General features: G+C 35.5%; 1 protein-coding gene across 3 annotated transcripts; it reads left to right on the plus strand.

Moving 5' to 3' along the window:
* The first annotated feature begins 6,708 nt into the window (after window positions 1–6,708).
* On the plus strand, window positions 6,709–49,374 carry LOC126841891 (cyclic AMP response element-binding protein A-like). 3 transcript variants are annotated; one of them, XM_050578656.1, is made up of 9 exons: window positions 6,709–7,278; window positions 42,089–42,275; window positions 45,089–45,300; window positions 47,195–47,288; window positions 47,379–47,713; window positions 47,994–48,182; window positions 48,410–48,481; window positions 48,693–48,779; window positions 48,945–49,374. In XM_050578656.1, the coding sequence occupies exons 1-7, from the start codon at window positions 7,168–7,170 to the stop codon at window positions 48,431–48,433; spliced, it is 1,152 nt and encodes a 383-aa protein (XP_050434613.1). In that variant the 5' UTR covers window positions 6,709–7,167; the 3' UTR covers window positions 48,434–48,481; window positions 48,693–48,779; window positions 48,945–49,374. The 3 variants fall into 3 exon arrangements, with proteins under 3 accessions (XP_050434613.1, XP_050434612.1, XP_050434611.1); XM_050578655.1 differs by having other exon boundaries at window positions 47,195–47,312; window positions 48,734–48,779; window positions 48,945–49,373; XM_050578654.1 differs by having other exon boundaries at window positions 47,195–47,312; window positions 48,945–49,370.
* Window positions 49,375–52,604: the final 3,230 nt, after the last annotated feature.

Genomic DNA, 52,604 nt, shown 5'->3' on the forward strand with positions numbered 1-52,604 from the left:
TTTTTAGCTAAATATGCGCCTCAGACCCGTAAAACAGTCAATCTAAATTGAAAATGGTGACATGTTAGGTATCTCAAAATGTTGGTAACTAGGTTTCTCAAAAAAAAAATGTACTTATGGACTATGCCGCCACCGACATACGCTTAACAAAAGTTGACACGGTCAGGCGCTTGCTTCCTCGTGGAAAGCAAATGTGGTCTTCATTGTTATTTTGCTAAATCATGTTCAAAAGCCTGTTTTAGGCCCAAGGAACCGAATTCATGTTTGCGTAGATACCTGTAAATAAAATAATATAATTACAGATTTTTAAACATTCCAAATGAAATGCACCGCGTACATTGTATAGAAGCTATACAAGGTATATTATGTTAAGTAAAAGAAAGTAAACACAATCACAATGTATAATTTAGTGATTTAGCTCGGCAATCAGTATCCAGTATATGCCCTGTAATGTACTGGAGAAACGGGACTCCGTCAATTTTATTAATCGTGGGTCAGAGTCCACTTTGATTTTATGTGTACACTGTATGATATATAATTACATTATACACGGGCTGAGTAATTAATTACGGTTTGTCCTTTTGTCATAATGACCGCGTTCGATGGTTAATGATCGTTTCACGGTCTTCAACATTTAAAGAACCCATCGTCAACAGTGTTATGTGTGCATAATATATTATAAAAATATGTATAATATAAACATGTAGGTAATGATAACGTTAACAGCCCATTTCTCCGTCTTTTCATTGCGCACAACACTTGAAGTGCGTTTTATCGGCTATTATTCATGGACGCCGAGGGGTTCACTGTAGGTACGAGTGTACGACATTGGTTTACCGGTAATATTACCAGATTATTACATATGATACACTACCAGAAACAGGATAAATAATGTCTCTTATATTGGTTGGTTCCGAGAATCGATACAATTGAATGTTTCGTTTTAGTGTGTGATCGATTGATCACTCCTTGACAAAAGAAACAAAATATTAGTAATTCGTTTTTTCCTAAACTCTAGTCGTAGACATTATACGTAGTGAGTATAGTTATTCATTTGTACTTTAACTCCAAACTCGTATGCCATACCACGTCTTGTGGTTAAAACCATGGTACACATAAAAGTTCTGTCGTGCACGTGTGAATCGTTTAAATTTTGTTCTAAAGCTCTACGTCTATTTATTTTGTATTATTATTTAACTTTTTAACGTGTGATTAGTGTAGTACTTGGCGCTTATAAAATGATTAGTTTCCTTATTTGTCATCTGTCTATTTAATTAATTTATTCTAATTTATTCGTATCGAATTGCCCGTATGGTCATATATTAATTAATAAATAATAATATATATATATATATATATGTTTATATCCAAATAAAATACGACTCTGCGATGCCGTTGAATTCAGAAGTTCGAATTTGGGACCAGCTCAAAGAGTTGCTCGGTTCGCGTTACACGGCATTAAACGCGATAAAAACAACAGCTAAAATTATTGACATTCACCGACAGAGGAGCTCGTCAAATGTCAACATCACACACTTTCCTCGAGCTATCTATTAGGACTTGTCGACCTCATTTCTTAACATGCCACTCGCCAGTAAATAGTATGCGCACAAAAAATGATTTGTATTTCAACTACCAACAAAACTAACTATATGCCGCGCCGACTACGGCTCGAATCTATAAACAAAATCGGAATAAGTTTTACAAGGTCTTAATAGACAATAAAAATAATTGTACATCAGCTACACTCATGGCAAAAACAAACCGAGTAACAAATTATATATATATATAATGTAGTTATAGTTATATATATATATATATGTGAACCGTGTAAAAGCGCATTGATAGAAAAATAATAATATTTGCGGTAAGCTAAGTAATATATATCCACCGTTCTAAATTAATTTTATACGTTATATGACCTAACCCATAACACCGTATTAAGTTTATAAGTCTATTTAAATTTGTAAATAATTAGGTTCGACGTCACATACTTATTGTATACAGTTATATCTATCCACATAAAATGCAAACGTCGGTTAGAGTTAGGATAAGCTGAATTCATTTTTTTACGAAATTACTCAACACAATTTGACGGCGAACCATATTGCATTATTTTTATTTTGTTTTGAATTTCTCAAAATAATTCATGTACGTCATACATTATCCGTTCAAATATTTCGCATGTTATTGCTGTTTTACAATGATACAAATATAAATGCAAACGTTCGGCAAAGGCAATAATATATTAAACATATATTAAACTTGTAGCACAAGAAAACTCGAAACGTTTTAAAAAACTATTTTCTAGAATATTTCTAGAAACTACGAAAATTGGTAAACGCTTATTCAAAATAAATTGCTGTATGCTTTGTATGTTGCATATTATTTTTATACATGTAAGTAATAGTCATAAAGTTAACGTTTACATAGTAAAAACTTCTATAATATTCTAAAAATATATTATATTATAGTAAAAACACACACTTTTAATGCATACAATTTTTGTACATAAAGGAGGGGCTCCAGCCCCCATAGCCCCTTCGTATCTACCCCTAATTAATATATATATATATATATAATAGAAAATTTCTTCCAACTAAAATGACAAACACCGTGGGATAAGACTGAACTAAAAAATTCTATAAAATGTATTTTTTGATGTTCATATCTTATGATTGAAGGCTAATATTGATATAATATTGGAAATATTTATCTATAGATTTGGATAGTGTATTTTAGTAAATAATTTGTCTATATCAATGAAAATATTAAATAAATGAACCAGCGGTTAATGTTTAGTGAACAATTGACTAGATCATTACTATTTCTTACATGCTTTTTTTTAGCTCGCTAACACGCAACATTAATTTAACCCACTTTCTGATGTCGTATAAGGGTTAAAACTTGGCACAGACACTCATCTTAGATGACAATACAATATCCTGTAATCATATTGGGACTCGGACATCCAGGTCGCCCTACACAGGGTCAAATATATATATATATATTCGTATGGCGTATTTGACCGAGAGGGCTTTAGCCAACTTATGCCAGTTAGGTCGCCTGAGGACGCATGGCATTTCTGCCATGCTTATCGGGGGTTGATGGTGTTGGTCGCCGCTAAAAATCCAGGTGGTCACCCATCCGGGTTCAAGCAGCAACGGCCACAGCTTAACCTCAAGTGCCATGCGGCAGCTGAGGTGTCCACTGCGCCACACCGCCCCGATACAGGGTCAAATGTGAGGGTCATTTCACTAAAATTTCATTTTTTTCCAAATCTACCAAAATTAATTTAGTAATCTATTCAGCAATTATTAAATACCTTTAATAGGACTAAAAAGTAAAAAAAAATAAAAACTTTTTTAAAAACATGCTTTTCTAAAAAAAAAAAAAATAGTAAAAAGTGAACTAAAAAGTAAAAAATAATTTTATTACAAGAACAATTTACCAATCAATTGTAGCATATTTTATTTAAAATGTCAATTACTTTGAAAACAACCGAAAATTAACTACAATTTTAAATAATGTTAAACATCTTTAATTTTTGACTAAAAAGAAAAGCTAGGGCCCACGCTTTTCTTTTTAGTCAACAAAGTCCCTAATAAATTTTTCAGATAATGTTTTATATTGTAAGTTCTTTTGTAATTTAAATTTAACTTAATATTTGTGTGTGGCACATACATTTTAGAATACTTAACTCAATGAATTTGGACGTTTCGAGTTTTCTTGTGCTACAAGTTTAATATATATTTAATATATTATTGCCTTTGCCGAACGTTTGCATATATTTTTATCATTGTAAAACATCAATAACATGTGAAATATTTGAACGGATAATGTATGACGTACATGAATTATTTTGAGAAATTGAGAAGTTTTTTTAATTTACGAGTATGACATAATTATAACAATAAACTATGGGATTTATTATTAATATCATAATAATATTAGGTATGTTGATATTTTATTTAGTCGGAAAGACATTTTCTTGTATGTTGTGCGTTGGAAATCAATAAATACTATTGTAAAGTGCAAACGGACCCGAAGAGCTCCAAATAAAATGTAAACATCTATCCAAACGGCTGTACTTGACACATTACCCGTGTGGAAATCCAACAGAACATTAGCGTAATAACGTCAAAAATATTTCTAAAAATCATCAACATTCTTGTTGCTTGCACGGTTGTGATGATGAGCGTAATTAAATGCACATAACGCGCGTGCCCGTCCAATACTGGTAATAAACAGTATACATACCTGAACAGTTAACCTTAACAGATTCTAAAGGAGTTACATTATAATTGTGGTTAAACAAATAGTTTACACTAGACGTACAATTCACATGAAATCCATAAGATATTTATATATAAAAAATAAAGATAAAGATATAGTTTTTCATTGTGCCTAATCGCAATAAAAGTTTATCGATCATTGACTTCAATATACTATTACAAAAACATTGTCATTATCATATTATGATATTCCTCAACGCTAACATAAATATGGTTATGTAATACACGTTATATATTAGCCGTCCTATTTTGTTAGAAGCATACAATCCTTAAGCTTTTTTTATAACTCGTTTAGAGCCTTCGTTATACTTCCATTTTTTCACGCCGTCTCTTCCTATCTCCATTTTCAACATTAGTTCTTCCAAAAAGCGGCTAAATTTATAATTTTTAATTTTGCTCAGTTTCATTAAAAAATATGGAAAATTTAACGTTTTACACGACCTTTGTAATATTTTCATTGCGTTAAACTAATACACGTTTAGTTTAGTTAAATCCATATTGTGTTGGAATGTTTACCATATATGTTGAAACTATTTATATTATGTGTCATCACTTGATTGAATAAATTAATACGTTTTTAGTTATTAAGTTATTATCCACCTAATTTTATAATATGTTATTGTTATTATTATTATAATTACAAAAAAAAAAATGAGATAAATTATAGCTAATAACTTTCCTCCCGAAAAAATGATATTAAAAATAATTATAATTTATTAAAAAATTCAAATGTATACAGTTTTTAATTTGCACATATCATTATATTGATAAATGACGTTTACTGTTTAGTGTTTTTCTTCACATGGCTATTTGGGGTCGGCGTAATGGCATTTAGTAACTTATTGGTTAACAGGTGTCCTATTGTGACACTGTAAAATTTAAATTATTTTTGTCCTAGTTTAACGGGACCAAGCACAGCCCACTATACATTATTTTAAAGTTTTCTTTGATAAATCATAGAATTTTACAACATACAATTAAGCAACACTAAGGAAATAATTAACTCCTTATTAAACATTTCTTCTTACGAAGCTAGAACAACGTACTTACTATTTGCTTTTAAAAATTTACTGAAATCTAAACGCTTAGTAGCGTATACAAATATTTAGGGATGGGATTATTGAAAATTATCCAGCTCAAGGGTAGTATTAGCTATTATGGAGTAATGACTAAGAGTAACGCTAGCTGAGAGGTAATTTATGGTTTTAAGGTTTGCTCTCGAGGGTATTTAACTTAAATATAATGTTTATTTTAGTAGTAATAAAATTATAAACTAAACTGTATAGAATGGTCATTTGGAAAATTATGAAATTTAATTTGAAAGAATGATCATTATTTTAATTTTAATAGATTTTCTTAAAAGAAAAACAATTTAATTTTAAATTAAATTATATTAGTAGATTTAAAAGTTCCGGTACCGAAAATTGCAAAGTCGCAAACTATGAATGATTTTTAGTTTCGATTATGTTAACTTATTTTAAGCTTTTTTTTTTTAATACCTATGGTATAATTAATAATAACGTACATTTGTTTACATGAAAAGTGATGACAACTTGAGTAATCGGATTTTGACACATTTTTTATTTTTCGAAAGATTAGGCTCCTACAGGTAGTAAAGGACTTCAATTTTTGATAATAATACCAAAATAAACATAATAAAAATTAAAAAATGGCCAAACTCTTATTTAATTTGAATTTAAAATATCGAAGTAATCGGACTGCAGAACATCTTCATTTAAACAAACAAAGATTAACAAATTCTGGTATGGCACCGGGCGTCTTAAAAGTAGGCAGTAGCATAATAATAACGCTTTAACATCCCAATTTTAAACTATTATCTTCCCGCCCCATTTCTCAAGTTTGCTTTAATTTTTTTTTCCAAACTAGTGAGGTAGGTAAAATAAGTTTGACACGGGTTCGGTTTTAAAATAACTCGTGTAAACAACAAGGAAAACAAATAATTTTTCAACAAGTTGTTTCATTATTTGTCGGTATCTTTGTAATTCAATCGCCAATCATTGGTGATTTTTGAAACATTTTTTTCCCATTAATCCGAAATTCAAAGGTCATTTCGCAAATGGGCCCTTCCCGCGGCGAAAGACTCGTTCGATTGGTTGGGTCCAAACCATAACGGCGGTGGATAGCCACGGACAGTCATTGAATTCGTACGTTTTAATCAATGGTGTGTAGTGATAAATAATAAATTAAGCCTCGTGCTCGACCGGCGAGTGCGGCGGCACACGCATAGATGGCGCCGGGATCGCGCCGAGGAAGAAAACAACTCTTCTGCTTTCCGCAGCACCCGCCGGCCGGTAGTGGAACGGTAGGGGGCGGGTGCCGACGGCAGGGGGTGATGGGGGGGGGAGACACGCTCACAACCGGCGACGCCGCTTCGTACACGCCTCGGCACCAGCAACAGGTCGTCGTTCTCTGGCGCGCGCGTCCGTCCGTTCTCTCTCGCACCCGTCGCCATCAGACCCGACCGGCAAACGCTTCAGTCCCCACGTTACGTCCGTTCGCGCACCACCCGGCAGCCGCTGTCAACGACAATATTGGATCGTTTTGCAAGTTCCTTATAGTACACGCGTCAATGTACCAGCCAGCCATGTGAATGAGGATTTGACGGTATTATTTGGAGATTTTTTTTTTAACATAGTGCGCGCCGCGTTTGCCGGCAAAACGAACGTTCTGTACGCAACTTATCCGTACACATAAGTAGTGGCGATAGTACATTTTTGTTTGTTTTTTTTTTTATAATCGTTGAAATCGCGAGTTTCGTACATTTATTTATAATACAGTTACTCGTTCGGCTTGTCGTTTCGAAGTAGTTTTTTTTTTAACCCGAAGGAATTGCGTTTTGGACCGTCCGAAAATGTCCATGCACGATATGGACAGCCTGGGGATATACATGGAGTTCCCGTCCAAGCTCGACCCGTTCATCAACGACGACATGAAATACTTGTGGGATTCCGATTTGGATCAGGTACGGTTAACTACTATAATATTATATTGTACTGGGTGTAGATATAGCGTACCTAACAAAACGCATATAACGGTATACGAGCATAAGTTTAATGTACGTTTACGCCCTGCTGTCCATACGCGTCGGTCGTCATCGGGTTTTTCCGAATTTTCCGACACGGCGCGGTCGCGACACATCAGAGAACCCGTCACAAAACAATAATAACAACGGTAACAATGACAGTCATCCGGGCGATTCGCAAATCGCATTCCACACACACATACATTGTCACGCTTGAATTGACTATTAGGTCCGGTGGGAAGAGAGGAAATTCTGCGAAAAGCGTACCCTCTTTGGCTTTACTATGGTGGGGACTTCGGGCGGCCAGGAGCCGGTCATCAGGTCAAACGGCTTTCCGGTTTCCCACGAAACGGATGGTTTGTTTTCTGCCAACTCTATTTTTCCAGTTGTTTGCCTCGCATTTTATTACGGCTATGCGAATGCACCGTTTCTCTCTTTCATCCTTCTCCCAAGGTCCGACGTGGAACCATTCATCAAATCTCTGGCGATAATCCATACGGAAATGATGATTATCTTACTTTTCAATGCTGGCCAACACGATGGACAGTGTAGGTCTGTTTACTATTATTGGCCATACCGTGGGAACGATACACCGGCCTGGGAATGCTAACGTTTTTAACGTCCGGCATTTGGACGATAGCAATTTAATATAATGACAAATGGCGTACTAAATGATTAAGATAAGTACCTTCGCGTTTTCGGCGACGGTGGTCGGCTGTGGCCTTGTGACCTTGTGCATTTTTTTTTTTTGCCAATCAAGATTACCACCGCCGGCGTCCGGTATATAACGGTACAATTAAAGTATTTTAACAAATTCTCTGCCGTCCCCCGCCGCCGACAACCTCGGTGGAGACTGTACGGTTTCAGCAGTGCACTTGTACCGTGCAGCGTGTACTTTCTTTGCCTGCATTACAGTAAAGCGATACGAAAAAAAAAAATGATTAGAAAATCCCGCACAATCGTCCGTTTCGACGACCTTTGAAACGACCAACGCGTGATAGCGCGCTTAACACAACAGCCGATGTTATTATTATTTGTTATTAATCGAGCGTGCGTTTTTTATTGATTTATTTTTTCGGCCAATTGGCAAATAAATAAATTAAAATTAAATTACCGATCGAGTGGATTTTTGCAGCAATAATAATTAATAATCAACCAATCCGTACGTCCGTCGACCGTGTGCACGCTAATCACACACAAACGCATATTATAATAACGTGCATTGCGCTAATTAACTCTCTTATTTTTTTTTTTTATCAAATCGACACGGATACGGGCATTCCCGAGGCGGCTAATACGATATCTTATTTCGGTCAGACCACGCGTGGGGCCATCGCCACCCGCCGCCCATTATGGACGCCCGCGATTATGGATAAACCGTTTTTATTACACAATAATGATAATGTTGTATGGGTAATTGATAAAAAGAATTCAAACACAAGCCAATGGGGGCTGAGCCCTTATCGTTTTCACGCCGTTTGCGTCCCGATGAGGGCTACCGCGTTAGTCGTGCCTCCGCCGATATACGTCATGAACCACTTTCTATCCGGGTACGTTTTTTTTAATTTTTTTTTATTGCACAATAATAATTATTTTACGATACGGTATTTTCGAAACGGTCATATTCATCAATTACAAGATTATAAATTATTTATTATGTAGAATCGTCTACCCTACTACGGGCTTGCGAGGGGCCGTGACGGTCTAGATAAATCAGAATGGACACTGATAACAAATAACACGGGCAACATATGGCGCCGTCAAAATCTGTCGGCCATCCTGTTGGAGGAAAAATCACTGTATTATCATGTATGTATATATATATATATATATATATATGTAAAAAAATTAAGGTTTGTATATACATATGTATAAAAACAGTGATAATACAATATTATTCCTCTAAAACCGTGGCGGTTGATTCCGTGATAACACAGTGTCCGGGGCCTTTGAAGGTCTTAGCCGATATTTTCGAGGGTCTCCGGCGATTGAAAAACAATGAATATATCATTTGAAGAATTTTGCGATAACGATATTATATTATTATTACACGTACATACCTACATATTGTAGCACATAATGTCGACGGCGACGACTAGCGGTGTGATGACGAAAGACTCGGCCGGGCCCTCGAAATCGGGTCGAATAATCGATTTGACATAAAGTGGAATATTTCTCAGAAATTTTTTCCTCCTACTACGCCCCTCCGCTCCGTCCTCCTGCCGTTCCTAGTCGATATTATCTCTACGAGCAAAAACACATACACATGTCATACACACACACACACACACACACACACACACACTTATATACACACACCGACGCGATTAATGGTTTCGACGTATTACTCATTCCGCAGAAACAAGCGTATATTTTCCAAACAACAAAACCAGTAAAACCGCTGAAATGTTTTGTAGACTTACAAGCCATACCATAATGTTGTTTTTATATTGTATATTTTTTTCAGTAATCCAGAAATCGAATGCATAACATTATCATGTCAACAATAGACGCCTCCGCAGCCGCTATATAATTCGGGTCATACAATATGGTTTTATTTTTTATTTTTATTACGAATGCGCATTGGAAAAATCTCGCGTAGTTTTCAATTTTGCATATATTTTTCAAACCCTTCCCCTCCCCCGCCGTCCGGTCGTCGTTCGGTAATCGCACTTTCCCTTTTTATTTTTTTCGGTCTTCTAGTAGGTTCACATTTTGCCAACGACGATGACTAGCCGAAATTATCAAATTACCTCCGATTTCCGGTAAGCGGATTCCCGGCACGGTAATTCTTCGCAAGAACAATAACAATTATTATTGTTGTTGTAAATGATGATTTTGCGCGTTTACCGTTTTGTTTTGATAACGAGGCCGGACATTAAGACGTTTGCCGTGCGCAGCAATAACGTTATTATTATTCGCATCAAATTCACTTTCTGAATAATAAAAATAAAAAAAAACCCATCAAACAAACAATTCGGTCGAGGCGACCTAATCTATTAAAAAAAAAAAAAATACATGCACCGCCTTTTTTCGTTTCGAATTTCGCGTTTGGTGCGAGTTAATTAGTGTAAAATTTAATGAAAATAAAATCAATAAACTGTAAAATAAAAATTAATCCAGTCTGTGATTAATACCTTTTTATTTACACACTTGAAAGTTTTAAAACAGTTTTTTTGCAATAGGGACATTATATTGTTTAACGGTATAGAGCTGTTACTCGTCGTCACTATAAAGTTTGAAAATATGAAATATCTTTGATCCTATTAAACTTGAAGGGGACTCGTTGAATTTTGAGGGTCGCGCAGACTTTCAGTTGTCATTCACTGATATTGTGTAGCGTTTACATTGTACACATTATTGTTATTATTATTATTATTATTATTATTATCATCGTTGTACATGTGTTTAACCGTACAACGATAAAATATCCATATTTTCCCGTTTTTATTATTATCTCGGTATGCGGAGCCCTCGTCCGAGATAAGCGACCGGCTCGAACACTGTCTCGATTAAAATTTCATTGATGATAACCGTTCATTCAAACAATGTATGTGTACCATGTGTTTACCCGTAACCGTGATTTAATATTTTCGTTGAATCGTGATTGTTCTTAATTATTTATTATTATTTTTGTTTTGTACAGAAATCATTCGAATCGGTGGCAGCAATCTTTACTCTGTATTCAAATGCCTACAGCCCTATTGATGTACACAGTACAAAAAACAAAATACAAATATTAAATTTTACATATTATTGTAAATTATAATGGCAGATCGTTTTCTCGCGAATTTTGTTAGTTTTTAACGCGTATCGTGTGCGCTTGCCAATAGATCGAGATGCGTTTTAATTATAACATTGTGAAAATTTATATATTACATAGTATATAGTTCATAACACGCTTGTTCGCTTTGAAAACGCGAAAGACGCACAATATAATATACGGTGGTTATTATTTCAACCTTTGTATCGCGAGCTTCTGGTTTTTATAGTTTGCACTGGATATTACACTGTGGAAACTGCTTGATTTCGATAAATAAATTAATCATTTTGTTCACCGAAAAATAACAATATAATATTGTGGAGATTTAGAAGAAAAAAATACACACACAATACCTATTGAAAAACAATTACATTACAACATTGAAAAACACACAATATCTGTGTGTAACGTACGGGCCAAGCTGGTTTTGTCAACGAATTGTTTTGCCGAGGATTAACAAATAAAAAATTGTCGTTTGTCCGACTCATACTTAGTTTTTTCTTTAGTTTTTTTTTTTTTTACCCCAAAACCGGTTACGTGCGTTATACAATATTATGTATATAATTTACGAAACAAATCTCTCCGATAATTCGGATCCGACGGGATTTTCTTAAAGAAAAAGTAAAATACGTTATTCCAGTTTCGGTGATTATTTTTCAAATGGTTATTATTATTTTTTTTATTTATCCTTTCGTTGTTATCTTTAGTCGCATTTCCATCTAAATTGTATAGGGGCTTAAACGGGTTGTCTATTCGATTAAATAAATAATAATATACTAAAATAAATCAGAATCTCGAACAGCCGTTAGTATAAAACACTATACACGACTCGAGACAAATACATTCTAGTCTGTCGCCTGGACGCGCGCGCATGTGTGTGTGTGTGGTGTATAAATCGTCACACGCACAATATATGTATTAAAAGGAAATGTAACATAGACAGAAACAATTATTGTAATTAGCCGCGGCGACCTTTTTCTTTAATTAGGCCTATCCCACGTGCCGGGCGAAGGAAGGCGAGCGAGCGCATGCACGTGGTAGGCGATTCTCACGACGATTAAAAAAATGCACACACACACACACACACACAAATCGCAAGTCCCGTATAGTTTTGTGTTTTCGTATCATCAATAAAATGAAAAAAAAAAAAAAACATAATATCGATTATCGCTGTCCGTATGAATATTACAATATCTGTGTACACCGTATATCCGCCATCCGCCGGCGATAAGCGAACACAGTGTTTGTGCGTTGTGGTGTTTTGTATAGGCGTTTTTGGTGAAATGCCGGGTGTAATGCACTGTATACAATATACTTTAAACATTATTGCTCTTCTCTGATAACGGTTATCGGTTACGGGGTGAATATTCATTAACAAGATCCGGCGGACGTTGAATCGGCGGGCACGCGGGAAGGGAGGCGGGTACCGCTGGAAAGCAAAACCGGCGCGCGCACGCCCAAGACGTTAATGGATTTCCAGTCTCTCGCTGCGAATACCCGTACGGCCGTCTTACACTTATCACATCTAAAAACATACTTTTAATATTATGAAGTCGTTTAAAATGTGCGTATGGGTTTTATATATGTGTACATTGATATAATGTTGTTGGCGAGTCGGACGGCTACCGGCACAGCCACAGTCGTCCGTCCATCCGCCGGTCCGTAAGGTCGATGACTCTTAAAAACCCGTGAAGCGTACAACATTTTTCCCCCTGGGCCTCACCGCCCGAACTTCTCACGTGTCGCCGCGGCCGAGATTATGAGATGAGAAAACATATCTATATAATAATATGTGTACATAAACATATATATATATATACATATACACGATTGTATACTACGATATTCCGGTTTTGGAATATTTCGGTTTTCGGCGGCCGGGGCATCGGACCCGGAAACCGGTCAGGGATCGGTTGTCTTGGTTTATTTTTCTCTATACGTTTCTCTGGAGGTCGCATAGGGACCGAGACCAGTGTTTTCCAAGGGTGTCTATAAACGTTGTCTCGCGACAAAGTGTAAAAAGCGTATACCGTATTGTTTATTTGTCCACCGAATAATTATCACTGCCCGACCAGCCCGGTACCGATGGTTTTTCTCTCAGAAAATCCCCCAGCGCTGTGACGTCATACCGGTCATTGACGCTGCCCGTGAAGTCGCATTTCCAAGGTCTAGTGTGTGTGTGTGTGTGTATGTGCGCGCTAGGAGCGCGGTTGGCCGTATATTATTATTATTATTATTATTATTATAGATACATCTCTCACTCGAAGGTCGACTGCATATTATATAGACACTCCTAGTATGTGCCGCGTGTAACGGAATTATTGTCATCACGTATATTTGTATGTACACACGAAGACGTCCGCGTTTAAAAAGTGCACTAAACGTGGCTCCCAGACGGATCCCGCGAGGTGTCTAGTAGAGGAATCGATTGATATTCTCCGGTCGGACCGAAACGGAGAAACGTGTCGGTCGAATACAGTAGGCGCTACTAAAATAGCGGGCTGGGCTGGAAGGGAGACCAGAAAGAGAGCAATGGTCCGATGGAATAGATCTACCCGGTCACTACTATGTGTAACAAGGTGTGCTCGGGACTTGATTATTTATTGATATAATGTATTATGTTAATACACCATTAAAATTAAAATACCGTTTTGATAGAACAAAATATGTATTATTATTCGATAACGGTGCCTTTTCAAAACGACTATTGAATGTAAATAAATAAAAAGGGTTATAATATAATTATCGGTTGTTCATGTAGTTTCCGTGAAACGGTTTATTTTCTATGAGTGTGTCCGTTCGAACTCCGACGCGTTTGTATTCGTTACTTAAACTGCGGGATAAATCGGTGTGAGAAAAAAATAATAATATATTCGTACACGACGCATTTAATCTGTGCGGTGGCACACCCTATACACATAAATAATATAATATATACCTACTACGTCGTCGTTGTTCGCACGGTGTCAGCGTACGCCTCGTTATTCGGATAGGTGCGAATTTCATAGACAGACAAGTAGTAGTACTTAGTAGAAGAAGAAGAAGAAGTAGAATAGGAGAAGAACGGACGGGCAACATATTGAGAGACGACGGCCGCGTTGGTGAATATAATAATAATAACAAATCTAGACACGTCCGACGAACTTCGTAGGATGGGCACTACCATCACAGCCGCCGCCGCCACGATCGCTCATCAAACCGCCTTCCATTATGTTACATAGGCCCGATGATACACGGGTTATTAGTATTATACAAGGCGCGTTTTTATTATACATAATAACAATATCGAAGTTTACTGACGGCCGCGTTAATCTGTTCGAGTAGTAATAACGAAAAATAATAATACAAAAAATATACCAAGAGTAGTGGAATCGAAAAAAATAAATATATAGTAGCCGCTTATAAATAAGTTTACAACGATTTATTTTATTTTTACAATAGACTCGAATATTGTCACGTGCTAGTAGGTATACAATACAACTATATTATTGACTTTGAATGCCTACGAAAAATCACAACGTTTAAATTATGTGAAAAATAATAGTGGGACGCCATACACGAATTAATTTGTTTAAAGCTTTCAGGGATTTTTGTGTCGTTTGTATTATAAACGTCGTATTGTTTATTTTTATTCTCTGAAATTCGGATTGATTGCAGACATGACACGACGTTAAATTTAAGTAAGCATTTTTCTGCAAAAGTTCAAAATAATTGAAACGTCACTACCTACGAGTTAAAAAAAATATATATTTGTAAAATGTATGTGTATGCGTCAAAATGACCGAACGGGACCTGTTAAGTGATATACTATTGAGTTTTCTGTTTAGTATTTGATAAAATTATCGTTTATTTATTTTATTATATTATTTTTACGGATGTATTCGGTGGTTATATAGGTTGAATGATTTTTATACATTTAACACACGTTTTGACTTCAACTGTTTTACAATTAGAGACGCCCTCGAGACGCTAATAGTCTTAATTACGTAAAAAATTCACAACTTTATTTACAACTAGTCAACAAACTAACATGTTACGCACTTTATTGCTATAACTATATCGATAGCATAGGGCACAGGTGTTAATTAACATATACCCATATAAAGCCTTCGCCGCAGTGTACAAAAATTTGGTGTTATATTTTTTTCACGGTACGGCATTATACATTTTTGAACAACGTTCTTGTAAAATTATAAAAAATTCTGTATAAAATTATTGTTGCTCGACACCTGTGTAAAATATCATCACTCGTCGATCTGTTGTTATCCGATCTTCTGTGTAGAGAAAATGCCGAAGCCGTGTTGTTGTTTGTTTCGAATTTCACGACTTGTTGCTCTTTTTGGACCCATGACGTTTTTAACTTTTCATCATCACTATCTACATCTGTATAAACGGCAATACACGGGTTGTGTACGTACACGGCGCCTCCGCTCTCCAGTATAAATGTACTGTGTCGGTTGTCTAAAAGGGGTTTCCCGCCTCCGCCGGCCAACATTACGGGGGTGGCGCACTGACGCCAACAAAAATAAAAGTGCATTGTGTCGTCCCCGTTAACAATATATATATATATGGATATTGAGGAAACCCACGCCCGGTCCTATATGCAATGACGTCATGACGAGCAGGGATCCCGTCGGGCGACGGAGGCTGCCCACGGTTTTTGTGTGTGTGTGTGTTATAGCAGAATTTCGGTTAGTGTATTTCGCGAGGGAGGAAAATCAATTTGTCAGCGAGAAGTATAGCGTTTACGCTCCGCAGGCGGCCGGCGACGACAGGGCCGGCGACGGTATATATATACCTATGGATTAATTGATATATATGGGTTACGCGATGATAAAGTTTTACCTACGTCACGAGACGCTCGGCAACCAAATCGCGAGATTATAATATTATTTCGCGTAGGACTTAACGGAAAGGTTTAAATGGCTATTATCGAAACGCAAATTGATGGGGGGGGGGGGGCTAGTCGGTCGACAATCAGCCGTGTGTGTGCGTGTGTGCCGTCGGACCTTTAGACTTTGTCGGCGTGCGTATTACATGGAAACGCGCCTGACCGGGAAATGGATTTTTACCAGTAGGTATATCGTTTGCAACGATACGAGTAAACAAAAATACGTTTTGCTAATGTTGGCACGATTCGCGAAAACCGGTTTGGCGTTATCCCGGACCCATGACACAGCGTAGGTATATAGAGGCCACCGTCGGGGATGTCGAGGAAAATATCCTCCTGCTCGTGTCCGGCTACATCCCGGCGTCGTTTTACTGTATAATACATAATAACGATAATCTGACGTTGCGTTGGTCAGGTGCCGGGCCGCAAAACTATATATTAAAATATTATATTGTTTCCTGTTCCGACAAAATATGTTGTACAAATCCACTCCGGTCGTATAGGCAATAGCGTCACTGGTAATTTTCAATGATGCTTTTCTAAGAACGCCTATACAGGCTGTGCTCGAGTGGAGACGGTCATGATAATAAATATACGATGATAATAATGTGAGCTACTACAAGGTACTTGAACAATTACACATACACGGTATACCCGGAATAATAACACATGGATATTTAATTTTGTTTTTCTTTTTAAATCTCACACAGGGCACGTGACGCGCACTTATTGCAATTAACGTACACAAATGAGTAATAACCGTGTGTAGGTATAACGTAACAATTGTGTAATATCATTATGAATATTATTTGTTATTAAGTATTATTATTATTACAATTTAATATGTCTCGGTTGTATTTGCGCGTTGATTCGGTTTGCTCGCCGAAGAAAGTCGCCGGAAACCGCGTCGGTGCCTCTGAAGTTTTTTCTCGACTCGCGTTAATTGACTGTGACATTTGAATTTGTGTGTGTGTGTTTTTTTTCTTCCAATATACCAATATCTATTGTATATGCACTAGTATTATACAAGGGGGTTTGCAAACTGGCGTTACGTCATTCTTGTAAAAATCTTTATGTATATATGTAATAACATCAACGACCAGTTACACAAATAGTGCATGAAAATAAAACAATCGCAATATGGGTCAGCGGTGCGCCAACACCGATATCGCTTTGTAGAATAATGTCATAGTTGTATTTTTTTTTCGTTTTCGCTGTTTTATACGTAAAATACGAATGCCGATAATTTATCCATACACAAGGCACTCGCGGACCGCACTGGCGAATACGAATAGAGTAGGGGGGTAGGTATATATCGATTTTTAAACTGCAACCGAGTAACGTCGCCTGTGTAATCGGTGTATCAGAAAATCAATCGCCGTGTCCAAATCTGATTCGGCAATCGATGACGAATGCACGTTAGGGTTTTGGTCCGTCCGGTCTTTAACCTACACACGTCGCGACTACTACTCATTGCCGTTGTGTTGAACACAAGTGATCGCTTTGTCGTAGGCATAAACATTCGTGGGCTTTATATTATTATACATTCGGCGTGTACGACTATAGGGTGTCCTGATTTGCATACGCTCTACGTATCCCGGTAACTATACACATTTGTATGGCATACGCAGATACGCGCGATACCGGTAAACTCATGCGTATCTGGAATTTTGTTTTGCATACATTTGCATATTTTTTTTATTTTTTTACATTAAAATAATTACAATAATACATTTCTCTCATTATTATTTATTAGTTATCACAAACGTTGAGTTAATCGTTCGAAAAAACAGGAGAAGGGTCAGATTCATATTTTTTTTTTTACCTTAAAGTACAGGCGAGTAAAAAATCTTTTCATCGGATAACATTTTGCTTAAAAACATCTCAAGCAGGTTCAGGTCCTTAGATAAATTTTAATTTGTGCTAAGTAAATAGTATTATTAACCCGTTTTAGTTTTAATTATTTGAGAACGCCGGTAGATCATTAGAGAGTTTAAAGGAAAAACAAAAAAATAAGCACGGAAAGAGAGCGTCGACATACACTTTGACAGGTATACAGCTAGTATTAATTTAATCAAATTTAAAGCTATTATATAATTATATATTAAAAATAATAAGTTTTGTTTGCTCATCAAGATGAGTTTTTAGAACTTAAGCCTAATAGTAAAACGTAACATAGGTATCTGTTTTAAAATGAAATTTATTACTCGCCTAATTATACTTAAAAAATATATTTTATTAGTACTAAAAATAATGAACGTCGAAGAAATCTGCTTGATACGCATTAGAACATTAACACACTTTAATTAGCATAGAGCGAGTTAATTATAAAGAACAAAAAATTAACATGCTTGACTCATTAAAACCTCTAAGTTTTGATTTTTTGATAGCCGCTGAGTTGATTTATTTACTATTTTCAGGAATTAGTATCAATGTAGTTATATTTATTCATAATTAAATCAATGAGTAACAAGTAACAACCATTTAGGATTTTTTTTTAAATAGGTATATTGTATTAATGTACTTTTTAGCTTTCGACATTAATATGATGTGTATGAAAAGGCAAATTTATGTATTCGGCGCCCCTGGGCTTTTGAAAATAACAAGTGTCTCCTATTAATAGAGGGGCACAAGTCTTGGATATTAATACAAATGTTAAACATCTTTAAGTCCTATAGTCTGTTGACCTCTAGGCAATAGGCTATAGCTCAGTTATAGGCTTATCGAAAATTCGGCTGAGTGTGTAAATATGTTTTATATCGAACAACAATATAACCAATAATTATTATTTTTAAGTACAATAGCATGTGTTTTTTTTTTGTTTCGTCTAGCACTTCATCCCGGTGAATCAACAAGAAGCACAACCTTTTTTATTGTATAACCTGTTGTTTTTTTTTTAATTTTTTAATTTCCTTTCTTATTTTAATGGAATGTCCCGCGCAAATTAGATACAACGGCAAGTGCATACACGGACAAAAAGTATACAGCTCTAGGTAGTACCCGTTACAACCCTATAATTTTTCGATGTATCCGCCAGCAAGGCAAATAATAAATTACTATCAATGTCCCGGGGGTCGGTAGTGAGAACAACCTTTATAATTTGGCCGTCTAACATTATCAGCGTTTACCGAGTATAGTCGCTGCACCAGAACAACATAGTGCACTGCGCTGTATGCAGTTTTTATGTGACCATGCAATAATAATTCTCGCATGCCGGATCCGCGCGCACACGTTACATTTAAAAGTATTGATGATCGTGTGTCGTTATGATCGTTTCAAAGTGCATCAAAATGTATGGCTGTAGTATTATTTTCTATAAACGTTCTAATTTACAATGCCAGCAAAATTACCTCATTAGCTATTTAGATTTTGTTTAATGGCCGTTTTAAGTGGAAGTTCGTTTAAGTACAACACATCGACAATAGTTCGATAAGCCACGTGCACAAACATTTTTATTTTATTTAATTTTTTAATTATTAATACTTTTTACGATCGCGCTTGCACGTTTTTGAGCTCATGAAAAAAACACTTGCTCTAATTTTTTCATATAATCGACGGCGCACACCTGTTGACTAATATGAGTGTTTGCTCCGGTAAAGGTGTTGGGCTGCCATTTGCATTGTACAGTACTGTGCCTGCCTGCTATCCGTGTCGTATTTTAGCGGGAAATCAATATTAAAAAAAAATTCACACATACCATTCGCATAAACAATATTATTCGCCGACATTATATTCAAAGATCCGCGTGCGTTGTCTTCAACAAACGAACGAAAAATTACATCACATAATACCAGTAGTCTTTAGATGACTGACAGCCAAATAGGCCACATTGATTGTTATATATATTATATATATATATATATGTGATAGCATCAGCAAGTACATTACAATGTACTTGAACTGCGAAATCCTTAGCGTCGTTGATGTTTTAACTTCTAACAACCTATAAGATTATGGTTAAAGTGTATTCAGTCGATTGCGCAGATTGAGAATTATGTAAAATTATTGTGTCTATAAAATCGAAGCAGTCGATTTGTGCGAGCTAAGTTTTTCACATGTCGTGTCCTTGTACTTTATATCTATGTACAGCTCGCTGCAAAAATCAAATATGAAAGTGTAATATAAAAAAATCCAAGTCAGCGCGTTAAACGAGCACACACGCGTTGTTAATTTTTGTTTGTTTCTTAAATTCGTAATAGTCGACTGCAAATGGTTGGAAAGGTGGCGTGAGTGAATGGGTTCAGGTACCGGACTTTCTTTTGATATAGGATATACGACAAATGAACCAGTTTTGGACAGGGTAAAAATATATTGAACTAAAACAATTCTCGCGAGCTGATAATAGTTATTTGCTATCCAAGTTATACCGGAATTAGTAACAACTATATATAATCTAAACCAACCTATTAACTTTACTTACTGTAGTAAAATATTAACACTAATAATAAAATTGTTGTGCGTCAGTATAAATATACAATCGTTAAAAGTGTAACGTTTAGAATTGTTGTTACATAGTCACTGAATTGTGTGTGCAGGTTATAGTAATTTGAGTATTTCAGTAGCAAAACATGATATTTTTTTTGGAGATTTTAGAGTATAGTGTTTGTCTACCCGGTTTGATATTCGCTATCGACAGAATTTATAAACGAAAAATTAAAGAAACTAGTTTGCCGGATTTGAGACAGTCACTCCATTTGTTGCTAATAAAAAAAAAATTAAACCGATTTTTATCACTTATTAAACACATTTACGGCTGTCTGCTTTTTTAACCGCTGACTGCCGTGTAGTAAATTATTAACGTTATTATCACAGTTTGCAGTCTTCTAACCCGTTTGTGATTTTTTCTTGTTATAGTTTTTAAAAATGTCAAAATTACCATCACTTGTTCATTTAACCAGTTATACTTGAAGTATACAAATAACGTTAATTCGTTAACACCAATTGTATTCGAATTTTGATCGTCTGTTTAGTTTTTGGATTAAATTGATAGTAGTTAGTTAAAAATGGTGATTAGTTTCAATGGGTTATTGTAATCGAATTTTGTTTTATTATAGGCGTATTGGCTACATTTAGGAAGTATTAGCCATTTAAATACAATTTTGTTAAAATATTCATTTTTGAGTAATATTTCGTTAAAACATTTTATATTATTATCTGCTTGTACAATGTACACCACGTTTCAAGTTCGAGCAGACATCTTTAAAACGCCGAGTCTTTCTATATTATATATATATATAGATAATATTAAGATTATACACGATTCTTTAATCGATTAATGTATAGAATTCGCAACACTTGTCGTGCAGTTTTGAAGCAAAAAAAAAAACATTATTTGGCAGTGGGTGGAGAGATATTTTATTATATCGTTAACGCACAATAATTTAGTATATATATATTTATACAGTATATAGCTCATGGCGCGTATAAATATCGTGTCTGGGACTCACTTGCGACGGCGGCCGCTAAATATTAATACGACAAATGAATAAGAGCAGAATAACCGATTCCCACGAAATCCAACGGTGGCCCATACACTTTAATCGTGACCGAGCCTGTCTGGGACGGCTACGCTCAGCCACGCTGTAACGGCATGTGAGAAAGGGTGTCTTTTATTATATGATAATATTGTACCCGCGAGAAAAAAGCTTGCCAATCCCGCGAACCGCTCATACGTACACCACTCGCTTGCCGCGGTGAAAGGCGTATATATACGGCCAAAGTGAAAGGTATATATACATGTTTATTATATTATGTACATGGAGTAGATATTGGCGGCGGCGGTGGCGTGCACCGGTGAAAGACCAATCTGCAGTAGAGTGAGACAGACAGGCGCATTGCACGCGGATTAAACCGGCACAAAACACTTGTATGTATAAAAATGTGAAAGGATCTCTGCAGTGTCGGCAGCGGTCGTCGTCGTCGTCGTGAAGGGTGAATGTGTCTATCTGTTATATGTATACAAAGTATAATAATATATGTACTCGGAATATACCACAAGCGAGTAGGCGGTGGTCGTTGCCGCCGTACCGCCGCCAATCTGCTTCCGGGTGGCTTTAACCTTGACCCGACCTGCGAATATTGTACTGAGATTCCGTTATATATAAATATAAAAAAAAAACGAAACTTTAACTCAACAACCTTCAGCTCGTGCCAACGCAACTTCCAAATGACAGTGTGTTTTTTTAAGTTCAATTCGTACGTTTAAAAGCCACGTCCACAACTATGTCCAAACGCTTCAAAGAGGTTTTGGGGATAGAAAGTCTTTTCGAGTTGTTTGCGCCAAATGCACATGACTATCTACATAATATAGCAATATTGACAAAGTGGAAACATAAATTAGACATTCCTTAACATTTTGACAATCGAAGATTTTTTTGTTTAGAAAAAATACATAGCTAGTTGTTTGAACTAAACACTTCTAGTAGACCCTAGATTTGATCCCAAATGATAATATTAATAGTTATTTCTCACCTTTTATGTCAAATATCTATGCCTTATCTCCTTCTCTGGATATTAACAACAAGAACTTTGGTACGCTACTGGATTACTGATTTTGTGTACAATTATGATTTATTCATTTTTAATTCTCTTCTTTTTATAATCTTATTCTTTTTTGCTATGGTTTAATAGAGGTCATTCAGGCCCTTTGCCACAACCACCGCTCTGTCAGTTTGTCTCTATTTTCTGCGATTTCTTCACCGTTCATCACTTCTAATATATGTAAATTCTTGACTCGCGTTTATCCATCTTTGCCTTGGTCTAACTAGTGGCTCTTTTCCACGAGGACCCATTTGTTGATGACTTAAACCAATTGGCCTTGTGCCCGTCATACATGTCCTGCCCAACTTTTACGTTTAATTGTTATCGTCACGCCGACCCTCAGAGCATATCGCCTAATTTCTGTTTTTTTTTTATGATAAAATATTAAACTAGTTTTAACGTCAAATAGCCTAGTTTTTTTATAAAGTTAAGAAGTACACGACATTTGCTAATTAAATACTGCGTTGATTTAAAACAATTGTATTTTATGCACACCGATTCGTTACTCGTACCACTACAGGCGTTTAGTAGTATATACCTATAGTATTAGTAATTATTGTGTATGCATTTATTGGATTTTTTTCTTCTATTCGTACGATCACATTAGTTAACGAGTCGACTGGGTAGGTTTATCTATCTCGCGGTAGCCTGAACGGTGCCAAAAACGTTTTTTGAACTCCCGGCGTATGGAAGACGACACGTGTTCGGAACAGGTTTTGTATATTATTGTATACTTATACTTATTGTCAGGTATTTCAAAATTAACCATTATTTTACCGTGTTCGGCGGACATTCCTCCTGCGGTCTTCGTCGACGATTACAAGAACACCGTGTATATACCAGCTATATTATACAAAAACGATAATCAAACGTCCTGTCGGGGCGGATGTGATATATTATTATTATTGTACATGTTTTTTAATCCGGACGTCTTGGACACGACGGTTTTGCCGGCTGCAAGGCATAGGTTTGAATAAATACTTGACCGAAATGATCGAGTTTTGCCGTAAGGAAATGTCACCGATTGTACACTCCGAGCCGTCGCCTGGACGGGTTTTCTCTATACAAAATAAAGCGCTACAAGAAAACCCGTCCCATCAAATTTATTCCTATTATTATTATTATTTATTATAATAATTTAATCTGCACTCGAATCTGCCGCTTTGCACACGGCCGCGGGTACCGTTACGCGCTCACGTAGAGGTTATTATTGTTGTTGTTGCACTTAAGGTCGACGCTGAACGTTTTTTAAGTGCGCCAACTCTGAGAGCCAATTTTCGAGCGGGCGCGGCGTCGGTCGTTCATACTCCATTCACTATGTCTGCGGTTCAGTCACCCTAATTAAATGGACATTTCATTGAAATGGTTTGACACCTTCCCGAGGCGAGCGAATTAAATAATTAACTGTACACGACCACTGAAAAATGCTAATGCCCGATAACATTAAATAAAAATTGATAAATTTAACGGTTCCCAGCCTAATGTTCTGAAGGAGGGTTAAGCCCCCCCCCCAAAAAAAAATACATACCCCAGCTGTTTAACGGGATCTCCGAACCTTTAGGACCTTCAATTCGCGCCGTTGTTCACGGATTACTAATGTTTTTTAAAAATATTTAGCGTTCATAAATGGTGACATAAACGAATCCATGAATACATGGATTCGTTTATGTCACCAAGTTTGGCCACGGTACTGCGGAATTGAAGTGTTACTGTTTTTTTAAAATTTTTTTTTTTTTGGGGAGGGGGAATGGAAATTTCTCCCTCGAGCTACTCCAGCGTGTTGTGTAATAAACGCATAATGGATATTATCATATAATAATAATATTATAATATGCGATTGTCGTTTTTTTTTTCGTTTTTCTAGGAAAACGACAATTCGTACTCAATGACGTGTAAAAACGGGTCACAGATGAGGAGCTCCGCGTACCGTGTCTAAAAACCGTGTACACTGTTGTCCCCCATGGTATCTATAATATACATTTATTGATGTATATATATATTATTATATCTTAACTTCGCCCGACCGGTGCTGTAAAAGAATAACGCAACCAAGCCGTCCCTCTTCGACCGCCGCCGCCAACCCTTTCTCCTCAATCTTGTATGTACTGTAGTTAGCCCGGCCGGGTCTTTCAAAACGTTCTTAAAGTATATGTGCGTTGATACGGCTCGCGCGTTTTTGTTTACAATCCTATCGCCTCGGTATGCATTTTTTTTTTTTAGTATTGCCAAAAAACAAAATTATACCGCGCACGCATATTGTCATTTAACAATACACAGGTATACAGTATATCCGCTGACCTTAATTCGAGTTAGCCGCGCGAGCGATCAAATGCGAAAAAAAAAAAACTCAACTGCTGCGGAAGGTCGGTAAAATAGTATAATATACCACAATGTCATCGCAGTATTTAATGTAAAATTTCGTAACTATATTATAAATATGATGCTCGCACGTGTGTACAAGTTTTGGGACTTTGGAAAAAAAACCGGCCTACGTTTGCAAACGACGTAAAAAAGAAAATGGCCATTTTAATTTAAAGTTATTCTTTTAACCTACGATAAGAGTGTCGGGTGGGCGCGCGTGTTAGGTGTTGTGGTACGCTATATTTTTCAAATTAAATCAATTATGCGCGATTTATTAATATACACCGTAGAATGGTATCGATGTTGAATCAAGAAGAAGAAAAAAATTGCAGTCTTGCTAGAAAAAAAGCAAATTTAATCACTTTTGAGATAAAGTTTGACCTTTAAAATATGTATTTTGCAACGCTTACACTATAGTACAGGTATGCTATACAGTGTCTATATATACGATGGTCTACAATGTGTTGGTAAGAAATGAGGATGCGGGAAAGTCACACATATCAATAATTAAGACCAATCGATAAATAGATAAAACATGGGATTAAAAATTATGTATTTGTATCTTTTTTATTATAATATGTTATATATCATAGACGTCGCAATTATATCATGTACCGTATCGTTTGCCAGTGAGTCGTTGACCTTCCCGCACGCAAATGTACGACAAATATTGCACTTTAGTGTACATTACCGTGTGTATATATCTATGTATCTAGACAATAGTATTATGATATCTATATGTATTATTATTGCTCGCCCATGTGTATTACGTACAGTTAGTACAATCGTCGAGGCAAAGGGTTCCAAGGCATAGGTGCAGTTTTACGTAGGTGACACGAGGGTGTTAAATATGTATGTGCTATTAAACAACGGTGAATATGGGCTCGGCGTTATGTATAGTGATCCAATAATTACTGTTAGGTGTCAACGTTATTCGTTCTTGCGTTTCCTGGACACTTTTAAAGTAAATCTGCATGTGGTGACCTATAAGCTGGCAGGGCCGAAGCGAAAGACACAAAGCCGTTGTCTTATAATGTACGCGCATAACTGTATGTGTACGTCTCCTGGAAACCGTTTTCTAGGCTGCGGTAAAGTGACATTAACCGCACCGACACACGGGTTGGTAAGTTTGATTTCCGGCTTTTTTCCTTCTCTCTTTTCGGTCCTTAAACGTAGACTTACATCGTACAAACTGTATTCTGTACCAGGTAACGCGTTCCATTAACTTTTTCATCCGTCAGTCAAATCACTTTGGAAAAAAAAAAAAATTTTCAAACAACATAATATTATACGGTCAACGTATACGACGACAGCCGTTTTGAGTGGAGGATAAAAAGAAATGCGTGTGTGTTGCTCTATGTGCTCTAGTGGCGGGGCGTTGTACTTGGTGTTTTTGGGTTTTCGACAGCAATTAGCGACAATTATTGTTCGGTATTTTCAAGATAATTACAGAAGTCGTGGACGAAACGTTATGACATAACGAGAGACGTCCGTCTTACGGATATTTGGCCGTAAGAAGCGATCTTATCGGCCGGTGGCGAGGGGTGTGTTGCGATCCGGCAGTTTCGTCTACAAACACGAGCCTAACTGACTGAAAATACCAACGACAAAAAAAATCATATCGGAAAAAGATCTAGGCACACGGACACGAAACGATTGTTACACAACACACCGGCCGGTTGTTGTAATTGGAACAATTTCGCCCTCGTCGGTGACCTGTCCGCGGAGGGAACCGGCCGGCCTTTACATCCGGCGCGGTGGCGACCTATCGTCGTGGATACTACCGGTCCGAGTGTCCCCGAGAGGAGGAAGCACTCGTGGAGGGAAAAAGGCGGCGGCCGATAACGGTGGCGCGCGGGAGACCGCATCGTCTTTGGACGCCGGTAGTAGACGGCGGCGGCTGCGATGCGGCACTCCTGGAATGTGGACGGGAATGCGGCCGCCCCGTTGACCCGCGGCCGGTATGCGCCGGCGGCACCGGAGTGTGGGCATTGATACTGCGCGTGCGTGAAAACACCAGTTCTGAATGAACGCCGCCGTGGTATATATATATATATATATACATACCGCGGTATGTATATATCAAAAAAAAAAAAATTACAGTAATATTGAAATACGTAATATTATATATATATTTATATACATACTTATGTGTAATATACATGTACATATTATATTCGACAAGTGTGAATGACCTACGGTGACTTCCTTCCGTTCCGTCGTCGTTCGTTCAACAACCCACCGCGCGGCGTCGTCATCATCGCGAAAAACTTGTCCTTGAAAGACGCATACCTATATACCTATCCGCCGTACAAAATTATCATCATATACGTTTACAGTACACACACACACGTATACATATATACAATATATATATATATATATATATTGTAAAACTACTACTAGCGATAACGCGTAGTAGTATAGTATATAATATGAAAAATTGTATACATTTTTATTGTGTTGTATACGACGAGATTCTACGCGGAGTGTCCGTGTCGCGTTTGGAAATAATATTTTTATTTTATTTTTTACAATAACAATATACAAGTATGGTTGCAAATTTCGACCGTATTCGACTTAAGCAACACTCCCGGGATCGATAACCTCACGACCGGTTTTTGGGCGTTAAACGCATGGATTTTCCCAGGAGCTCCTCGTACGACGCGGTCTCTAGTATCGAGACACGACCCGATCGGTCAGATCGCCAAATATCTCGGCGAGCTTGGCACTCGTGAATAGCTAGTGATGAAAATCAAAATGGCGACACGCTACAGTGGAATTTAAATAATGCGTTTATTATGCTGGTATCCGTTCGTTTCGTATATTTAATTTTACGTATTGATATCTACATAATATCTATTATCTCTTAAACTTTTTTGGTATCCACCGCCTCGTATAATATTAAGACATTTTTGGATTTCGCACGCAGAACCCCAGAGACTTGAACGCTGTTGATTTTGCTGTTTTGGAACAATTATAGGTTTTGTATTAGTTAGTCGACTTGTGGATGGACTAGAGCATACTTTTCCTAAAAGAGTGTACAACAAACCCAGATGAAAAGAGCATACATTTTTTTTTGTGCACAACCCAAATGAGAATAGTTATATTATGTGATTCTGTTTAGAACATACATAACGAATTAACGAGTGCCTCTTCGCAGAAAAGGATCCATTGTAATATGTATGCGTGCAAACCTAGGCCGGCCCCCAGACCTTGATATTATAAACCTGGCGAATTTAAATCTAGTCAACATGGTGGGACAAGTGTTGATAACCGTCATGGTGGTTTCGAAGCAAATGGGGTGGGGCATCCAGACATATGCGCATATTATGGTTCCTTTCCTCCGAAAAAACACAAATTAATATAATTATATAAATAATGATCCGCACTGGAAACTACGGAGGTGCTCTTTTAGGCTATGACAGCGTAAAAATAATGTGTGTTATTTTAGATTATGGAACTTCGGGTAATTAAAATTAAACTATGCTTTTTCGACTGCTCCTTGGGATAACCCTACCACAGGCTATTGCCTTTTATCAGCAGGAACAACGAGCCGTGAAGGGTTCGACTTTCTTTCGTCCCTCAGGCGGCACTCCATCATACCATATGCTGTTTAATATCTTCTTTAACATAAAAATAATTAAATTGTTATTGGCTTAAATCAGCATAGGGTAGATTTAGACCTCCCAGTAAGGTCTCCACTAGTTGAGTGACGGTCAACACTATGGCTTTTTTTTTTATTTATCTTACAAAAACAATCTATACAAATATATGTACAATAAGTTTTTTTTTTATCTAAATTATAACAGGGCATGTATATCTTGAAAAGGAAGTTACCCATTGGTAACACCTCTATAGTAAGTTGGGTTAGGTTATAAGTTGTTTATTTTATGTTAGTAAGTCTCTACTCCAGTTACGTTTTAGTCTGCGTGGAGGGTCGTCGGGGATATTGGCCGTGTGCATGCGTTTTATTAGGGGGTTTGAGTTTGAATTTAGTTTTGTGTGGAATCTAGAGTAATGTATTTTGGCTAGTTCGTTAACAGTGACTATTTTTAGGTCTTTATGTAAGTTATTGTTTGTTATATACCAAGGAGCATTTGTAATCATTCGCAGTGTAATATTTTGGAACGCCTGTATTGGTCTTATAGTTGACGGTTTAGCTGGTCCCCATATTTGTATTCCATAAGCCCATATTGGACGAATTATTGACTTGTATATAAGCAGTTTAGTCTTGAGTGACAGATTAGACTTTAGCAGAGGGCGCAAAAGATGTAGTCTGATATTTGATTTTTTCCTTTTTTCTTTGAGGTGTGGTCCCCAGGTTAGACGTTTGTCAAGAGTTAGACCAAGATATTTTGTTTCATTTTGAGTAGCGATAATTGTATTGTTAAGTATTATAGCGGGACTTATTTCCGGACGGAGGGCGAAGGTGACTTGACTGGACTTGTTTACATTGATTTTGATTTTCCAATTCCTAATCCATTTCTCACAAGCGTTAGTGTGTGATTGGAGATGGTGAGCCGCATCGTTTATATTTTTGTGACGACTTATAATAGCTGTATCGTCAGCAAAAGTAGCTAGTAATGTGTTACAACTTTGCGGCATATCAGCAGTAAATATGTTATAAAGGTCGGGAGAAAGATCACCTTGAGGGACCCCGGCCTCAATTGTGCAGTAAGATGAATAAGCACAACCTTGTCTGACAATGAATTTTCTATCTTGTAAATATGATTTTATAATGAGATTTAAAGGGGCTGGAAATATTTTTTTCAATTTGAAAAGTAAACCATTATGCCAATATGGCTTTTTTTACGGGTGAATTGCAACTCACTTTGAAAAAAAAAAAACGTTTGCTCTTAAACGCCGAGAAAGTTAAAAGACCAGCAAACCGGTTGTCGATTGGCCGCCGCCAATCAACAGACAGGAAAATATAATATGTTGGCGGTCAATGAATTAGTTTTTTTCGAAAATTTTCTAACCGTCACGGCGTCTAGACGTCTGTTCGTTTCGACTTAACAGCTCAGACGACGTCACGTTCGCGAAATTGTAAATCTATTGTAATTTTTCATAATATTTCAGTGATGAAAATTCTGTTCAATCAAGCATTGCGTTATTATTATTGATCTGTTGAACTTGGACTTTACGTGATTTTATTATTATATTTATTTTTATACGTATATCATTAGCAATAAGTATGAATTCAGTTGGCTATTAATTGAAATTGATCAATGGCTCCAATTGACGACTACTATTGCTGTCTTAGCAGGTCGAGCCATTTGTTAAACACGTTAAAGCCTGATCTCGGCTGATAGTAGAATATATGATATTTTCTTCTTAATTACAGTGTATAGTTATTACACATAGGAAAACCATAAAAGCTTTATCACTAATCGATTCTGGTGTGTTCGGAAACCGAGCAATCCGAACACGGCTATAAAAATAATACAAGAATTATAAAATACACTGTTGTATTATGGTATTTCAATTTATACAACGTCAATACTTATATTATATTATATTATATATATATATATATTATAGAGGCTGTTATCGTTTATTTTTCAATGAATCGACGTTCAGTTGAACTGCAATTAAGAGATTTATTGCATATATAAATATATGCATATGCAAGCCGGAAAACGTAACGTATACAGGGTTCATAGAAAAAAAAATTAATATTGTTGTATAAATCACGACAATACTTTATTGTAAAACGCGTAACAATCATCATCATCATCATCATATCATAATATATTGTTATTAATAACGGCAATACAGCTAATGATCCATTGATATTATTATTATTATTATTATATTATGATATGAATTATGATTATGTATTATCCGTTTGTAAATTGTAAATTGGGTCAGTCGGATGTTGTGCGTTCCACAATCAAACTGTACCAAGCTCGTAAATAAATACAAACACATTGTCTGTGTAAGCATATATTTAACGAGTATAGGCACATTAAAATAATATTATAAACTATGACGATCGGTTATAATTCGTGGTCGGTGCAAAAACAAATTCTATTTGTTTGACATGTTTATACTATTGTCGTATTATAGTGTAGTATATACACGGGATTAAGTCATTGGCGGATCGAACGTGTTGACGCAATTGCCGGTTTTTTTTAAAAAAAGTAGTCAACTTTCACGTGTATATGCCTTTACAAATTATACATATTAATGTGTTATATATACGTACAGTGTTTGGCCACACTGACAACAGGGTAATCGGGCGACCGCTTGTAAAATTTTAAACAAATTTGTGTTCAGCAGTTGCGTTAATTTGAATTTACTAATCCGATCAACATAACGCATACACACAATACGATGTCGGATGGGTTTATCGCAAAAAAAAAAAATTACAACCGACAGTTTGCGCTAGCTAATCGTTGTTCGTTTTTTTTCTAAAGAGTATAAAATATGTATACCAACAACAATTATAATATTATTACACTGTTTACCTATGTACCCACTTAAACGTACGGTGCACTAATTACGGATAGTTAAAAAAAAATGCGCTTAAAAGTGCACACACATATTAAACTAATTCAAACTCACACGAGGCGAACGTATGTATTATCTTAATTGCCATTAAAGAGTCACGAAAGATATTATATAGACCGCGGCGCTGTTAACTTAATATACACATTACATTATAATAATACGGATATTTTAATTTTTTTTTTTATACTACCATACGCGCCGGTGCGATAATATGAGTTTTAGCCCTTCTTATATTAGCCCCCGACCGTCCGTTTTCCTTCGTTTAATTAACAATGCCTACTCAAACATTTAATGTTCGACGATATCTCTGTATTTCCTTCTGTTGCAATTATTATTATTGTATGTTATAGGCGTACCTTGCACGCCGCATTAAAACGCGCGTTATGTTTTTCAAGACTTGTGCAAGTCGTTTAAACTGTTATCGTCCAAGTTGCACTATGGTAACATGTGTATCATGATGTACACGGGTAAAGCGTGACTGACGTTTAATGGACGAATACAATTTTATAGTAACTTGGTTAAAAGCTAATGCTTAACACAAATTAGCACAAGTCGATTTTACGCCTTAACATTTTTGTTTGATTTTAAATAATAATGATCTTCTCTTGTGACATCTATTATAATATTGACACCGAAAAGTATTGAACGAAAAAACAAATGTCTAAGCGTTTTACTTACTTACCTACGTATGTGCGTCAAGGACGCGGACTATACCATTAAAAATAATCATGTTAACTACTGCAACAGTACAGTTTTTTAACATTTCGTTAACCTATACTATATATTGTATATCTTTAGCAGTCTCGTGTATGCATATTAACATATACAACGAGAACAACGATAATCATTTCTTCGCACACACCGGAGGTTTATTAAATGTATTGCGTTAAATGTCACCTATACGGCCTCATACATGTAGGTATACCTAAAAGAGGTACCCATACATATTTTATACACATATACATAAAAACCGACGTATAAATGCAAATTTAACGCGTTGTCGCATTTTAAAATGTGTCTGGCGCTACGTTATACCGGCAAAACATTTATTGTAGTATAATATACATTAATATACACTTTATTTTCACTATGAATATTTTATATGTTAATAGGTATCAGATGCTTTATTTCACAATAGAACAAAATTTATCTTTATTTACATATCGAAAGGGCAAGGATAAATTATTTATAATACAATACTGAAAGTACGAAAACAAATAAGGCGTTTAGTTTCAAAACCAGTTAAATCAATTTTTGAACATTTTCACAAAAAATCAAATAATTTCTTCAGATGGCCGATTTTAAAACCAACCAAGATTTTTCCAATGCAGTTTGAGCTAGTTATAATCGTGATTTGATATTTAATATTAGTTTTAAATACCATGTGATACAGTGTGGCCACTTAAAAACAACACGTTTTTAAAATGCCTTTTAGCTGTTTTTTTAACTACACACGTCAAATACAGAATTAATCGTCCAGCACAAAATAATAATCATGTTACAGTCTCTAAGGAAACTTTACAGCTATAGTGGTTTAGCGGAACCGGTAATGATAATGTGATCGAAAAAAACAAACTATCGCGGGTAAAAAAACTTGCGTGTAGGTATTCGTCGTCTTGTAAAAACATATTATAATATTATATAATCGATCCAGCAATATAAATAGATTCTGGCAAAATCGTCTTCTTGAATCCGATACACAAAAAAAAAAAATAACATAGTTGATCTAACTAAAATTATGGTTAATATAGGGACACAATACATTTCTAATTGGAATAACTAAATAAATAGTTGGGCCAACTTTAACAAGATTAATTCAAATATTTTTTTCATAATATTATTTTCATCAAACGATATAAATTATAGTCGAGTATTCTGGTTTTATTTTAGCTGTATTGCGACCACAATAATTGTCAATGTTTTTTTCTTCTTGCTGAGGTTCTGTTACCACTTTTGGTCACGAATTATTTCGGTAAGCGCTTGCCGTCGTAGTTTCCCTTCTTCCGTTGTCTTTGTCGAACAAAATGATTTAAAAAAGGGTTGCGATTATGATTAGTCGAAAATCTCTCGTCGTCTCTGAAGGAATTCAACATTTCTAAGGCGACCATTTAGTGTTAGCCGTATCCTTCAGAGGTTAGAAGAATTCGGTCGTTTCTAGTTTTTGGCCCGACGTAGTTTTTAGTTTCTATGTCGAATTAATTTTATATTATGTAGCTTCGGCGCCAATGGTTTTCCGATTGAACAAGTGTACTGTACATTGCACGCATTACGTAGGTACTGTTTTATAGTGTATGATGATGTTCGCTGAAGGACAGTTTGTTTTTCCAAACGTTTCCTTGTTTACCGTTTTAACCTACAAACACACCGACCGTATTGTGCTTAATTGTACTGTATTAGATTTCGATCGGAAAAAATGTAAACGCGGTTGGCGATGGGGTTTTAACAAAAACAAAATCCTTGCATTATTTAATGTCCAAAATTACACATGTGTAGTGTTTATCAAAATCGTTTATTGGCGTACAACATTACAACAAGCGGTTAGACGATTAAACTGTATTAAAAAAAAAAAAAAAAAATCCGTTGTGTCCCAATTATTGTGCGTATGTGCAATGCCGTTGTTTACAAACATTCGTTAAAATAGTAACTTGACCTGTACTTAGGTGTATATGAACGGTAACGACGATTAGGCGACCGGTGTCGAAATATTTTTGAGGTTAGGAATTCCACGTCCGATATTAATGACTGGCGAAATGATGCGCGCAGGCATATCGTTTTTTTTTTCTTTCTATTTCCCAGAATCGCACAGTAAAATAATAATTGCTCACGTCTTTTACCGTAGCATATACGTGTACGTGTACGGTTTTTTTTTCCCGCTCAAAAACGGTTTGTTACTTGTTTTTTTTCAAAATTCTTTTTGAGATATCCGCGCGCGAGAGTGTGTTGCCGCAGTTCCAGTTTGCATCGACCGAAACGTTTATTTTTTCCCATAGCCGACAACCGTTCGCGTATTAGCCACTACCGCCCATAGAGTGTGTAATTCAAGTCTGCCAGCATTTTTATATCGCATCAAGTCTGAGGGGTTTAACGAATAACGGTAAAACCGCACGGTAAGTTCCGACGACGGTACTGCCTGCGTGTAGGTATAGGCATAACGATATAATAATAAATTATAATTATATTATTACTTCATTTTTTTTTTGGCTGAAAGATAATTAAATACACTAAACGCCGCGGTCTCGGCTTAATTAACGTTTGATAATAAACGTTCTTATTATTTTCTTGTGTTAGAACGCAAGCAGTGCCGCACACGCGGATCTCTTTAATTGTGTTATAACGTTCTTAAGCGGTTGTGTCGGTGTGTATTTTATTATTATTAATTTAATTAAAATCTAATTGGCGTGCTTTATTAGAAGAAAAACAAGTATACAATATTAATACGTGTATATTTTTGTTTGTTAGCATCGACGGTTCATTTTTATAACGTTGGTAATCGGTTTTCTGTGAAAAATAACACCTACAGATAGATACAAAACCAATTATATAATACAAGATGATATTTGAGATACAAATTATTTATCGATTCATTATTATTAACATTATTAAATACGAGACGAGCCTAAAATATATACAATAAATACAGTACATTAAACAACTATTTTTGTTTTTAAAAGCAAAAGCAAATTTTATGTATAATTTTATACATAAAATTATAATAATAGCTATTATATAATAATGCATATTACATATTATTATCTATTATATAATATAATTAAGATCTGACTATGGACGATATTTGTTTTCAATAGAATTAGATTGAATTACCGCTCCGGTAAGTATTATAAAACTTAAATATTTATATAAACTCGCACTATTGATTGTTGAACAATTATTTTTCTAGTTAGAAACGAATACTCGGCATCTTGTTCCAACCGTATGCAATTTTAACGATAGGCCGGTGGATAATTATTATGCCCGTGCAATATATTATATATAGTGGACCTACTTATATTTTGTAGGCTCTCCTCCCTCGATTCACAAGCCCACATAGTAGGCGATTAAAACGTTAAAACCAAATACAGACAAATACCGAAGAAAAAAAAACTACCAATATCGTCACAGTTCATTATTAACTGTATTATTCTATACCGATGTCAATTTACTTTTTAATGGTTGCCCGTAAACGTATGGTGCCACGTTACCCGGTGACATAAAATATATGGAATAATAGTCATACCGCAGAAAATTCGGATACCCATAAAAAATACAAAAAAATCCTATCACAATTGACATTATTCCAAGGTCTGATTTGTTTAGGTGTTTTTGCGCACGTTTACTCCAAATAAACCAAATTTATTAGTGTTGAATGTATATAAAATTATCGCAAACCGGTAGGATTGGTTTGTTAATTATTAATTATACTTATATATTGTAATATTTAAAATTAGATTTTCACATTTCATGTTTGCACAAATAGAAAAAAACGTTTATTCGACTCGCACGCAGATTAGCAGTGAATACATATTCTCTCTTGCTCATTTTCATATATGTACATACACGAACGGTCTAGGGGTTAAAACCACTTTACAGAATGTATCTTGAAACGCGAACTTGAAAGTTTTCTATCGTGTAAATATGTATGAAAGGTTTATCCGTGCGTTGTATTCATATAGCACAAATTGTCAGGGTTTAAAAAATGTATAGGAAAGTATGGTAAATAACATATGTTACAAAATCAAAATACAAAAAAAAAAAAATGTAGAAAAATTGCTGTTAAGTGATTTTATCCTCGGACCCTTCGCATGTATTTTTAAACATCCTATTTTTACTGTCTGTTTTATGTGTACTTTAAGAGCATTTATACACACACTGACCGAGTGTGAGACATTGATATCGTAGAACAAATGACGGATCGCATTACGACACTGAACGGGTACACCACCGACGTTTAAGTTCTCATTTTACAGCCGCCTATGCGCGGTACTATATTGTTATTGTTATTATTATTTATTGTACTCGAGTTAAAACAGAGTATTTCATTGCGGACGATTTTAAACAATTTTCGATCGTCTTCTGGAACAAAATCCCGTTACTACACATACTATTGTATACCCTATGCACTACTGCATATACTGCAAGCGCTACAGTGATAACTACCGGTTTTGTTTCCGTTACAGATAAGGCGAAACGCGCTTATACGTTAGATGTATGTGAAAAAAAAAACAATACCGGATACGAGACTTAAAGATGTTCCGCCTCCTCCCCCGACTCATGTGTCTGTTGTACACATACATATACATATATATATATATTGAACTCGGTATTCTCTCACACACAGACACACATTCAATTAAATCTCATTGACCGCCGCGGCGATACCTTTAAAGACACACTTAACGATACAGTGTATTTAATACAATACTATGTATGCTTTAATTTCCACCTATCCTTTGTGTTTATCATGTGTGTGCATTTAAAAGGCACCGATGCAAAATTGATTATTAATTCGTTAAATAGTATTGAAAAAATTACCATTCAAATTGTAATATACAGTTAAAATAATTTGCGGTTGCAAGTTTTACTCCAATAGTGTCTCAACTGTAATGCATGTACATACTTACTTCAGATATTAACTAATAAAGGGATAAAAAAATCCTGTAATATTTAGAAAACCCCTAGTTTGAGTATTTAATTATATTTATTACAAGTAGCTTTTTAAGAATATGTATTATTTTTATAACAAATATATATGTAAACACTTGTACAAATTACAGTTACTCGAGCTAATATTTTTTCTTAAAACTTTTTGAACATGTCTACCGTCTACATAGTAAAATATGTTGATAGTTATTAAAAATAAATAAATATATATATATATATATATATATTTATATTATTCGAAAAAAAAAACAAATTATTTGTATAGTAATACCTATATAGTACACCATTTGTGATTTGGATTCCAAATGTTAATATACACACCCATCTAATATACGATGAACCATTGTTATTTGTTATCTTTATAGTTATTATTTATTTTAACAATTTTAACTTGAATATGCTTTTGGGCTGGATACACAAAAATAATGTACGTCATCGTCATCAATTTCGTGACTCCTTTTTGCGTCATCATCATCATCATTTCGCGACACCTTTTAAACAAGAGTGAGGAAGGAAGAGGAGGGGATTGTGTGTAAAGGGGTGATTCATTGTTGTAAAATACTTTAAAATCAAACATTATAAGAGTATACTTTTGCTTAACACTAATTAACATTTAATCATATTATAAAACAACCTTTTTTAATAAAATTGCGTTATATCAACTAAAAAATATTTTAATACTGCGTTATAGAATGTTGAACAGTGAACACTCTATACTTTTAATAGTTGTTATACGTGCATATTACATTTATCGTAGTCAGCGTTGTAACTGCGCCGAGCTGCCCTTGCCTTTATAAATTACATTTAACGTCAAAAGCTTAATCCGTATGACACGGCGGTCCTCGTTACAATGTTTGGTCAGGTGGCAAAACACACGGTTTTGGCGGGAACCGATTAATTTTATTTATTTTCCGCGCATGTATGTTTTTTGGATTTTTTTTTTTCGCGACACAATATAATATTTTACCGGCATAAGCTGCCCGCAATCGTTATAGACAGCTTTAGTATGACCTGCACTGTACACCGTCCGTTTGAAGCTATAACGGCCGGCCGCCTTATGCACGCGACGCTGTCGGTGTTGCGTTCTAAGAAACGGTCGGGCCTCGGAGAAAGGTAATGGATAGAGATAGGTAGAGAGAGAGAGAGAGAGAAAAGATTATAATGAAATAACCGGTTGATAGAGTAAATATTTGGCAAAGGCGTGGCTTTCGTATATGAAAATATCCAACAATGTAGTGGGCGTGCTGATACATATAGGATTTTTTTTTCGCGTTGCTCTTGTTCTGAACGTGCACGAGAAGTTTACCTATATTCGGCGGCGGTCGGTGGTGAAAGTACACGGCGTGGCGTGCGCGCACCACTAAGCGCGAGGGGAGAGAAAGAGCCCGGTCGGGGGAGAAAGGCGTTCGCATAGAAATGCATTTGAAATTAAAAGAAAAAATAGAACCTCTCGAAAACCGTCAACCGGCAGCACTTGGCGGTTGCACCGTTCGCTGCGAGTGTTCAATTAGTAACAATAGCCGAGTTATGTGCGCTTATGAAGAATCCAATAACAGTCCCAAGAACTTTTCACAAGAATTATTATTATTATAATATACATACCATTCCGTTTGCGCCGCATATAGAGAAAACGTCCGTGTGGTGCGGTGCATGGTTACATAAGTAGTACAACAGTACCTGTGCTCAAAGAGCTAACGCATTTTCTTATTAAAAAAACGTTGTGATATTCAATTCGTTTTTGATGTTCGTCGTCTGCGGGCATGGAAGAATTCCAAAGCCTGTAGGGTGCCAATTAATATGTACAATACAACATAATGTGTAACTGTCTGGGTTTTTTTTTTTTTTTTTACTCGTGTGCGCATATATTACACACAAAATTATAAACACAAAATGTTTTCTTGTTTTTTTTTTAAATACATCGTTCAACATGTATTCACACGGATGAATGCCAAATAAAAATAATATCTAATATTCGAGAGAAAAAAATCCATGGTTTATATGATTTTAAATAACTTACAAAATTCTATTTTTTTCGACAACGATAATTATGCGCGAATCGAGGACCAGAGTCAAGTGAGAATATCGTATGCATTATAATATTATGTGCTTCTTAGCCTAGGAAACGTGTACGATAACTTAAAACTCGTTTTCCGCTCTGTACCGGCTCATGCGGTCTCGTGGAAATAAATTGCCAGCCCGATGCTGTGACCGACGCCGACGGTCCGCCTTGACCCTCGGCCTGTAGGGGATTTACAATATTATTATGTTGGCCCGTCAGACCCCGTCGGTGTTGTAAATTAATTTTATTACAGATTTTACATTATACGGTTGACGTTTACACGAATAATTAAAGGATACCGTCAACGATCTGTGACCATTACTACATCACATTTGTAGTTTATTGTTCCGAAAATATTATTGTAACAACGTTTCAGTTTCGCATAATCTTTTCCCTAATGATATTTGTATTATATTTTTTACTTGACTTAAAACAATATCTACGAATTCAATAAGTATCGTATTTTGTAATACAAGAAATGTGTAAAAATAATGTATCGTTGATATTAGTTTGAGAACCTAGTGGTAGAATCCATATCTCCTCGCCCCCTGGTGGCCAGCTTGAAAATTACAATAAGTTAGGGAATCGATGGTGGTATTTTTTTGTAACTAGAGCAAACTTACAATTAACCCAGCTATTCATTTTTTTTCTTCAAATTATATGTAAATATACAAACATCATATCATTGTCTTTCCATTATATACCCGGAACGGCGTATACCTACTTTCAACATGATATTGCCTGTATTGAATGGATAACGGCAAGGAAAAAAAACAGCCAACGCTATGCGTTTAACCGTTGTTTATAGACACGAGACACAATTTGCGCCGTTAGGTTTCCAATGTTTTCATAATAATAATACAATATTATTTACATTTCGCTGTACATCAGATCGGTTTACAAAATATTTTCGCAACGTTGGTATGTGCCGAATACGTTTTACATTCAACGCGACGCAGTACTTATAGTCAATAAAATATATAAGTCCTCGTTTTTATTATATAGAACTTCGATGAGATTTATGAATGCCACTTAACAGTGACCGACAAGCAATCGAATGCATGTGAGTCATACATAGATAGGTAGTATTAGTCATAAGTACATTTTAAAATTTGTTTACCGATAGGTTATAATAATAATTATGAGAATATCGAATTGTCATAAAACGGACGACTGAAGCTCATAACGGATCACGCTTAATGTGATTTCACGCGCCACGTATTTAACGACAGCTTAAGCCGCAGCTTATAATATAATATTATCGGACAAAAGTTGTCGAATCACTGTCATTCGCGTGTGACTGCTACCGCCGAGCCGTTGAAGGTACTTAAGTCGCATCCGGTCCAATAATGGATTCCCTGTGGTTATCTTCTAAAGCCCTGTAAGGCTGCTAGTGTGTCTACTACTATTATTATTATTTTTATTATTATCTATACGGTACTGTATGACTATGAGTATCTGACACGTGCGCGGGAGACTCCATGCGTGTCCTAACTCCTAACCTAACTCAACTCGGCTAAGCCGGCGGGATTTAAAATGCATTAGTATGACCCTTATACACCGTTAATAGGCTGTATTCATAATTTGTAATGAGCCGGTTGTGTGTACACGGTATGTACGAGTAACTGGCATTTTGCCTCAGGTTGACCACCAGAAATATGATTTCATTGTTTAATCGCAGCATCGTACAATCAGAAATGGAAAAGGTGTGCTGTATTGTATTGTAATACAATAAATTATATTATTATTATTAGAGGACGACGCCGTACAGCTAATTTTCCAACGTTAAAACATACCTATGCAGAATGCGTTTACTTGCTCCATGATAATTTTAGAGCAAAAATACCTACAACAAAAACGAAACATGACAAGATTTTTGAGACAACGTCATACCCTTTTTTGATAAACCTAATATTTAGCTTAAAATTTTAAATTTAAAAATCATATTTTTTTATTTTTTTCTCGTTATTTTCAAAATAAAATATGACATTGTCTCTAAAACATTGTTGTTATCTTTCGATTTCATAATAGGTGTTTTTGGTCTAAAACAACCATGGACCTAGTAAAACGCACTCTACGAACTGTGATGAAAAAAATATTTGAAACCACCGACAATGATGCTATGATAGTCCGAAAAATAAGTTAACTACCAAAAAAGTGTTCTGATTACTAAACTAACAATTACACATTACAGTTTAAGCTTTAAATTAAGAATTTGCAATGGATTGTCTTTACCTAACTCCTTAATAAATAGGGTAAAGTAAGTACGGTAAAAAGAAATATTGTTTTTTTTTGAAAAAAATGTTGCAAGATATTATGATAATTACATAACGATTTTGTCAGTCGAGAAGTTGAACCTTTGACTTGTGCACGGACACGTTATTATTCGGCAAACGATAAGCGGTTAATGTATAATTTTAATGTTTCAATGTAAAAAGCAGACCGGAAATGTTCATGCGAATTTCGGCCACGTACGATGCTTCTTATCTGTTCTATAATTATATATGACGTGGAAAAAGCCACGTCAAAAGTTCAAAAGTTCATGTTTGATAAAATTACTCATTAACGCGCGCATACTAACACGATAATTTTTCTGCAAAAACTCCCTTTCATAATATAAGTAATCTAACTGTTTATAATTCTACATATTAACCACTTAAAAAAATATTGTATCATTTTAAGAATATTAAATAACGTTATTACCCATCGAGTATCGTTCATTTTTTGTAGTATTGTCTTTTTCCCTGGATGAGGAATATGCAAAATCACTTTTCTTTTAGCAGTCGATATTATGTATTGCTTTGTAGCTTGTACGTGTGAAACTCGAAAGGATTTTATTTCGACAATAACTCGTTTTTGACTTCGACGAGGAGCGGTTTTTTTTTTAATTGTATTATGTATATCATTTTTTTTTTTTTTAACGGATTTTTTTATTATTATTTGTTCGTTTGTGTGTTTGCAGGATTTGGGCGAAACTCTTAGGGCCGAAGACCCGTCCGACTGGTTGATCGGCGGCAACGGCCGGTCGAATTCTCACGTGGTTCTCCACGACCGTCTGATGACCGACGCGCTGTTGGGCAATGCCCCAATCAAGGCCGAACACTCGTATTGTACCACACACGGGTCCAGGGAATCGTTGGACGCTATAGGTGAGTAATAATAACAATAATAATAAAAATAATAATTATTATTACTAAGACGTATCGTCGTCGTCTTGTCGAGGGGGAAAAAAATAGCACATTCTTTTTCGCGTCGCGCATACCGCAGGATCGTTGCACTTGTCCGGGTAACAGCCGGCTATTATAATTGTACTATATAATGTACATTACACATACGGGAGGCGGTAGGTCTTCTTTGTAGAATATAAAACACCCATAACCCATAGCCGCGACATCGGCACAGTATACAATATAATCGCCGTGTAAAGAGTATATGATATGTAACTAATATATTTATATAGAATTACAAAATAATATCTAGTAGGTGGTGGTAGTAACGGCCGGCGTTGTCGTAGTCGGCGAATATTAGCTATTAGTGCGTGTATACCTTTCGAGCAAGTATGATATATATTATACCTATACTTATACTTATTACAATAATAATAATAATAATATGTTAAAGACGGCGAGTGACGGAGGGGACTCGTCATGAGTCATGCGCACACAAAAAAAAAACCCGTTAGACGTTCCACTAAAGCGAAATAGTCGTTTATAATAAAAAGTATATTATGTACATACATATATATATATATATATATATATATTATTTATTATATAGCCGAGAGAATAGACAGATAAAAACTTAAGACACGACGACGATGCCGACCTTTTCGTTAATACACACAACCGGATGTCAAACTCGACGGATTATTATCTATACTTTCCTATAACTATATTAGGCTACCGTCGTTTTGGGCGAGCATATTTAAAAAAAAAAAATTTATTTTCGCATAGACGACTCCTGCGGATCTTCGTAGTACCTATCAATCCGTTTTGTGTATGCCGTTTAGAATTTGCACGTGAATCGTTAGGGGACAAGGGAGGGGTAGAGGGAAAAGCTCGTTGAGTAAATATCGCTGTTGTTTATTTTCGATAGAAAATGTCACCGCGTGCGTGTGTAAACGGCTCTTCTTTGATATTGGTATTTACCGGCAACTATATGTAATATGCACGCATGTGGCGCAGTTGTTTGTTAACCGAGAACGGCGAACAAAATAAACTGCGCAGTGTTGTGGATGTAATAAGTACACGCATATTATTATTATTTTTTGACGATAATTATTGTTGTACGAAAACACATAAGATGACGTGCAATGCAGTACAAAAATTTAACGCTCGAGCAACGGGGGTTTGACGGGAATACCGAGACGATAGTAACTTAAACCACAGTCACCAGAGGTGGGACTTTCAAAACTAGATTTATGAAAAAAAACTAGAAAAAATCATTATCAAAAAGCAAATGTCCAAATAAAAATATAGTACAAACATAATGTCTTTGAAAACCAATACTGAACGCAAGACAAAATAAGTTTTCGAATTTTATAGATTTTCTCATTAAAGTCTTGACCTATTATTAACTTTTTCAGCAAATTGTTTTAATTTAGATGCATGTATACGAGTTATAGCTAAAATGAGAATAAATAAAATTCTAATATGGCCAGAATAGCGGTTTGATGAAAATTAAAAAAAATTCCTACTCCTGACAGTCATTCACGAGAACACATTATTTCTAACGCGATGTTAAAACTGTTTGATTTCTAGGCCAAGCCGAATACAAGATCGGTTTATAAGGAATCGATTAGTTTAGCACAAAATATATTAGTAAAATAGGCTTTTTTTAAGCACGTGAAAATATATTTAATTTTTAAGAAAAACTGAATTTATTAGTATAAATGATATTCATTTAGTTTAACAGTAATATGGCCGAAATTTGTTTCTCTCGTTTCTTCTACCGATTACCATACCACTTAACGGCATTATATTCAAACCAGGCCATGAGTATTAAACAGATTTAATATTTTGGAACTCTGAAATAATATAATTTCGGGTGGTATTAGCTGCAAGCGAAACCGTAGTACAGATAAACAGCTATTGTAAGATTAAATAAATCGTTCACGGGAATATTGTGTTTTCACATAAACGTTGCAAGGTACTACAATATCACGCTTTTGTCTGTCGAGGGGTAAGACCTTTAACTTGTGCACGGACACGTTGTTATACGACAAACGATAAGCGGATATTATGTAATAATATTGTTTCAATGTAAAAAGCAGACCGGAAATGTTTATGCGAATTTCGGCCACGTGCGATGCTTCTTATCTGTACTATAATTATATATAACGTGGAAAAAGCCACGTCAAAAGTTCAATAGTTCACACTCCGTAGCATTTATGATGAGCTTGCGTATCATCGCGATTTTTAAATTAGGTACATTTATAAATAACATTGAGCATTGCTATAAAAATTACAATTACAATAATTTTGCTTTAAAAATAGAAATTGTTCCATTGTTTTTTTGCATTTCATATTATTTTTATAATTATACAAAATACATATTTTTATATTATATATATTTGAAGTATATAAATGTAATGTTTCGCGTATACACATTTTGAAATCGGTGTATGTACCGCAATGTATTCAGACCATGTATACAGAATTCACATTCTGTATATACTGTATACGTAAGTGTGGCGTCATGACGTATTCACCTATTTAAAAACAAACGCCAACGAAAACAAAAAACACGCCGGAATATATTGTCTCGTGTATCTTTTTACGAACATCTTTGTTAGGACAGTTTTCGCATTGAGTGCCTACCGCGCAACTAGTATAACGTCTACATTTTTAACACATCTTACAACTACATTGTACAGCAATGGCGGCGACGACTCGTTAATGTTATATTGTGAAATCACAATTTATTGATATCAAAACGTTTATTATGGTTTTTGCGCCCACAGATCTGGACGACGACAGCAACCAGGACAGGACGTGCAAGCTGACTTTCGACGAGGTGAGATGCGACCGGACGGGAAACATAGAGATGATAAGCATCAAAGACGACTCGGTGTCGGTCAAAGACGAACCCATGAGCGACCAGGAATACGTCGAAACGTCTTCGTGTCCGCCGTCCCCTTGCTCAGTCGCCGACGTCCCCACACACTACAGCAAGGTAATATACAATATTGTTCTTCCCCCGACCTACACCTGTATCGCCGCACTGCACTTGGCAGCCGTAGTCGTTGGCGGTGACTTTCCCGACTTCATACCCGGATACCCGGACTATTTTCTATTTAGTTCAGCGTGCGCCTATATTATGTGTGTGCGTCAGTCGGCCGTTTCGCGCCTACGTTGTGTAATTGCGCAGACGTCCTTCGATCGACACAAACACGTTTAGTGACCTTGACCATATATTATTGTCGACAGTAACAATAATAATGAAAAATAAGTAATATTATGGCTTAAAAAAAAAGGTTTTTTTTATAACGTCGGTTTAGAATTTACCATTTAAAGCGGCATAATTTCAGCGGGAGCAAGTGGAGTCGGTCGTCCTCCGTATCCTCTCCTCCCTCCGACGTCGACGCCCGCTCTAGAATAAAAAAGTCGGTACCATTCAAATGTCGGGCATGGGCAGCAATTATTATCGTGGCGATCCGATATAGACAGCCGCTGTCCAAAGCATATTGGATTTGCGGAGAAAGAGAAATCCGGGTTAGTCCAGAGAAACGGTACCGTCGGTTTTAATTGATCGGGTTCTATTGATTGTAATTTAACGCCAACCGCAGTAATAACGCAAACGGTTTTCTCGACGATCGTTAAACACACGAGAGCGTGTCTTACCGAAGTAATAAAGTAAAAATGATCATTATACACGAGAGATACAACAGCTTATGGTCCGGGCTCGGTTGTCATACGATTGCGCGAGACGTCCCGGATGACTAATATTGGCGTGTCCTCTTAATAGGTGATTCATCGTTAAAAACGATACCCACTAATAACGTTTCACAAGCAGCCCAACGTTTAGCCGTTTTAATTGTCTACCGCTACTTAATGTGCGACAATAATCACGGACAGCTCTCCCTTATTAGCTAGCTCCTCTACGCTTGAAGGAAATAGCATTGGTTTTTTTTTTAACGGCCCCATCCGAAATCCGTTTGCGTGCCACTCCAGTAGCAAAAAAACACACTTAAGTTATGAACGTGTTTTCCGGATTTTATTCGCCCCCAAAGAAAAACCGCCGACGAATCGTATTACCCACTCGGAAATAGGATATTAATATATTATTAAAACCAATTGCGGTGCGGCACTCACGCGACCATTTATTATTTGCGACGTGAAAATCGATTCCAGACACATAGGTGAGACACATATACATAATATAATATATGTACATTTACACGCTATGGCCCATGGGTATCGCTTTGGATATAATATATCATGCGCCTTGATAACATCATATTTTAACACGATCTCCCAAGACGGTTTATCGTGAATATATCATATTCCGAATTTCAAAAAAATTAACCGGTTGACTACAACAATATTATTTATTACACACAGCGTGCGACATACTAATGTGTATAATGTAATAAATACGTTGTCACCAATCGGATATCCTGTCAGTTAATATCATCTATTACCTAATCAAACACATGAGTAATAATCATCATAACTTACTTAAATTAAAAATTCTAATAATATTCCTGATGTGTTTGTAATTTAATACATGTTTTTGAATATTTCGAAAAATGTATGTGTACTTGCTCACTAGTAGTTAATAATTTTAAGGTCCTTTATTTTTGTTGATTTTCTTTAACCCTCATTCGCAGATAGTGATTTTACATAACACATACATATAAAAACACCACGAATGCGTTTCATTGTAAATACTGGTGAACAATTTTAATAAGTATCGTATATATTTTCTGGTACCCATGTTACAACGGCCGTTAAGACAACTACGGTTGGCGACGGTCTTAGCAAATGTCCGCGTAGTATTAGCGCGTACAAATGTTTGTATATAACCGTATATATATATATATAAATGTATAACTTTTTTTTTGCAGTTGCAGAAAACTGGTTACGAAAAACCCACCACGGTCGTGTTGACCTCCAGAGCTTTCCTCAACCAGTCACACAAAATAATCCTACCAAACTTTGGTATAAAAATGGAAGGTGGTACAGGTATATCCTGGATTCCATCGTTAAATCAACTGTACGCTACATACATTTTGTTATTATCTATTTAAGGTTTTACACTGCCACCCACGCCACCGTCGTCCACATCCAGCGACAGCGAGGGCGGTAACATATCGCCACACCATCGGTCGTCGCCCACGCGGCGGCTGTTCCTGTCATCGTCCTCTTCTTCCACGTCGTCAGTCGGCGGCACCAGCGGTAGCCGGCAGCCCATCCAGACGCCTTTGATCAGCTGTCAGCCCAAGGGTTCCACCGGGGCGCTGGTACTCACCGAGGAGGAGAAGCGCACGCTGCTGGCCGAAGGCTACCCGATACCCACCAGACTGCCTCTGACCAAGGCCGAGGAAAAATCGCTGAAGAAGATCAGGAGAAAAATTAAAAACAAGGTGACGCATAAAGTTAATTAAATTATAATATACCAATTCGCGCACACATATTAGGTCTGGGAAGCATTGAAGTATATTATTTTTTTGAATTTTATCCTTTCAATAAGCTCCGTTTTATCACACTAATGGCCCATATAGATTAAAATGTCCATCAAGATAAATATATGTAGGCTGATAGATACAATTGGATAGTATGTCTAATGAAAATTTACCTCCGTACTAACAATGTAGACAATACAATTCGTAATTGATTACTAATGTCGCTGTATTTGCCGTGTAGATATCCGCCCAAGAGAGTCGGCGCAAGAAAAAAGAATACATGGACTCGCTGGAGAGGAAAGTAGAAATATTGGTTACCGAGAACAGCGAGTACAAAAAGAAAATCGTCAACCTCGAAGAGAGCAACGGGACGTTGGTCCAACAGTTGCAAAAGTTGCAGAAATTAATCGGGGTGCAGGCAACGCAAATTGTAAGTATATATTTATGTATAATTTTTCATTACATTGGATGTTTAAATTATGTCATGTGTGTAAACCGGCCAAATGCGCGTTGTGTTCCTTTTATCCAGGCGTCCCGGATAGGCAATCTCGGTACTTTCGCGTGTTGGGCAACTCTCTAGAGTATCTCTATATATTATAACCGTCGAATTATTAATTACATTATCATTACACCGAACCTTCTTTTATATTGTTTCAGAGTCAACAAATGAAGTCCAAATAATTTAGTACTTGCCGTCGGGGTAATTCTGTACATATATATCGACTAATGGTGAGTGCTACTGCAGTTAGTATACACTGGGAAAACGATAACAATTTTAACTAATCTGATATGTGGGAAAAAAAAAAAAAAATTTTTTTTTTATCATCTATATACCTAACGCTCGCAGATTGGCTTTCATTTTTAACGTTTTCCATAATGACACGACTCTAAATTACAGTCATAACAACGATGATTATCATAGAACAAATTATGTTTTCAGGTGCAAATACAATACGTTTAAGAGTTTTATTTTTATTTTAGTTCAATGTCGACAGCTAGTCCGTGATGTTTACCATATGCGTTTTCTGTAAGTGAACACTTAAATACTTTTAATTATGCACGCATCATGCCTGAGCACTACGTCTATCGTACAACGTTTACCGACCTATTGAACTCGCTCAACAAATTTTCAGTTTTACCAAATGTATAGTTTGGTGTTAACCAAAAGTTTTTTTCTTATTGTGTGTTGCAGATAACGAATACGAATTGCGGTCGGAGGAAAATTGTATAAATTTTCTGCGAAGAAAAAAAAACGACTGACGAATGAATAGTAAAAAAATAACACCAATTTATAAATAAGAGATAATCATTATTATATATCGGATAAAAGTGATGTTGTTTTGATAACCTTACATTGTATTATATTAAATCAAAATTTTATTAACTTTTAATCTCAATATTAATCGTTGTAAGTGCCAAAATTATATTATATATTTCTTAAACAATCGCCTGTGCCTTTTGATACGCACTCGAGCTGCAAACTTTTATTATTGTTCGTATTATACAATTATAAAACTATGTTACTTGCTTAGGAATAATTTCCTAAAGTATTAAAAAATATGAAGTTATCATGTTAAAAAATAGTGTGTGTGTGTACACCTATACATTTATAAATTAAATTTATTGATAGTTGATTTTAATTATTTTAAATAAATATATTTATATATCAAATTGTGTACATAGTATTTTTATGTTAAATTTTTTTTGTTGTTAATTAAAAATATATATTATATTAAATAGTTAATTTAGCTAAATTTTAATTAATTTTATCGTAATATTATTATTATATAAAAACAAAATAAATTATTTTTGTTTAGTGAAATATTTTTGTATAAAAACGTATATATTTTATGTGCAATTTTTTAGACGATTTTCATTAGCACGTAATTATTATTATTTTATTTTATGTTATGTAATGTTATGACACTGTTTTTCTTTTTTTTTTTTTGTGGGGTAGCACTTACGTTATAATATGTTTATAAATTTGGTTGTCCCAAACATTTTTTTTTTTTTTTGGTCCAGCATAACCTGTTAATTTGTTGTGAATATTAGATTACAAAAAAAAAATTATAAATGACCGAAATACGTGCTCATCAACTACATCGGTTTAACATATTTTATTTTTTTTTACCTTTTACAATTATATTACCATAATGATTTTATTTTGTTTCTGATAAGTTTTAAGTGTAAACGCTATATATCTGACTTTATATCTCAATAAAGAATACTTTCAGTTCCGTCGGTATATAATAATATAAGCGTGTTTTTTATCAGTATTATTAATTATAGTACGTATACATATATGTAATATTGATAGTGTATATTATATTTAAACAGATGATTGTTTATCGCGTGAACTCGTTCGAACGGGCAATTCAGAAAATAATTTTTTTTATTGTAATTATCGTACAGTGTATAATGTGAAATGTGCATACCTACGGACAAATTTTCAAAAATCGCATTAATCGTACCGGTGGCTTATTGGAGGTTTCGAAATGATGATCGTTAACGCTTACAAACCGCGGTTACAGTCCGCTGACTAATTTCATTATAATTATATCTCCCGGTAATATCTTCATGACGTGCGACACCGATCACAGTTAACCGTCTTTAGTAGTTTAGTGTTATAGTTGATCGCATTCTATAATGTTTTTTTTTTTTTTTAATATTTTATTATTCAGCGGTTTCAGGGTTTTAAACAATGTAAAATACCAGACGATTGTCCAATGTCGTCAGACCTCCTTTAAAGACGACATTTTAATGTTAGGTGGTTTTCACTTAAAAAACAATCGGCGTGCCCCGTAGTGTGTATTAACGACCTAACGTACTGCCTTTAAGTGTACGGTCTATGCACAATACATTTAATAGAGTTACAATAATAAACATGATTTGAGTATGTACCGAATTCTTTGTCCGGGGTAAACAAAAAAAAACGGAATATTTGTATTATTATTTTGTAAAAACCAACGAGATTCGATGTCAAACATCACAGTGCACAAATTGGCTTATTGTTATAAACGATTTCCAAGTCTCTGGCAGTATATTTCATTGGTGCGAACCCGAAACGCATTAAAAACTGTATGTTCGTGTGTACGTTAAGTCTTAAAGCTGGGAATGTGACTTGATTGTGTTTAGATTCACTTAACGTTAAGAAAACTGCTCAATTCCCCAAAACAGTCTTATCTCTTGAGATATGTTATTCTTATAGGTAATTAAAAAAATAGCTAAAATAACGGCGCTGTAAGAGTTATTTACGAATATTATTAAGCATTTCTCTGCGTTCGGTAGTATAAGAAAAGGACAATTTTAACGTTACATAGAAGTTGTATAGTTACATATTATTATATTAGGCATAACATTGTTATCGAGAAATCATCTGAATTTAATTCTAATATAACATGTGGTTTAGCTTCCTCTCGGCGCAGAAAATTACTCACCAAATTCATAACTCGCCGGTTATACTTGGGGTAGTCCAATAATCGGTAATAGCGGACACGTTTAGTTCGTACTGTACGTTATACTTTTACACATATTCGCAACCGATCAAAAAGATTTATTTGCATAACCATTTCGGCGGTCGGTAACGATAGTGAATAACTGTAATTTTTTATCAAACCAATTGTGGGCCAATTACGTTGGTATGTCTGATTTGGCTCTATGACGTCTGAAATCGCATTAAGATAATTCGTAGCTCTCTGGAGATTATGCGCGTAATAACAACAGCTGTTTTATTAGTATCGTAGACGTCACTATGAAAATATATCCATCGATTAATGATATTTTTACCTACAGCAATTTAATATTTAATTTAGATTATGGTAAAACTGTTTTCAATAAAAAAAATTTTTAAAAATACATTACACCGCAGTATACAAACGGTGTGTTAAATATTCGGTATTGTAATTATTTGATGGAATTACAAGGAGTCGCGTCGCTAAAATTAACCTTTGGGGAGTTACAATGGTTGTTTATAAAAGTTAATATTATAAAAGAAAATCCACTTGCACGCATTTCAGAGTTTTGAAGGTTAAATATATGTTCATGTTATTAGATTTTATTCTGGGATGCTAATTTGCGTTGTGTTATGACGGGATATACAGTTAGGAAAAAGCTATGCGCACAGCTAAAACGCGGAAAAAATGCTAATGGGTTACCATGGCGGCAACCCGATTTTATAGTTTACTTTACTAAATAAATAGTTCATTCAGCTAAACATGTGGTCAAGTCAGCTAAGCTAAGGCTGCCTTAACTACAAATTTAGTGTAATGAACTATTTATTCAGTACCTATAAAGTCAACTATAAAATCTGCTTGTCACAATGTTGGCCAAATATTTAGTTTGTACACCTAGGCATATTTTTTCCATGATCATACCTCACATCGATAAGGAAAATATAATTCGCTTGTATCACAAAAAAATACAAGTGTGTCAATGTTAATGTACGGCGATTATCTGACATTCACGTACAAAAATTTACATAAATTGCATTATTGAAAGGAATTCGAGTAAAAGTATTTAAATATTATTCAAGTATACGACAACGTGATCCAAATACTTTAAATGTATTCAAAAAAATTATTTTAAATATATTTTTTAAGTATGCCAGTATTTGTATATAAGACATATTGTCGATAAACACGTTTGTAACTTAAAAGAAATAAACCAAAAGCATCATATTGTTTGTAAATGTCAGTTTGTTTTTAAAAATGTATTTTTTTTATGACATAGGTACTCTATATTAATATAATTTAAGGAGCCCCGTGTTTTTAATACATTTAGGGAGTAATTTATGTACAAAAAAAAGTGATTGAAATCGTATGAGTCATCAAAAATATATGCATCAGTAACACAA

The sequence above is a fragment of the Adelges cooleyi genome, unplaced genomic scaffold (assembly GCF_023614345.1).
Source record: "Adelges cooleyi isolate 19-005CV unplaced genomic scaffold, UGA_ACOO_1.1 ACOO_flye_CR_arks_rails_tigmint_CR_PRNA_41, whole genome shotgun sequence".
NCBI lineage: Eukaryota > Metazoa > Arthropoda > Insecta > Hemiptera > Adelgidae > Adelges > Adelges cooleyi.

Coding starts and splice junctions, on each gene's coding strand:
- LOC126841891 (XM_050578655.1), top strand. CDS start 7,168: ATGTCCATGCACGATATGGACAGCCTGGGGATATACATGGAGTTCCCG. Junction 47,313..47,378: donor AAAAATGGAAGGTGGTACAG/GTATATCCTGGA, acceptor TATCTATTTAAG/GTTTTACACTGCCACCCACG. Junction 47,714..47,993: donor GGAGAAAAATTAAAAACAAG/GTGACGCATAAA, acceptor TTTGCCGTGTAG/ATATCCGCCCAAGAGAGTCG.